Source organism: Papio anubis, chromosome X (assembly GCF_008728515.1).
Source record: "Papio anubis isolate 15944 chromosome X, Panubis1.0, whole genome shotgun sequence".
NCBI lineage: Eukaryota > Metazoa > Chordata > Mammalia > Primates > Cercopithecidae > Papio > Papio anubis.
Genome location: NC_044996.1, coordinates 196,875 through 268,963, shown reverse-complemented (window position 1 = coordinate 268,963; position 72,089 = coordinate 196,875). Strand labels below are relative to the sequence as shown.

Below are 72,089 nucleotides of genomic sequence, written 5' to 3'. Positions count from 1 at the left end.
AAATCTTCAACAGCAACCTAAATAGCTGTTAACCCTCTATTTATGAATGTAAAGGGGAGAAAACATTTTGTTTATGTCAAGTCTTAAGATTGTTTCAATAGTGACCAGTTCCTTTTCACTCTTTCCTTTATCTTGGTTGTGTTTGAGTCGTTAAGTTGTAAGTTCTCGGACATTAATAACTGCACATTCTGGAAGGACTTTCTTTAAATCTTTTATTGTCTCCTCTTGGCTCCAAACTGTGGATCTGGGACCACGTACAACTCCAAGTAAACTTTCAGCCTTCAAATGACCTCAGTATTACATCCTTCCTGAAGTATTGCAGAATTTTTCTCTAAATTAAAGGAGAATCACAGGACATCACACTTAATGACTCCTGATTCAAAGTTAATTTTCCTTCCTTTGATGCCTAAATCTACTTCAGCACCTAATTATATAATTCTGCTTTGAAGGGACCCTAGAGCTTAATCTAATTTTCAACTAACTGCAGGATTCATTTATTAGAGAACCAATGATAGTTTGTAAATCAGTCTTTGAGCATTTACCTAATAAAACTATTCCATCAGTAGTTAGAAACGTATTTCTTAAAATGAGCTAAGACCCACCTCCTTAAAACTTCCTTTGAGCAAAGGTTCATGGCCCCACATAAGAAGAGATTTTCCTATTTTCATTTAAAGTATCATCTTATTAAATTATCTCTAAATGGATCAAATATAGCATATTTTAACAGGAAGTATTCCTAGTGGTTCTATCTCCATTAATACATACTCCAAAATATTGCCCACTCTTTTAAGCTACCAGCCCTGATGCAGTATCCCAAATATCAGTGCCAAAACCAGAAGTGCATTCTCCTATTACATTAGTAATAATTGTACAGTATGGTGGCAGGAAATGCACTTTCAGTTCACTGGCTATAGCTATTAAACTATGCGGAAATGACTGCCTGGAAGGCAGCCAGGTCCCTTGGCTTTAAGGCCAGCTCTGAGGAAGACAAAGGTAATACAAGAAGGGAAACTATGCCACCTGACCAAAAGCATTATTGAGACACTCTAAAGCAGTGCTTCTCAACTCTTTGTGGTGAAGGAACTTTTTTTTTTTTTAAATTTCCAATCGGCCATGGACTTTTGTAAAATAGAAAATTATGCACGTGGATAAACCAACAATGTGAAATGCTCTAAAAATTTCTAAATACTTACCATTTGTATACTTGATCAGTATAACTATATACTTTCATGATTTATATACTTATTATACTTATCTCATAAGGGACTGGTAACAGTTTTGGAACTGGTATGTGGAATACATGCTGGATAGCACTGCTCCAGAAAGGGAGAAAGGATGAGAATTACATTTGCCATCCTATTCTTTTAGTATGGTTCAAGTGACAATGCTAGAAAGGAACTATTCCTGCTGTTGGTAAGTACCAGAGATGTGTGTATGTTAAATATAAGATTGGTGGCCATGCTTAACAAGATAGTAAACACTTGGCTATAAAGATAGTATCAATGAAAACAATTGCCATTTATAAACCATGTTTAAAGTAGTTTAATGATGAAATCTTGGTTAATCATATGAATATGGGGAAAAGTATGTTTGCCCAGAAGTAGGTTGTATCAAAAAGCATTTTCTCACAGTTACGTAATTACCAAGAATAGAGTTTAGGGAGTGACACTGCCAAGCAGGCAAAAGAGAAGACTTACAAAAGAGAAATTTTGCCAGTAGAAACCTGGAATAACCCCAAGGTCAGAGGTAGTAAGGAGAGAAAGGGAGTTGACAATAGGATGATACGTGGTATATTTCATTAAAGAAATGAGGAATAGTTACATGAATTCTTCCTCTATCAGTCATGTTTGCTCCAGGATGAAGACTTCTAAAGGAATAATTGTGACACTGAAGGCTATCATATTGGGAATCAGGGCCAAAGAACAGGGCAATACCTCATGGAATGTCTGACTACTACATGGAATCAGAAGACAAGCTAACCATCCACCATGAAGGGGAAATACTGGCTTTTCTCTCTTCCCATGTACAATAAACCAGAGATATGGCAATCAGATTCTGCATTAATTGTCAAGGGAACAAGGATTTTTCACATGTACAGAAAATATGAATTCCAGCTAAAAACACTTTTTAATCCAGGTCTTCATATGTAAATATAAACAGGCAACTGAGAATCATCAAATTGAGTGAAAACCAAAAACATTAGAGCCACCAGACTCAACCAACACAATAACTAATGTTTAAAGAAACAGTATGTGGCCGGGCGCGGTGGCTCAAGCCTGTAATCCCAGCACTTTGGGAGGCCGAGACGGGCGGATCACGAGGTCAGGAGATCGAGACCATCCTGGCTAACACGGTGAAACCCCGTCTCTACTAAAAATACAAAAAATTAGCCGGGCGTGGTGTCGGGCGCCTGTAGTCCCAGCTACTCGGGAGGCTGAGGCAGGAGAATGGCGTAAACCCGGGAGGCGGAGCTTGCAGTGAGCCGAGATCGCGCCACTGCACTCCAGCCTGGGGGCGACAGAGCGAGACTCCGCCTCAAAAAAAAAAAAAAAAAAAAAAAAAGAAACAGTATGTGGAGAAAACAGAAGTGAACTACAAATATGGATAAATAGGATTTAGAGAAAAATTTTTCACACTCAGTCACACAATGCCCAATACATCATTAAATACCTTGGATCCATAAAATAAAAGCTTTTACAAAAAAGAAAGTAATCAGAGTTCTTAGCTATAAGCAATATAATCCACTTGGGCTTGTCTAAAACTAAACAAATATCTAATGAGTGGTAACTATGTGTTGGTTATTCTTTTAGGCACTGGGAATACAGCAGTGAGTAAAATAGACATTCCCTGTCCTTAAAGAGCTTATATTCCAGTCAGAGGCTAGAGATTACAAGGAAATAAACATATAATTCAGGTAGTAATGGCAAGCAGAGTAAGGGAGACAGCAAGCGACGGGGTGTGTGTAAGTGTGTCTGTGTATGCATGTATGTATTATAGATAGAGTGGTAAGAGAAGGCCTCTCTGATAAAGTAACATTTGAACTAGGAATCAAAGGAAGTGATGAGGTGAATCAAGAGCAAGATAAAAAATATTCTGAGCAAAAGGAACACAAAATAAAAAAGATTTGAGGTGGAAGTATCTGGGAGTTTTGACTAATAGCAAGGACACCAGTTTGGCTTCAGTGGGCTGTGTGAGAAAGAGTGATAGAAATTTAGGTGAGGGCAATAAGAATAGGTCAAATTATATAGGACCTTGTAGACTATTGTGTTTTGGCTTTCACTATGAGATGTATGAAAAGCCATTGTAGAATTATGAGGAAAAGACTGTGATAATTTACTTACACTTTAACAGTATAACTCTAGTAGCTATATAGATAATAGGCTAGAGGTGGCAAGGGTAAAAGCAGGGACATCAGTTAGCAGGCTATTACAATGATATAGGAGTGTGATGATTGTGGCTTGGATCAGGGTATTAGCAGTGGGGATGGGAATATATGGTCAGACTCTGGATATATTTTTTAAAATATGGACAGTATTTCCTGATGGATTGAATTTGGAATATAAGAGAAGGACAGAATGACTCCAAGATTTTTTCCTGGGGAATAGAATGACTAAGGTACTATTTATTATAATGGAGAAAATTATAGGAGAATCAGTTAATTTTTGTTGGAGAATGAAGAGCTATAGTTTTGGACATGTTAACTAGGAGATGTATATTAAACATTCAATTGGAGATTTTGAATACCCAGTGGGATACATTTTTCTGGAGTTCAGGGGAGGCATCGAGTCTATAGATATTAATTTGAGAGTTCTCTCTATATAGAAAGCATTTAAAGTCATGAGACTGCATGAGGTCAGCTAAGGAATGAATGTAGATAAAGAAGAGAAGAGGACCAAGGATTGAGTCTTACATTACTTCAGTATTTTACAGTTGGGAATTAAAATATCACCAGAATACATATACACCATAGAATACTACACAGTCATAAAAAAGAGTGAAATCATGTCCTTTGCAGCAACATGGATGCAGCTAGAGGCCATTATCCCAAGCGAACTAATGCAGGAACAGAAAACAAAATACTATATGTTCTCACTTATAAGTGGAAGCTAAACATTGGGTACACACGAACATAAAGATGGCAACAATAGGCACTACAGACTACAGCTCAGGGAAGGGAGGAGTGCAAGGGTTGAAAAACTAACTATTGGGTACTATGCTCATTACCTGGGTGACGGGATCAGTTGTACCCCAAACCTCAGCATCACACAATATACTCATGTAACAAACCTGCACATATACCCTCTGAACCTAAAAGTTGAAATCATTTTTAAAAAAGAATTTACAAATATCACCAGAGGAAATTGAGATGAAATAAATAGTGAGATAGGAGAAGTATGAAGAGGCTACCTGAAAGTCAAGTAAAGAAAGTGCTTCAAGAAGGAGAGAATAATCAACCATGTAAATGATACCAACAGGTTAAGTAAGATGTAGACTGATAATTAACCTTTGAATTTAGCAATATGGAGATCAATGGTAATATCAACAAGGGTAGCTTGTAAAACAATGTCATCAGTTAAGAGTGAGAATGGAGTACTCGATATGGGAGGTTTAAGGAGAGAGTAGATGGTATAAAATAGACAGCTAGTGGGTTATAAAAATGTCACAGCATTGCCAAGCTCTAAAAGCTCACTTGAGGTTAATGGTCATGAACGAAGGAGTGTAATATTAAATGTTAAATTAAATATTAAATTAATAAATAATATTAAATATTAAATGAATAACAAACCAGTTAACATGGAAACAGAAAAGGTGGAAAGTGTGAGGGCGAACATAAGTCATATTCCTACATTGTAGTTTCAACACAGAAGTTTGCGTTTTGACTTCTACACTTAAGAGGTGAATACTATAATGTAAGAATTTTTTCCAAATATAGAAAGGCTATACATGATACGTTGGTCAGACATAAATATGACAAGTGTTTACTATATCGATTTTTTAAATTAAAAATACAATTGCCAGGACTGGCGCGGTGGCTCAGGCCTGTAATCCCAGCACTTTGGGAGGCCGAGATGGGCGGATCACGAGGTCAGGAGATCGAGACCGTCCTGGCTGACACGGTGAAACCCCGTCTCTACTAAAAATACAAAAAGTTAGCCGGGCGAGATGGCGGGCGCCTGTAGTCCCAGCTACTCGGGAGGCTGAGGCAGGAGAATGGCGTAAACCCGGGAGGCGGAGCTTGCAGTGAGCTGAGATCCGGCCACTGCACTCCAGCCTGGGCCACAGAGCGAGACTCCGTCTCGAAATAATAATAATATAATAATAATAGTAAGAATGGCATATGCCTAGACAGATTCTGGTAAAAATTTTAAACTCTAAAGTCAAAGTGAATATCCTCTTCCAAGCACCTTGGTGTAGCACATAAGCTACATATCCCTATGGGGTAGCTCTACTGGATTGCTAACTCACCTGTTCACCAAAATTAACTGAAATGGATCAAAGAGCTATCAAAAAATATGAAATCATCAAAAGATAAGAACTACTAAAAAAAAAAAAAAAAAAAAAAAAAGCATGAGAATTAGCCGGGCGAGGTGGTAGGCACCTGTAGTCCCAGCTATTCGGGAGGCTGAGGCAGGAGAATCGCTTGAACCTGGGAGGCAGAGCTTGCAGTGAGCCGAGATCACGCCACTGCACTCCAGCCTGGGCGACGGAAAAAAAAAAGCGCGAGGAGATAAGGCACAAAACCCAGATGCTATAATTCCATATGGAAAAGATGATCTATGAGTTTGACTGCATAACAATTTAAAACATTTGCAAAGCATGGAGTATTATAAGTTAATTAAAAAGACCAATGGCAAAGTGATAAGAAAGTAATGTTTATGCTAGAGGTTTAATGCCTTGATGTTTATATATTACTATTGATATTTAAATGTATCTATTAAGTTGTTACAGATCCATAATAAGAAAAATTCAATAGAAAAAATGGACAAAGAACAAGAAAATAGTTCTCAAAATGAAACATATAAATAGCCAATATTTATATTTAAAAGTATTGAATCTCACTCAAATTTTTTAAAACTCAAGATATCAGTTTTTACTTCTCAGATAGAAAAAGGTTGAGAAATTTGATAATATACTTGGTTGCCTGGAGTAAATTGGCGTAAGCTTTTTGGAAAGCAATTTGGCAATATTAATCAAAATTTCAAAACATGTATTTGTCCCAGCATTTTTACTTTAGAAATTTGTGCTATAGATACATTAGCACAAATATCCAAAATACATGTAAAACATATTTATTGCAGCATTTTTGTAATACCAAAAGTCTGAAAACAATCTAAATGTTTATTAGTTAGAAACTGGTACTTCTGGAAAAGAGAAGAGTCAAATATAACAGGAGTCTGTTTGCATGAGGACTAAACAGTCTCCCAACTGTATTCCTTAAAAAACAGTTTTATGGAAATGTAATTCACATGCAATAAGTCACCCATGTAATGTGCACAATTTAATAGTTTTTAGTATATTATCAACATTGTGCAACTATCACCACTATCTAATACCATAATATTTTCATCAACCCAAAAAGAAACCTGTACCAATTAGAAGTCACTCGCAATTTCTCCTTTCCCTCAGCCCCTGAAACCACAAATTGACTTTTCCTTATGGATTTGCATTTTCTGGATATTTCACATAAATTGAATATTATAATATGTGACCTTTTGTGTCTGGCTTCTTTCATTTATTGTGATGTTTTCAAGGTTCATTCATATTGTAGGATGTATCAGTGATTCATTCTTTTTGAATCTAGAAAATATTCCATTGTATGGATAGGTCACGTTTTGTTTAGCCAGTTCTGCTGAACAATCTTTCAACAATTATTCTTAATAATCCTATTGAACATTCATATACATGTTTTTGTATAAACACATGTTTTCAACTTTTTTGGTTATGTATCTAGGGATGGAATTACTAGATCATATGATAACTTCATGTTTAACATTTCAAGAAAATTCCAAACTGTCTTCCAAAGTGGCTGCACTACTCACAAAGTGCTGGGAGATTTACAATCTCACCAGCAATGTATGAGGCTTCCAGTTTCTTCACATCCTCACTACCACGTGTGATTGTCTGTTGTTTTGATTTTGGCCATTCTAGTGGGTGTTAGGTTGTATCTAATTTTGTTTCTGCTTTGCATTCACCTAATGACTGATGTTATTGAGCATGTTTTCATGCACATATTGGCCATTTGTGTGTCTTTGAAGAGATGTCTATTCAAATCCTTTGCCCATTTTTCGATTTGGTTCTTTGTTTTTGTTGTTGAGTTGAAGATCTTTATCTATTGTGGATACAAATTCCTTATCAGATATATGACTGGCAAACATTTTCTCCTATTCTGTGGGCTGCATTTTCATATTATAGATTATATTTTTGGCAGGAAAAAAAGGTTTTGATTTTGAAGAAACGTAATTTATCTATTTCTTCTTTTGTCACTTGTGCTTTTCTTGTTGCATCTAGGAATACTTTGCCTAATCGAAGGTCACAAATATTTACTCCTATGTTTTATTCTAAGAGTTTTGTAGTTTTGGCTCATGCATTTATGTCTATGATTTTGAGTTAATTTTTTGTACAGCATATGATTTGAAGTAGGAGTCCAACTTCAATATTTTGCATGTGGCTATTCAGTTGTTCCAGCACCATTTGTTGAAAAGACTATTCTTTTTCTTAATTGCATTTTCAGGTTGTTCACGGCTAGTATATAGATATACAACTACTTTTGTATATTGAACTTGTGTGTGTGTGTCTGTGTGTGTGTGTATTTTAAATAGAGAATTTGCTCTGGAAGTTTGTTACAAATAGATATATACATAATTGCAAAAATAATTTTGTGTGCATACACACACACACGCGTGCACGTGCACGTGCGCGCGCGCGCGCACACACACACACACACACACCCTGCAGGCTGTTGGGTAACAGCAGTGGAAAAAATTAGTCATTTGTTGAGTAGTAATCCATTGTATCAATATAACCACTCTACCATTTGCCCCTATAACAGTGCAGAATTTGCAATATATCTACAAAAAATGTAAAAATCGTTTGAGTCCTGGTGAACTCACATAGTCTAAATGGAGAGCAATGAGATTACTAGTGCCTAAATCTCAGAATTCTAATTCAAAACTTGCAGTAAAAAGTGAAAGTGAACACATTCCAGTTTAATCTTTTACCCGAATGTCTTTAAATTTCTTCACATTTTACTTTATTAAAACCAAAGTTAATCTTCTTTATCAGCTCAGAGCTATTTTAGATGCTTCCCAATCTTCAATCTTCCTTCCCCTGTAACTACTCCCTCTTTATTTAGAAGGCATACAATAGACATTAACCCTAATGTAGAGAAGTAGTGTGGCATGGGAGTTGAGGGTATGGGCTCTGGAGTTAAACTGCTTGGGTTCAAATCTCATTTACGCTATATATTTGCTGTTTTGCCTAAAACATACCTTTACCTCTCTTGGCCTCAGCTGCCCCATTCTAAAGTGTGAGTTATTTTAGCACCTTCCTTAGAGGATTTTTGTGAGAATATGTATATAAAATTCCTGAAACAATACACTGTAAATGCTCAATAAATGCAAGGACATCATTAATATTACATGTCAACCTGTTGGCATATAAGGAGATCTGTCTCCAGCCTGGGAAGATTTTAAAATAAGCAAACAAAACATCTTATTTTTAGCCTTTGGGCATCTGCATTTTCTTAACTTGTTGGAGAGAGTGTTCCTAAGGGATTCCCTTTTTAAAAGTTGGGGGCATGAAGAGGAAAGTGCCAGAGGGAGATAGTGAAAGACTCCAAGAAAGCAGAGAAGATGAATAGAAAAGAGAAGAACGTCAGAAGGAGGAGAAACCAAAGAGGCCAGGGAGAGGAAAGTAGGTGGCTGGGGAGAGAGAGTATAACAAGAATAAAGTTCATGAAGGTAGGATGGTTGGGGGAGACCTTGTAATACAGAGCTAAGAGCTGTATTGAAGTTTAACAGAAAAGAAACTCTTGTTTGAAAGGAAGAGATTGGCTATATTTAGTACCGGGTAGGATGTCAGTTCTGAAAATAAACTGCTCCCAGAACTGAAAGCAATCCTCTGCACTGTTGTCACCTGCAGCATGCTGGCCTTCCTTATAGAGGAGAGTGGAACATGGTCTTATCAGCTACCTCAGAGTTTCTGACATTCACAAGGACTTGCCCCACTTTATCTCCTTGTCCCATTCCTAAGTTTTAAAACTTCTTATTAATGAGAAAATAAGTTATACAGCTGAGAAAATTGAAGTATATGTTGGTGTGTATGTGGAGCAGGGAAGTATCCTGCTAACTTAATACCAGAATCTAAATACCATGTAGCCAGATGCTTGATGAAATATTCACCACATCCATGGTACACATCTGGCATACCACTGTAGACATAGGGACCTAGTCAGAAGTATGACAGGCCATATATAAAGATATATTTGAAGCATCTGATAAGTGTCATAGAGGTAAGTTCTCTGTGGAGATGTCATGCTTGTGTGACTTAGGGAACTCACATAGGGCATGCAGACAGGCACAGGTTAGGATACATTAGGAAAAGACAGAGAATTCATGATTTGAGCCATCAAAAACAGAATGCATGTGGAGGAGGATGGAAATGAGGAGAAAGTTTTCCTTTTCCAATAGGAATAAATATACTTGTATTCATAAGTACAATGCCATCTACTGCTCCTTTACAAGACAAAGAGACTTACAGGTACATTTAGATATACACACACACAAATACAAACAACATATATTGTGTTGGGAAAATATAGATGATGCCTTTCACTGAATGAGAAAAAAAAACTAGAAAATGGGTATTTTGATGGAACAAAATATAACCAGAATTTTAACTTCTAACTTTAATTCATCACTTCCACTATTACCATTCTCTCATCTAGACAGTTGCAATAGCTCCCTAATTGTTTTCCTGCTTCCAACATAAACCCCTCTTCTGAATATATATTCTACAGGGCAGCCAGAGAGATCTTTTTAAAATCGTAAGTCATATTCATCATTCCTCTGCACAAAACCCTACAATATCTTCTCAGCCCACCCTGAGTAAAATGCAAAATATTAACATGGTCTGCAAGACTCCACGTGATATAGCGCTCTGCTACCTCTCTGGTTTCATTTGCTACCAATCTTCCCTCACCCTTTCCACTCTAGGCATAGGCATGCTGATCTCTTTGCTTCTCCTAGAACACATCAAGCGCATTCTGACCTCAGGGATTTGCATTTACTGTTTCCTCTCTATGGGAAAAGCCTTCCCCATATAGCTGGATGGCTTGCTCCCTCACTGTGACACTCACCTCAATGTCACTTAGTGAGAGAGACTTTTCATAACCATCGTATATAAAATAATGAGTACAGCTGCTTGATAGGTAGTTGGATATGTGGGTCTAGAGTTCAACTAGAGGTCTGAGCTAGAGTATGTAGCTTGATAAAGTTCCTATGTAATTCTGATGTACAGCCCTGCCTGAGAATCACACTCTAAAAAGAAGCACGCACCTCCACCAAATTTAGTAGTAATCTCCAATTGCCAAATCTAGTAGATACTTTATATATCTCATATGACCACTCTCTTGGAATTAATAGTTAATCATTCTTAACTTCAAATATTCTACTTCCTTGGCTTCCAGGTACCACACACATGATTCTCCTGCCAGCTTTCTTCCTGTTCCTTCTCAGTATATTTTATGGGCTTTTTTCCTGCCAACTCCTTAAATATAGGTGCTCTCCAAAGTTTCAACCTCTACCTTTCTATCACTGTAACATTTTACACACTCTCTCTGGCTAGGGTCATCCATTCACATGGCTTAAATATGTACCCTACTGATGTCCATATTTCTATTCCTGATCCAGATCCTCTTCTAAGCTCAGAACCCATGTATAATATTACCTATATTACCATCTAGACATTACATGGGCACCTGAAACCCAATGTACCCAAAGTTTTCTTACATTTCCTCCATATCTCAGTTAATGGAACTACTAACACCCCACATAAGTCATTAGATCTTGTTTATTCTGCCTTCTACCAATCATCAACTTTTCTTCATCCACACAGTCCCTACAATGATTCAGTCCACAGTCATCTCTGACTTGATTTATTGACAGATTCTATTGCAGTTTATATGTTATATAACTGTATTTCTCTTCAGTATTAGGCCATTTTGGCTAGCCCATCATTATTGAACCCCTCTGCTCTTCTGTCCTTTTGTTTTAGCAGACTGTGAGTAATAAGAGGATAAAACTATTCATTTATACATTCAACCAATATGTATTGATAACCTACTACATGGCATACTGTGTCATATTCATTTCCGTATCTCACATATCAAGTATATTGCCTTACCTTAAGTGTGTACTGCATATATGTTTGTTTTATATTCAAACTGACTGTGTCACAGAAAAGGAAAATAGGGCCTAGAGACGAAGAATGACTTGCCAAAGCCACACAGCAGGTAGGTCCAGTTTTCTCCACACAGAAGCACTTTGTCCCTCCCTCACACACTTCCATTATTGGTAATATTGCTCCTAAACTATTTGTCAGCTTCTGTGACAAGAAAATAGTTATCTCCACCCCCATAGGCTTTTCAGTTAAGAATCTATGTTCCCTTGGCATTGCTTACAATTCTGGTGTCACCACTGCTGAATCAGGATGTCCACAGATCAGCTTTTTATCTGGCACTTCTAAAGAGCTCCTGCTGACTTCAATAGAATATGGATAGAGCTGGCCTCCTATAGGAACTTTCAGGCTCTCGAATGGATTTGGGATGTGTCCTGGGAGAAAGAGAATGAGGAAAGACTTTCAGAATTTGTGTGGAAGCCTGTGTTTTATAAAACAAAACAAGAGAAAATGAGTTATAAGAGAGAATTGATTGGATTAATGGATGAAGTTCCTGATAATGATTACTTTTAACACTATATTGGACTGTCACATAAAGTTGGTTCTTTATGTCTATTTCCACTTGCTACAATTTAGTAAAATCCTAAATAAGTTCAGTACATTCTAGGAATATAAATAAATCATGCAATGTGTAACCTTCTAGAGAAAATGTCTGCTTCTAGTTTGCTCAAGCAGAGTGTAGGGGACCCTCTTAGAATGGTTTAGAAATATGTCATTTTGACATCTTTATATCTTTGTGCATGCCATTTGTCTGCTGTCAATGGACCTTATTAATTCTTTTTTTTCTTTTTTTGAGTCTTACTCTGTCACCCAGGTTGGAGCGCAGTGACACAATCTCACTGCAGTCTCCGCCTGCTGAGTAGCTGGGATTACAGGCGCCCACCACCACACCCGGCTAATTTGTGTATTTTTAGTAGAGACTGGGTTTCGCCATGTTGGCCAGGCTGCTCAAACTCCTGACCTCAAGTGATCCACCCGCCTCAACCTCCCAAAATGCTGGGATTACAGGCATGAACCACCACACCTGGCCAAATTTATATTTAAATATCACTTTTTCTTGTAAGCATTTTATAACCTCCTCAATACTGGATTAGGTATATTTCCTCTCTGCTCCTTTCCAAAACACTTGTCACCTTTTATTACATTTGTCTATTGGCTAGCTTTCCTACTAAATTATGAGATTTGACATTTTACCCCACCACCAAAACCATTTTCAATAAGTCACCAATAGCCCTTTGGGGCTAAATTCATTGAATACTTTAAATTACTTATCCTAATTTCTCTTCACCATTAGCCCATTTTGACTACCCCATCTTTATTGAAACTCTCTCTACTCTTCTGTGACAATGTGCTATCCTGATTCCTTTCTAACATCTGCTTACTCCTTCTCTTGTTTCTTCACTGATTCCTCTTAATTTCAACTTTCATTTTAGATTCAAGGGGTACTTGTGCAAGTTTGTTACATTGGCATATTGCGTGATGCTGAGGTTTGGGGTATGATTGATCCTGTCACCTAGGTAGTGAGCGTAGTGCCCAATAGGTAGTTTTTCAGCCCTTGTCCTCCTATCTCTCTCCTCTCTTTTGGAGTCCCTAGTGTCTATTGTTCCCATCTTTCTGTCCACCAAATGTTTATCTCCCACTTATAAGTGAGAACATGAGGTATATGGTTCTGTGTTACTGATTTAATTTGCTCAGGATAATGGCTTCCAGCTGCATCCATGTTGCTGCCCAAAAAAAAAAAAAAAAAAAAAAAAAAAACAGATTTTGTTCTTTTTCATGGCTGCATAGTATTCCATGGTGTATATGTGCCTTATTTTATTTATCCAGTCTACCACTAATGGGCACCTAGGTTGATTCCATGTCTTTGCTATTGTGAATAGTACTGTGATGAACAGGCACATGCATGTGTCTTTTTGGTAGAACAATTTATTTCCCTTTGGTTATATACTCAATAGTGGGATTGCTGGGTTGAATGGTAGTTCTATTTTAAGCTTTTTGAGAAATCTCCAAAGTGCTTTCTACAGTGGTTGAACTAATTTACATTCTCAATAACAGTGCATAAGTGTTCCCTTTTCTCTGTAGTCTTGCCAGCACCTGTGTTTTTTGTTTTTTTTGTTTTTTTTTTTTTGACTTTTTAATAGTAGCCATTCTGACTGGTGTGAGATGGTATCTCATTGTGGTTTTGATTTACATTCTTCTGATGATTAGTGATATGGAGCATTTTTTCATATGTTTGTTGGCTATATGATTCTTCTTTATCCTTTTGTTCTCTAACTGTTCCATATGGTAACACAGTCCTTTTCATTCTCCTTTTCCTCTACCTCAGCAATTTCATCCATTTTCAAAACTCCAATGATCTCTTTCATGTTAACAAGCCTTAAAGTTCCTCAAGTTCCTCTCCTGTCTTATCACTCAAACTCTAGTACCATATCTCTAACTTTGTACCAAATATTCCTACTTGAAAATGTCTCATATTTACCTCAGATTCAACACTTCTGAAGAATAACTCAAAGATCTCATTATATTCCCTATTTATGGTATAGTGAAAGGAATACTAGACCAAGTGTCAGGAGACTTGGATTCTACTCCTGGCTCTGCCACTAACTTGGTATTTCCTGGTTTTTCTCAACAAGTGTTTATCTTATGAAAATCACAGTAAACAGTACCTTGAAGGGGTCATATACAAATCTTCAAGTAACTAATTATAGTTGGAAAGATAAGACATATACATAAGTTACTACAGTACAAATTAGAAAGTGATAAATACCATAAGAGAAGTATAACTACATTGTCATGAGAGTTCAGAGGTATTTCTGGATGATGAGACAATGAATTATATTGTAGAGAAAATAGTATTTGATGTAGTCTTTGGACTATTTGGAGGCAGAAACAATAATACCTGATTCATTTATGAGTGGAGGCTAACAGAGAGAAAGGTTAAATAGATGCTAAAGTTTCAAACTTGTGTAACGAAAGCATTTGTGATGTCATCTCAAATAAAAGAGAAATCAGGATAAGCAGGTAGCTTGCGGTTTTGAATACAATTTTATAATTGAGGTTGGTCTCACACCAGTCAGAATGGCTATTATTAAGAAGTCAAAAATCAACAGATGTTAGCAAGGCTGCAGATAAAAGAGTATACTTATACACTGTCAGTGGAAATATAAATATTAATTAGTTCAACCACTGTAGAAAGCAGTTTGGAGGTTTCTGAAAAAAAAAACTTAAAACAGAACCACCATTCAACCCAGCAATCCTATTATTGGGTATATATCCAAAGGAAAATAAATCATTCTACCAGAAAGACACATGCACTCATATGTTCTTTGTAGCACTGTTCACAATGGCAAAGACATGGAATCAATCAACCTGGGTGCCCATCAGCAGTGGATTGGATAAAGAAAATATGGTACACCATGGACTACTATGTAACCACAAAAAAAAAAAGAACAAAATCATGTTCTTTGCTGCAACATGGATGCAGCTGGAGGCCATTTTCCTAAGTGAAATAATACAGGAACAACAAAAAAACCCCTCATGTTCTCACTTATTAGTGGGATCTTAACATTGGGTACTCATGGACACAAAGATTGCAACAGCAGACAATGGGAACTGCTAGAGGAGGGAGGGAGGGAAAGGATAAAGGGTTGAAAAACTAACTATTGGATAGCCTGCTTACTACCTGGGTGACAGGATTAATCATACCCCAACCAAAGTTCTTTACAACCCTAATATCATATATTTATTCCTTTAAACTGACTCTCCCTTCCAACTTCTGAGTATGGCAATGGTATCATTGCCATTACCATATTCAACTGAAAACATCTCATCCTTACTTCCCATTCTCACTGTCAATTCCCTAACCAGGCCCTTATCATTTTCTGTTTAGATTACTCCAAAATACCCCAATTTGGCTGACCTGATGCTAGTATCTCCCCACTTCTATATATCATGCCCAATGTATCTTTCTTAAATGTGGCTTATTTTCATACTTTATTCCTTTGTTCTAAAATGTATTTCTAATTCCCAGAGCAGTAAGTCTAAATTGCCTGTCATTCGAGTTATTCTCCAACATTATATATTCCAATCCTCTCTTCAATATACCTCTTACATAAGACAGTCTGAATGTTTCACTCTTCGCAGACTCCATGCACATTGCTACCACTCCAGCTTTCCACATGTACCCCTCATGTGAATTATATATGGTTATTCATTTTCTGCCCAGATCTCAATTCCTCTTTGAATCCTTACCTATCTAATTTATTGCAACATTTGTAACTCCTTCATCACTTTCACCCATATGCCCTAGTCTCTTTTTCAGTATGCTCTGTTAGATATACTCTCCCTTCTTTCGATATGTTTTTGAGTTAACTCTCATATCAGAAATGATCTGAACAACCAGTTACTACAAAGCGTGGAAAGATGTATTTTATTCATTACAAAATCATGACTCAGAGATTTCTAAAACAGACTTAGTAAAGAAGATATTTCCAAGGCAGGGTGACTTTTCTGGTGTCCTTCAAGGTTACTTATTTATTTATTGAAAATCAATGGCTTTCAGAAATAGATGTGTTGATCTGTGCTGAGACAACATATCCAAATTCAACTGGAATTGAATTAATGTCAGCAAGGTGCCTTAAAAAGAGAAAGAAGGCATTGGATTGGGAAACAGGAGACTTGTGTTCACTTCTAGGCCCAACACTGTCACTAGCTGCATGATCTTGGACAACTCAGTGAATCTGTCAAAATATGTTTTCTGAAGAGTACACCATTAACTAAGGAGCTAAGAAAACAAATTTTCTGAAGTGCACTGCTACAAGAATGTAACAAGTTTGTAAAAGAAGTTGTCAGGCAATACATAGTGAGCTTTGTAATGTCTCACCATCAAATTTCTGTATACAATTGTACTATAGTGATAGCCTATCAAAAATCATGGAACTTCAATTTGTCTTTTAGAAACAAAACAGCTTAAAGAACAAATAAAGATATTAATGTAGATTTCCAAAAACTGGTTATCCATTCATTCAATAAGTATTAATTTAGTGATCAGTATGCTAGGCTTTGGGGATGTGCAGTGAAGACAAATATAATAAATATTATATCTGCCCTCAAAGAGATCACTGTCTAAATTGGGAGACAGACAATTATAATAAAGGGTGATAAGTTCTGCAATGGTGGTAAGCACAAAGGGGGCCTCTGGAGCACAAAGAAGAGGACAAATCTGTTCTAAACTAGTCTTTTGAACAGACAGTTGATTAGGCAAGGCTTTTCCTGCAATAAGTGACTGCTAGGCCTATAAAATATCCAGGAATATTATCTTAGTCTTACTGGGCTACTGTAACAAAACACCTTTGACTAGATAACTTATAAACAACAGAAATGTATTTCTTACAGTTGTAAAGGCTGGGAAGTCCAAGATTAAGGTGTTACCAATGTCTGGGAGAGTCGTACTTCCTCATAGACAGTGCCTTCTTGCTGTGTCCTCACGTGATGGAAGTGGCAAGGCGGGTGTTTGGGGCCTCTTTTATAAGAGAACTAATCCCATTCATGAGGGCTCCACGTATATTATTTAATCACCTCCCAAAGGCCCCACCTCCTAATATTATCATATTGGTGGAGAGGTTTCAACATAGGAATTTTGGAGAGACACAAATATTCAGACCATAGCATTTACCAAATAATTTTAAAAAGTTAGAACAAAAATCCCTGAAGGGATTTGCAGATGTTTTGATACTGTGGTATAGTGGTTAAAAGTACAAGCTCTGGAGTGTCAGCCTGAGTTAAAATCCTAGATCTGCAAATTGCAAATTAACTTGGACAAGTTACTTGAGGTCTTTGGACCTTGGTTTCTCATTTTAAAAATCAGTACAATTCATAAATGTACCTCACAGTTTTGTTGTGAGAATTAAATAGGTTAAAACATGTAAAATTCATAGAACAGCACCTGGCAAAGAGTAAACATGTCACCCTGCACACTTGAATGTCAATTCCAGGAGTTCAGGAAATCTAACTGTTGAATTACTAGCCTTTAGTAAGTGGCCCATACCAGGCATGGCTGAATGAATGAATGATCATCAATTTAACTTTTTTTTTTGTCATGGGTATAATCCTAAGAGGTAAGAAGGTTGAATAATCCCAATTGTTTTCATTGTTGCCTTAATATAGGCCCACAGAGTAAAGGAGGGAAAGGAATTAGGCAACCCAGGTATTCTACTTTAAAGTTAGACTTTAAAAAATAAAAGGGCTTCAAATTGAAATCATCTGTTGCCTCTCCTATGGGTTACATTAGAGCAAGAACAATTTCTTAACATTCATAGCTACTATTCACGGGGTACTTGCTATATGCCAGAGAGGTGAATTGAATTGCCTAAAGTGAGGTAGCTCCCAGGTTGAGGAGCAAAAATTTGAACCCTGATCTGTTTGACCTGAATCTAGTTAGTACAGTGCTTGACACATAGTTAATGTGCAATAAATATTTGTTGAATAAGTGGGTGAATAAATATATCAGCAAGTATATTTTCTTCTGTAGATGAACCTACAGTTTAGCTTTAAGGGTTTTCATGATCTTGATAAGCTCAAGCCAATGTTAAGAGTAAGGAAAAGGTATGAGCCACAAAAGAGAATTTACGTAGGAAAATCTCTTGACTAGAAATTCCAAATGGAAAAAGAGAGCTGGATTTGTTTAGAAGTTACACACACACACATACACAGGCATGCACGCACGCACACACACATATACATATATACGTCATCACAACTGTTTGGAGCACCTTAAACACATACATACACACAGGAGCATGCAGACCCACACCACAACTGTACTTTTTTTAATCTCATGCTTTCTTTTGTCTTCTTAACACATCTGAGAGACGGTAAATGACAGAGTGTCAGAGTTAGAAAGGACGTTAGCAATTACCTAATCAGATCCTCTCATGTTAATGTAAAAATTGACACTCTAGAGGGGAAGTAAATTGCTAAGGTCACACAAGGAGTCAGAATAAGATTAAGAATCTCAGTTTCCTGACTCACAGTTTGTTTTACTCTGAACTGTCACCATTTACCATCTCAATTTTATAGATGAGGTAACCAAAGCATCCTAAGAATGTTGATGGCCAAGCTCCTGCCACTTGTCCGTTGAAATAGGACTTGAAATCAGATCTCCTTTATTTTAAATATAAAGCTTGCTGTCATCCAAGTGCTTCTGTCTGGATGCCCAGAAGAAAGATCCTTTCCTATTGAATTAAACAGTGGACTGAGGGTAATTTACAGAAAGCTTTGTCCTTGGCTTTAAGAGAAAATGTCCAAGGCTGCTTTATTTTCAGTCCCAGGGAGGCTCCATGAAGGCAGGAATGCTGTCTGTCTTCCTTATTGAATTCACAACACCTAGCACAAAGGAAGGCAGTTAATAAATATTTGTTGTTGAATGCATGCCATGCTAAAGGGAAAGTAGGTTGGGTAATGGTTTCCCAGTGGCAATGGATGGACAATCATTAGGGCTGGAAAAAGAGGGAACAGATGAGGAAAAGAGGTGGGAGGAACCCTTAAACAAAGGAGAAGCTCTTTCTCTTCATCTTATTGAAGCTGCAATCACTGCGCACAGGCTGAGTAGATTGGTAGAAATGTGATTGGCAAACATATTTAAATGAGACCTCCTTAAAATTGTTACTCTCCACCCCACCCCCACGTTCCTTTACATCTTGTTTCAGTCATTACCCAGGGACCGGATACAGAGATTCCTATGGGGAGTTTTAATGGGTCGATTCAATTTCATCTGGATGACGCCACTTAGCCAAGCATTAAGAGCTACAGCTCCGGGAAAGCAAACGACACCGGGGCGGGGGCGGGGGGGAGAGAAAGAAATTATAACAAGGAGCAATAAATCCCTTCTTTCCCATCCTCTGCTATAACCCATTCACAAGACCTCCAGAAATCATCTACATTCACAAAACAGCCAGCTAGCTAAGCTGAAGACACTGCAACCTCACTCCCTGCCCCCACTGCAGATTATATACCAACACACCCTGAGCCATATAAATAATCACACACTGGCGGTATCTATTGCTCCGTTGAGATACCCTGTGTCTACAACTGCAGTTTCTGCTGCTTCGGTTCATCTGTCAGATTGGAGGAGAGGGAGGCCGAGGTGGAGGCGGAGGCGAAGGCAAAAGAGAAGAAGGGGGAGGAGGTAAAGGAGGAAGAAGGGGAGGAGGGAAAGGGGAGGGCAAGAGGAGGGGAAGGAAAATACTGGAGGAGGAGGGGGAAAAGAAACAGGAGGAGGAGGAGAAGGGGGAGGAGAAAGAGGCGGAGGAGGAGGAGAAAGAAGAGGCGGAGGAGGAGGAGAAAGAGGAGGAGGTGAACAACTTACCCTGCTGAGCTTTCTTTGGGGAATACGTGCATCAAGATTTAGATCTGCCTGTAAAATCTATACAAAGCATATGCCACTACAGGTTTGACTCTCCCCTCCCCCGTTTTTTTGTTTTTGTTTTGTTTTGTTTCGTTTTATTTTCTGTTTTCTCTGCTGTGTCAAAGAACAAGACAGAACTATCTCTGTTTCTGGCTCCACTGTCTGCCAGTGAAGGAGTTTTCATTCAGACTTTCGGAAGAGAGGTGGAGAAACCTAAAGACTGAGGAGAAGAGATCCTTTCAGCCAGATGGGGCATTAGTTCTTCTGCTTTTCTCAGCATGGATAAGCCCTTTCCTCAAGGTAAGCCATAGAAATTAGCTCTTTAAAAACCCAGAATTCTTTCTATGCAATGAACAGATTGCCATTCATTCCAGCCATCCTGTGCTGTCTCTGTGTGTGCGTGTGTGTACGCGCGCTTGCGCGCGCGCAAGCGCATGAATAAAATAAAATGAAAACCCTTTAAATGATATTTAAATAAACCAGCTCTTGCAGAAAACTATCCATATTAGAAATGTGTAAATCAAAATAGAACTTCAAAATAATATTTTTGTAGGCGAATGTCAATTTAATTTCTAGCCTGTTAACCTTTAAATGCATTTTGGTACTTGCCTAAACCCTTCAAAACGCAGCCTAACCACCCAAGCTGAGGACAGAGAAAGAGCCCGTGCTAAGGCCAGTCTGGCTGCCCAGCGGGCATCCTGTCAGCATGGGGCTAGCCTGCTATTGGCTCACAAGTCTGGGCTGTGCATCGTTCAGATTTCATCACATCACCTTGCCCTGGGTAGACATGGCGCAAGCTGACACGGCATAACCCCCCACTTACATTGAGTCAGAGCAGTGATTTAGAAATCTCTGGATCCGTGCCTGGGTACGTGTGCACATGTCGCTGTGTGGCATATGGAAATGTTGTCAAAAGTGAGAACCTGTGAGCACGTCTACTTAGCCAATAGGCATTTGATACGACCTAGGGCAATGGTTTACTGCACACTCACTTCCATGAAGCTAACTAATTATAATTATCATTCACCTCTGCATGCTGCAAACCAAGTTGGATGAACAGAAAACAGACCTTGAACTCTTAAGCAGAAACTCTATTTTGAAATGGAAACTATTGTTGCTTTTCTGGGAATATTAAAACCTCACTGTATCATGATGTGTTATCACATGAATTTGGATATACCAGGTGTTAAATCATGTTTCCAAAAAGTCGACTGCATTCATAAATACAAGTAAGGCACAGGCTAGCATTTTATCCACAATGAAATATTGGTCTTGCTCTCCTTGCCTGTAAACAAACATGTACAAATACATTACTATAACATTCTATATATTTGTCTCTTTGTGTTCTGTTTTTAGGTCTCTCTAGCTGTGAAACAGTCTAGATAGTGATCTGAGTGCCTTAGATTTGAAGATATTTTTTAAGAGTTGAGGAGTTGAGTAGTGAGGAAGTAAAGAACCAAAAGGAAAGGAGACTAATTCTTCCTTAAAGACTATTGAAACAGAGAAATGCAACCAACACACCCAACTTAAAATTTAGAGCATCTGGACAAGAAAGGCCTTTAAAAACCCTCCTTTTATTTTGCAGATGAAGAAACAGGACCAGAACGGAGATCATTTGCCTACAGCCACACAGCAAAGTAGAGCTAGCATTAGGACTAGAACTTAAATTTCTTGTGTCATGTAAAAGGATTTGAGTTTTTTAAAAAAATTCCTACTTCTTAAATGAACAACCAGCTTCTTCTTAGACTTTTCCTCAGGATTAGAAGTATGTGAATTCATTTGGTATTACAACTTTTCCCTGTATCATTCATCACTAAAAGACCTATATCTTTTAAAATTCAGGGTCTTAAAACTGCAAGACTCCCTGGTTTGAAATAAACTGCTATGAGTCTTAATGAAACCATTAAAGTAATGAATAGGACTAGGGTAGCAAAGTGACAAGTTAAGAGTTAAATGTGGTGAGAACCTGGCAGCTCCAACAAGATGTATGCGGTAGGAGGGAGGCCCAGTCAGTGGCAGAGAGGTTAGTAATGTAAACTATATACAACTTGGTATTTGTAAGGGGGGAGTGCTTTGATAGAGATGCAAATGCTTTTGCACAGAGAGGGATTTTTAGAGAGCAGACTTTGGAACAGTAGAACTAAGAAAACATGTAAAGCCAAAGCAGAAATTCCCCCTATGTTTGCTTTCAGTTATTCTGAGAAGGAGTGTATATAACAGCAGAGCATAGAAAAAAGCAACACACCTAAGAGCCGTTACACAGTAAGGTACAAAACAGCATTGAACCCACGGGAGTGGGAGAAAACAAGAGCCAGGATCTCCTCTTCCCCACTCTTCTTTGAAATCAACATTGAGTCATACTGTATCAGAAAGGATTTACCATAGAAATCAGAACTGTCTTAAGGTGTTAGCATAGAAGGGCTTTCGATAGGAAAGTTTTCAACTTTATTCTCAACATGGCAGATTTTAGGTTCCAGGGAGAAAATACATTTTCTTTCATTAATAAACAGCATTTCTTGAATGGGCTTAGCTTTCTAGTCCCTAAATTGGCATAAGAAAAGAAAATTTTTTTAGGTTGAACATGGCAAATTCAGGGCTACAGAAAAACTGTTTAGAAAGCTATGAGCACCTGGCCAGAGAGACTGTGATGGGAGTGGGTTTACAATGCATCATTCATTACTGCAGAGGCACTACGTGACAAAAATCACTAGATCCCATCAATGTGCAGCCAAGACCTGTAATCACCTTTGCTCTTATTTAATAATATGTGATGTGTACATTCTCTCTCTCTCTCTCTCATTCGATAGAATATGGAATTGGCCAACTGCACAGTCAGTTTCTTAACTGTTGCTACTCACAATGAATGGCTCTTTAGTGGGTGGATTTCTGAATCATAAACATTCATGTAGTGGTAGTTTTTCATCTAGCCTATGTGCTACAGCAGTGTCTTGCCTGTTCCTTTCTCAACATATTTTTCTCTCTTACCTTCCTGTACAGTATCTATTTCAGTTCATCCTGTTAGCCAGATCAGATTCAGCACATCCTGAATGGCAACCAATTTATTGTCATTCAATCCTTAAATCCTACTCAACACTCTGATTTTATTCAGGTCCTACTGTCCACTTATTGTAGGTCTCCCACATTAGATCCCAGAGTCCATTTGAATAAAAGATTCTACAGAGCAGGAAGAAACCTTCTAAGTTCATCCTGTCAGTCCCCTTACTTGTAGGCAAGACAGTACATCATTATTTCAGACTGATGCCCACAGCTTCCTTTAATCATCCAACCAAGCATCTCAATTTATCAGTCTTGCAGAAATATAATCAATATTGAAATACAACTTTTCAACCTAAACACCATGTACCCTTCTGCTCCCCTTTGAACATAATTCTCATTATTGTTTCTGAGTCATTTATATTATGACCTAGATTCCTCACAGATTAACTTTCAACCTTTTGGGCATGTCCCTGAGGTACCTAGTGACATCCCTAGAATCCTGTCTTTGGAATCTCACCTGTTTATCTCCTGTAACTTTAAGACCTTGTATACCTTCCTTTAAATTATTGCTTCCTGGAATTTTCAATATGTTTTGAATCTAGTTTCTTTTGGGAAATCAATTAGTCTAAACCGCATTCAGCATGTATATTATTGTTCTTACAGTACAAAGGATTTGCAGGGCTCTACATATTCTTTAGCTGATCAATGGGACATAAATATATTTCTCATAAATTTGTCAAAAGACTCTTCCCAGTCCCAAGTTCCTACATCTACATACCCTCCAAGCCAAATGAACAATGTGTCCTTTTTTATTTGGGTGTCTACATGAAAGCTGCCAGTTCCTTTCCAATGCTGAGACTATGAATCTATAAAGATACAGCAAAGGTAGAGGTGGCAGGTTGCATGAGCCTTTGAGTGCAAGTAAATAAAGGAAACATACATTTTGCTTTTGAATACCCAAATAAATAAGGGCACATTGCCCACCTTACCCTCAAGGACTTGAAGATATAGAAGATATGAATGAAAAGAAATAGTTTAGAAAATTATATAGTTATAGAAAGAAATACAGACCATAATGGCTCAAGGTCCTTCAAGATCACCTTGTTCACTTCACATACCCTTCAGTTTCACATAGATAGTGAAACTGAGGTCCAAAGAAAGCAAGTGATTTGACAAAAGTGACATAAATATTTGAGTCTGAGAGTTTCCATAATATTTATTTGCATTCTGTTATGATGCATTTATTTAACACCAAAACAACTAGTTAAAATGTGAAATTTTTGTCAGACTGGTTCTTTGATGTGATATGCCAAAAAAGGTTATTTTTAACCAAATTAAATCTTTTCAAATAATGAACAGATGTAAATTCAGCTAATCAGGTTTGCATGAGGATATAGCCTCAAAAGTCAACTGAGTCTGGTCATATTATTAGCCACTGAGTCGTTTTTCCTGTTACTGAGCTTTGGGCCCATTTCAGTGTCATGTTTGCTTGCTTATGGAAACCTAATCAAGCACCATCCTCTCTCACTTGTTCATTTCTATTACTCATTCAAGCTATCCATCACATACAGTAGTGTGAGTAATTGATCTATTTTGAGGAGGCCTGAAATCTGATGGATCTCAAATATATACTTTATTCATGCTAGTGTTTCCTGGATTTGTGTTTAGGTTTCCTCATTTACACCTCTTTGGCTCTTCAGTCTTCTAAGTGGTGTGATACAGCAGTCTACTATTTGTACAGTATTTTCCCCATGGTCATCATCATCAGTTCTAGGGGTGGTAAAATCCTTCAGGGAATGACCAACCACCTCTTCCTGACTATGGTACAAAGGAAATACAAGCATATACTTTCTAGATATTCAACTTAGCTTAAAGATGGTATAAGAATGCCACTGTCCTTTAAGAAAGTCAGTTTATTGTGTAAGGTAGTGATACAGAAAAGAAGTCCAAGCAGATTCTGCTTGGTAAATCCCATCAATATGGAGTTGACTTAGGATAGTAATAGGTATAATTACAGATGATTTTTGAAATAATTCAGGACTTGTCTTCTATAGTTCCTTGATCCCCAGTATTAATCCCATGTGTACGAAAGCTTGATTCTAGAGCCTCCATTCTATTTAAAAAGAATCACTTCCTTAGTAAGTTAAAGCAGCCAGTAAGGTGAGGAGAACTGCAAGATGATTAGTCTTGGCTTCCTTATACTCTTGGGAAGCCTTTTTTTTTTTTTCTCCTACACTGCAGACAGCTTAATTCCTACCCTCTGTGTGTTTGCTGTATCTCTGCCTTTATTGCATTCTCCTTGCTTGCCTGTATTCACTGAATAAAGTAATGTCCTTTCTTATCTGTGTATTACTGCTTATCATAAATTCACACTGAAAAGATAATTTTGATTGGATATATATATATATATATATATGAGCAACTTCTCATGGGAGACTTTTGAGGCTTTCTCTTTTCCTTCAGCATTGCTTCAGAAAATAGCCTTTGCATGTAATACTAGGTTCCATTTGTATTAAAATTCTGATACCCAAGGCTTGGATGTCTCTGCTAGCAAATACCTGAATGAGCTAGCTGCTCCTATGAAACTAGGCATTTGATGGAATACAAAAAGAATCAACTACCTGATCTTTGTTCCCAAACTTCTTTATAGTCTGGATGGGATGATCAGATTGGCCTATAAAGAAGTAAGTGAGGTTAATTACAGAATATATGTGTAGCATGAAGATTACTATAAAGCAATTGAAGGTAGCGGTGGTGATAGGGCCTGAGCTTTGTTGGTTTCTTGCAAAGTACTTATGCCTGTGTGTTCTCATTTACTGTTTTTATGCCTTCTCTCCTAGGATTTTCTCATGTGCCCTGAGATCCATGTAACTACAAGGGCTCCTCTTTATCACCATAAGTGCCACCCTGGCTTAAAACCACTCAGAGCTTAAAAATCAAGGCAAAATGGATGCTGCGGTGACAGATGATTTTCAACAAATTCTGCCTATTGAACAGCTGCGCTCTACTCATGCTAGCAATGACTATGTGGAACGGCCTCCAGCCCCCTGTAAACAGGCCCTCTCAAGCCCTTCCCTTATTGTGCAAACCCACAAGTCTGATTGGTCTCTGGCTACCATGCCTACTTCTCTCCCCCGTAGTCTCAGCCAGTGCCATCAACTGCAGCCCTTGCCTCAGCATCTGAGCCAATCTAGCATTGCCAGCTCAATGTCTCATAGCACCACTGCCTCTGATCAAAGGCTCTTGGCCAGCATTACACCCTCACCTTCAGGCCAATCCATCATCCGAACCCAGCCTGGAGCAGGGGTCCACCCAAAGGCTGATGGTGCTCTGAAGGGAGAAGCTGAGCAATCTGCAGGGCACCCTAGTGAGCACCTCTTCATCTGTGAGGAGTGTGGGCGCTGCAAGTGTGTCCCCTGCACAGCAGCTCGCCCTCTCCCCTCCTGCTGGCTGTGCAACCAGCGTTGCCTTTGCTCTGCTGAGAGCCTCCTCGATTATGGCACTTGTCTCTGCTGTGTCAAGGGCCTCTTCTACCACTGCTCCACTGATGATGAAGACAACTGTGCTGATGAGCCCTGCTCTTGTGGGCCTAGTTCTTGCTTCGTCCGCTGGGCAGCCATGAGCCTCATCTCCCTCTTCCTACCCTGCCTGTGCTGCTACCTGCCTACCCGTGGATGCCTCCATCTGTGCCAACGGGGCTACGATAGCCTCCGGCGACCAGGCTGCCGCTGCAAGAGGCACACCAACACTGTGTGCAGAAAGATCTCTTCTGGTAGTGCACCCTTCCCCAAGGCCCAGGAAAAGTCTGTATGACCTTCCAGCAAGGTGGATCCAGAGCTTTTCTCCTTCTAGCCCCCATCAGTAATGCATAGGCCTCATCTTTGGAGAGGGAAGGAGTGACAAACTAGCCAAAGTTAGGGCCTCTCCTCTTTTGTTCCGGCAGTGTCAGGGGAATGACCAAGTACATCCTGGTGCAGGATGCCTTGTTCTTTCTCACAGTATCTATCCCACTCCTCTTCAGTCTTTACACCCTGCCAGCTCAGCCCTTATGGTTGTCATGGCAAATTCAGGTGATATATGGGTATGAGGTTTGAACACTGAGGACTGACAGGGCCAGCAACGTGGAGGTTTAGGGGCTCCCCAGTGTAATACCTCTCGATGCAGGCTCTGATCGTCACTGTTTTCTGCTGTGCCTTTGGAAGCTTTCTTCTAAGATGGTTTTCACAGGTACATGTGGAACAGCGTTCAACCTTCCAGGGAATATGACCCCTTCTCCCTGTTACTGCCCTTCTTTATTCCTCTCTCCTCTTTCATTATTCTGTTCTGTATTCTTTTCACCTTCATTCTCACCCTCTCTACTTTTACTTTTTCTCTTTCTTCCTCCCTTTCTCCTTCTCCCTTCTTTTTCAGACTGATCCTTTCTCTGCCTGTTTTTCTATCTCATTTGATCTGTATTTGTCTCTCTCTACCTTCCCTCTTTCTCTAACATGTCCAAAAGTGCTGTTTTTCCATAGATGTTCCTTAGACGCCAAACTTTGCTATGCTATAGTATTTACTAATTTTTATTAAGGGAAATGGATTACTGTAATGAACTGATCACTAGCAATAGTCTGTATCCCGATGTGTGTGTGTGCTCACAATCACTCTCACCTGTTTGTGAGCACATGCGGCAAAGTTATCTTATATTTCCAGGTTTAACTAGTTGGAGTTTTTCTCCCTTTCTCAATAATCAACTTATAGTACTGACAGATTCCACTAGCATGCTGAGTAGGACAGTAAATCAGGATGCTCATAACTTTGTATGTCTGACCCAAGTGCCAAAGGCAGACGTGCTTTATAGCTAAATGAACAAAGCAAAGGATACAGAGGTATGTTCTCTCTTAGAAGCTAACTTCCCTGAGACTGCATGGCTCAGGCGTTAATAATGGACATAAAAAGTCATAAAATGTTAGAGCTGGAAGGAATCTTAACTATTAATCTAGTTCAATGCCCATATTTTACAGATGGGAAAACTGAGGCCTGGAGATAGGAAGGGACTTGCCCAAGGCCACACACTGAGTTAACAGCAGAATTGGGACTGGAATATAGGCCATCTGACCCCTGTACCACATTGAGTCATGGGACTTTTTCCTAGGGCTCTATTAACAGTGACAGAAAGCCATTCCCATTCAATTACTTTTCAGAAACCATGCCAAGTTAGTGTGGTGGTCTTTCTCCAGTGCATGGTGGGTAGCTAATTAACTATCAGACGTTGAGGCTGCCCCCAGTGGACATCACCTTTGGCCCTGTCACCTTGTAGAAGCTCAAGTGTGGAAAAGAAAAGCTTAAAGAAGCCCTAACCAAGCTGTATCTTCGCCATTGCATCTACTCTTTGCTGCACACACTGTGCTTGCTCCTGGCTTGTCTGCAATGGCAGCTGCCTGAGAACTTAAATTTCAGCAACAGTGAAAAACTGAGATGAAAGATGTATAATTCAGAGAACTGACTTCTCTCTTAAAAAATACAGAGAGCCTGTGCTGTGAACCCCCTTCAATGGGAAAAAGCTGCAGTGGTGATGGCAGGCTCCTAAAGACTGCTGCTTAAAGACACAAGAATTATACAGTTTCCCTCTATAAGTGAATCCAGAATTCACTGAGGAATTCAGAGATTGAGGGCACTTGCTTGAAATCAAGGTGCTCCAACTTAGTTTAAGACCTCCAGACTCTAACTTTATAGATCATCTCTTTTAGAGTGTGCATGGATGTGTGTTGCAGGGTGGAGAAGTGGGGACAAGTGTATAGTCGTACACAGGGGAAGAGGAGACATCCATGTCCCTTTGTTGGATACATATTACGGAAATATGTGCCACTCAGTTTTTGTTGGTTCTGAATCTTCCTGAAGTGTACTGACATTTGGGCTGCACAGAGCCCCACACCTTCACTTACACCTCCTCTTCTAGAATTGCTTTGCTCTATTTTTGTATATATAAATATGTTATGATGATTATTAATAATGTTAATGATATTGCTGCAAATGGTGCCATATATAAGGTTAGGCTTCTTGGAACATTTATAAACCCAAACCAATACCTGTAACCTCTTATGTTGCTTTCAGATCCTTCAATTTTAAGTAACTTTTTAATCTTACAAGTCTGCTTGATTGTACTTTACACTTATCTACCCCTTAAAGCTCTGCCCAGTTCTCTGGGTCAAGCTGGATGGTGATGAGTAGCAACCACACTTCTCTGCTTCTGCCTGAAATGTGCTTAGAGCTCAGTTATCTAAGGATTCTCTGACACTAGTGCATTGTTCCTGGAGCTAAAGTTATTCTATGGATGTTTGCTTATTCGTTTCAGGCCCCAAAATAACATGAGCCCCTCCTCCTTGATAGCTCCTTGATATCCCAATCTTGCAGTCCTAACTCAGGCAAATTGTGCACTGCCAGAGGGGCCCTGGGTTCTGCCATATACCCAGAGGAGCCTTTCTCAGTGTGTTTCTAAATGGCCTTACACTTGGTAGAAGAAATTGAAGGGTTACTCAAATACAGTTGCAATCTGCAATCTGCTGTTGAGTCAGGGCTTTCACTTGTGTCCAAGTTGGCCTGATATGGACTGCATCTGGTTTACATATAGATGGGTCCTGTTGGGGTATGCGCATGGACGTGTGAGTGAGTGTGCATATGTATCCCTTCTGTGATTTTATATATATATATATATATATATGTAAATATATATTCACACATCTCTATATATTTTAATGTATTGCACATGTATATTTAAAATATATACGAAAGAACTCTAAATCCTGCAGGGAGGCTCTGTTTTCATTATTTTTCTACTTTGTGTCATGTCCTGTATAAACAGGAATATTTAGAGGGTGTTTCCTGCTTAGCATTTTTTTGCAGTTAAATCATCTGTTAGTCCCTAACTCTATTGCTTTCCACGTATTGGTTCCTTGATACATTTCATATGGCATCAGCCAAGAGTTTTCCTGTGGTTCCAGCCCATCTTCCCTAATCACAATTACAATAATAAATATAGTGAACACTTACATAGTGTTTACTATATGCTAAGCGCTATTTTTAGCATATTATTTATATTAGCTCATTCATTCCTCACAATTCTACAACATAGGTATAATTCCAATCTCTATTTTACAGATGAGAAAACTGAAGCACAGAGAGGTTAAGTGACTTGCCAAAGGTGACAATTGTAAACGGTAGAGCTAAGATTTGAACATAGGGTGTCTGACTCCCAGGTCCATGCTCCAGAATCAGATATAGAAGGCTGGAGCACAATGTAAACCATTCTGGAGTAACAAGCCTCAAGTGGTGAATAATTCTTTACCTAACTCTGGTCCACCTGCAACCTAGGAGTTAAAATAAGTATGCTGCTATGTTAAGGGTAAAGCAACAGTTACAGGCATTATGTATTAGCTGTCTTGCTCCCAAAATGGTGGCATTACAAATTTTTCCAGTATTCACTTTGAAAACATGCTTGCAGCCAGTTACCATTTCTTAGCTTATGACGTAGAGCTATTAAGGGAGTAGTTTCACTTGTGCCAAAGAGGGTAAGAGTTTATTAGTCTTATCTTTATTGGCCAGGGAAAACTAATTCAATTTTTTTCTGAACAAAGTAGAACTGAGACTGTTTTTGGAGCTTAAGATTTGCTACAGCTGTTAACACTCAAACTTATTGATTATATTGAGAGCAGTCTTCTGAGTCAAATGACCACTGATCCATATAACACCTTTTACCGACAGCTCCTTCACACTGAATCCTTTAACTTTGCCAAAGGACCTTTAAATAACATCTAGTCCAATGTCAACATTTTACAGGTGGAGAAAGGGATGCACAGAGAGGGAAAATAACCTGTCCAAAGTCACACAGTTCTGAAAATTGAGTGGAATTATGACTTTATGCCAGAGTTCCTAATTTCCAGGTATCTTAGCCTCGGTTTCTTAGAAAATAGAATTTGAAGCAAAAGCTATGTACAATCCAGGGTAGTATGAGTAAGGAAAGGGCTAATAAGGGAGAGAAGAAAGAAGAACAAATAAAAAGTATGTCACTGAGTTGGCCACTATCTGTTCCTTGGCAAGCTAATTTCACAATTTTTTATGACAGACCATGTGAAACTACTACATCTCCATACAGCCCACCTGGCGGAGGAAAGGAGGTGAATTCATCTGCTAGCTCTCATCTCATTAGTCAAATTCTTCCCCATGTGATATTAACCCTTCTACACTTTTGGGTAGTGCGTGGTGGCACTTAAGTATGTACCTTGGCATTTCATGCTTCAGCAGTAATGGGAAGGATTGTAGCTCCACTACAAACAGTAAGGCAAGTATATGAATATAGGGAGATTAAATTTAAAGTGATAAACTAGGGTGGTGCTTTTACCTTATGTCTTTAATCACATTCCTTCAAAGTAAGTTAGAGATAACCTACCACCTTTAAAGTAAATAAGGCTTTATTGTGGCTCTTAGAACTGCACTATGTTTGCCTTCCTGACCCTGTTTATTCCCTAGCTTGCTTTAAAGGGCTTCTTTTTCATATGGAAATTAATTCCCTGTTCAATTAAAGGAGTAACAAACTCTCAAAATATCTTTCTTCTTAATATAAAAAGGAATTTCATATTATTGAACTCAAAAAGCATGTCTAAGTGAAAATATGTATGTGAATGCACATATGTTCTTTTAGGTTCCATGAGCATAATAGCAGGAAAACTGGTCAAGTCAATAAATGCTGGGGAAAAAAATGGCTAAACAAGGTATTCTGTAACATGAAAATAAAGCAATGAGTTGGTTGACTGGCTTTTTAAAAAATATTTCAGCCACTAATTATGACATGATACAGACACATTCTAAGAATTATACTAGCTTTTATTCACATATATAATAGTTCCCTGTGTCCTATAGATCATTGTCACATAAAGCAAAAGCATTAGTGCCCCATTTGGACCTTTGGCCTAAGGTTTGATAAGATTTTGTAGAACTGAAATTCTTGGTCCCTTTATCCTAGTTTAGGCCCATATCCTCATTTTGACCCTCAAAGATAAGATCATAACACTACCAGTGTTGTTGCTATTAAAGGCCAGGATGGACAAGATAAGGAAAGGCATTTTGGGAATGACACTGACTATTGCTAGGAATCTTGCTGTCATTACAATCCAAGTTATATATGTTTGCTCCCATATGTATTTGTTGGCCCATCTCCTGAAAAAGAAGACAGTAATTCTAACTCACACATTGTCATTCCCAAACTAACCTTTTGACCATTCCAGGTAATAGTCATGTCTCTGATGGTAAAAGACAGAGATGTCAAGGCTCTGGAAGCTCCCAGGTCCTTGAAGAACTAACTAAACTGCTGAAAACAGAAGTGGTAATGTAGGCAAATACCCTGGCTTTATTAATATAAGGCTTTAACATCAAGTCACAGGCATGTTCTCTTACTGTAACAAGATGGGGCTGACCATTTGTGAACCCTGAAGAGTCATTTTGAACCTATGTCCTAAGGCCTAAAGTACTTTGATCCTCATCTTCAAAGTCTTACCACTCTAATAACAAAAAGAAACACTACAAAGAAACTGCAAGGAAAGGGACACTCATTTTTTTAATGTCTACCAATTATTTAGTTATTCATATATGCATTTCTTTATATAGAAAAATATATGAAGTTTCCAAAAGACTCTGATATTCAGCTTTATAGTCTTGGATAGAAAATCATGTGTCCTTGGTTGGGGATTCACACCCCAAGGCTTAACAGAATTAGTTTGGGAAATACTCATTTTTATACCAGAGATTAGTTGGCTTAAACAACTTTACTCTGTGAATATTTTTCTTAATGATCCCCTTCCAATGGAGGTGAAGGCCTCCCAAGTAGGTGAAGGCCCCAGGCCTTTCTTAATACATAAACCATATTGAAAGAAAGAAAGAAAGAAAAAAGTAATGGGAAGTAATAGTAAATGTAGATCCAGAAAGAAAAACAAAGGTTAAGAAAATGAGATATGTGAATGAAAAAAGCTCTGTAATCAGTGCGTTTCTCTCACCTAAAACACTATTTACTAACTACTTGGTTCAGTTGCACCCTTGAATTCCATTTTGTCTTTGACTTATATCAACATTCTTCTTTTCCAAACTCCTATAGCTCTTCATCTGGAATGATTCTATAGGGTGGAAGGGAGGAGAAAGGGAGAGAGCGGGAGAAAGAAAGAGAGAGAGAGAGAGGGATGGGTGGAGACTCGGCCTGTCTCCTACAGGTTCAAAGTTAGAATATGCCACTAACACTATGTGCCTTTCAAACTCCCTTCTAGGACATGCTCTGTAGTACTTAGATCTTATATTAAATGACAAGGTTTCTCTCCTTCAGAGGGAAATACCAGACTGGGTTTGTGGTTTTCCCTGGATTGGTTTTCTCTGAGTCAAAGTGGTGTTGTAGAAATCACATTACCCTGAGACCAATTAAATCAGAATCTTTGGGGGTGTTGAGAAATGGATTTTTAAAGTTCCCAGATGATTATAATATGCAAACAGATTTGAGAAAATCCACTCATCACTTTATTCTATAAACGCAGATAGTGAGGCTAAGAGAGGGAAAGTGACTTACTTATAACCACGCAGTGAGTTAGTGACGAAGTCAGGATAAGAATCCAGGTCTGCAGACTCCTAGGCCAGAATTCTTGTCTTTATGCTATACTGCTTCTAACTCTACCGTATTCCTCCTCTGAGCCTTTGCTTTTCTCATCTGTAAAATGAAGATAATAAAGCCTAGAGAGTGTATGAGAATCATTAAAGCAGAAGCATTTTTCTTAATGTACAAGGTTCTATACAAATGCAAGGGAATTAATGTATAACATATATGTGGGGCTGAGTCTCTAAAACAACATAATAAAAGTTGTTTTTATTTTAGTCGATCATTTCGGTATTATGTCTACCTGATAGCACGTAACAAGATTGAACACTTGTGTAGGTTGTATGTGCCTTTAAACTGAACTTGGCCTCAGTGACAATCAAAATTAGCAGTTGAAGAAAGAGGTCATACATTTTTCTCTTGCCCTTGCTGGAATAGGGATCAAGAGGAATATAAAAGCAATGGAATACCTGGATTTCTTATATGCAGTCAATCACAACATGGCCTTAGTGCTGAACTAGCCCAGGGTTTCTATGGAATTTGTAGATCCCATTCCTGAGGCTGGTCCTGGTTGAAGGATGTCTCTTTTGAAAGGCAGTACCCATGGAAAGCCAAGGGGGAGGGTTGCCCACTAGGAGGAGCTTCTTTAGTAGAAGCCAGAATGGAGGAAAGGGGCTTTCTGACTTGGCGCATCCGAAGAAATAGATTATTTGAGGATCTAGTACTCCCAGAATAATCTGTAACCATAAGAAACACATTTCCTGAACTCCAGAGCCCCAGAACAGGGTATCCATATCCAATTCCATCCTATCCATCCTGGATATTATGAATTTCCAGAGAGGGCCACTTCTACTCCCCTAGGAGTCATACATCTGGCTACTTGTTTATTTGTTAAAAATAAAATTCTATGCCATTTATAAAATGGGCCTCTTATGTCTTCCTTATTTTGAAATTATAATATACATTCCTAATTCATCATTCATTTTTGCCAATGATTTTTTTTTTTTTTTTTTTTTTTTTTTTTTTTTTTTTGAGACAGTTTTACTCTGTCGCCCAGGCTGGAGTGGTGGCCTTGATCTCGGCTCACTGCAAGCTCCGCCCTCCCGGGTTCACGCCATTCTCCCGCCCTCAGCCTCCCGAGGAGTAGCTGGGACTACAGGCCACGCCACCTGTGACCTGGTTTTGTATTTTTTAGTAGAGGCGGGGGTTTCACAGTGTTAGCCAGGATGGTCTCGATCTCCTGACCTCGTGATCCGCCCTTCGGCCTCCCAAAGTGCTGGGATTACAGGCTTGAGCCACCGCGCCCGGCCTTTGCCAATGATTTTAAAGTATTTATTTGAAAGTTGTTTTTAAATACAAAAGTATGTGTATTTAATAAAGCACTTCTTTATCCTCTTATCTGAACCATACTAAAAAATGTAAAACATGCCATGATTAAACTAGATAATTCTATATGTCACATTACAAGTAAGTTTTAAAAATCTATTTGGTAAATATATTCTCATTTCATCTTGAAATACCTGCCTTTTAAGGGGAGGGTAGAGAGACAAGGAATTAGTGTAAATCAAGAGGCCTAAAAGTATAATGACAAATATTTATAATTCAGATTCATCTCAGGGGTTTCCTTTCAGGTAATTAAGAGGTGATGACCTATGTTTAGGAAAAATTGGGTTGTTTAGAGGCCATGTAGGGGCCTATGATTTCCTAGCAAATATAGCCCCAAAGAGCTCCTTGCTAGTAATTACACTGCCGAAGAAGTTCTTGTACTTTGCCGCACAACAATTAACACAAGAGCCTAGGTATGAGCTGCATAAAGTGCAGGTGGACAGAATGAAAAATCAGACTCAATCTGTAGTTCTGAAGGAAGGGTCAAATTTATTTGGGGTAGGTGTTAATAGTTGAAGAAACTGAAATGTATTTCAAGAGCACTTCAGATAAACAAGATGGAGACTGAAGCCAAGAAGGAGAATAAAGAGTAATTACTGCATAAGAGGCTAGAGCATACCTGAAGTCCAAAAGCAGCACTGAATTTAGAATCAGAAGATACAAATAATACACAAGAGAGGGTGCAATGCAGGGAACCATGCTTGATGGGTTTCATCTAAAGGATTGTAGCTGGCTCCACCTTTGACAAGTTAGCTTTTCTGTGCCTGGTTTTGAACACAGGAACCATGACTCTAAAGATTTTGTGCTCTAAACTACTGCAATCTCCTTTTCAGTATAAAAATGGCTATGTTAATAGGATTGTAATACGTCCCGATTTGCCCAAGACTGTCTCAGCTAATATCTGTTTCTAAAATATTTTTAATAGTGCCTCCTTATACTCTGAGAGCATATCTTAACATGACTTATATATAATTTTCAACATTATGTTTAATCCCCAATTGTTTATTATCCATCAGGCCCCCCAAACTCTGACCTCCCTTGTTACCCAGATTACATTCCCTCTCTCCCTCTAGCATACTTGCCTGACAAAATCTGAAACTTAAATATAATCACTTGTTCCACATTTTCATCTAAACAGATGAATGTGATTGGAGAAAAACATAAAACGGTAAATTCAAGTGTGCCCTCAGTACCACCAGGTATTTCTACTTTATTTCTCTCTTCAGTTTATTTTCAAATCGACTCTTTAAAAGGACTGCTTCACACTTCTCTCTCATCACACCTCCAATACCCCACTTCCTCCATGCCTCCACTCCTATCCTACAACCTTGCAATATATCACTGGGAAAATAGCCTTTTCTTTTGAACTCACTCTAGCCAAGCTTTTAAACCAACCCTCCACCAAAATAGCTCTTTTCAACGTCACCAGTGATCCTACCTTGCTAAATCCAATGGTCAGTTCTCAGTCATCTCATTCAGTTTATCACTAGCATTTGTCCCAGTCCATTTACATTAACAGCTTCCCCCACCTGAGACAATGACCTGCATGCAGTTAGTTTATTTGAGAGAAGTGATTCAGAAAATAGGAGACGGGACTGAGAATGGTGAGCCAGGAAAGGAAGGAACATCAATCCAAGGGCATGTTATTGATCTGTTTACTACTATAGGCAACTGAGGATTATTGCCACTGAGGACTCTCTAAGGAGCCATGTAGAATGCACCCCAGAATTTTCCACCAGACATAGAAGAGGAGAGTGTTTTTCTATCAAATCTCATCTCCCATTAATTAAGTGTACTCCTAGAGGGTATTTACTTGCAAGTTGGCACATGATTTGGAATCACTGAGCAGGGTCCTTCAAGTGATTCACATGGTGGTGGCAAAGAAGCCCCCGCAGGAAGCAATAGTATGAGATAAAGCTGAATGAGGTAGCATCAAGCTACACCTGCATGTAGTTACTGCAGCATGGCCTGAACAAAAAGGCAGTCCATATTGAAATATATTCTTTATTTGGCTTCCAGCACACCACACTCTGCTGATTCTCCTCTCACCCCATTGATCACTCCCTCTCCAAGTCCTTTGATAGTTCTTCCTCATTTTCCTGAACTGTAAATATTAGTGTACCTGAAGTTTCAGTTCTTAGTCCTCTTCTCCATCTACACTCACTCTCATGGTGATCTCATCTAGTATCCTGGATTTAAACACCATTTATGTACTCACAACTCCAAAACTTATAGCTCTAGCCCCAATCTCTCCCCTGAATTCCAGACTGCTCACTTAAAATCTCTACCTACAAGCTTAATAATAATATGAAACAACATATTTAACAGATAAATTTTGATTTCTATGTCATTCAGTTTTCCCCCACCTCAGTAAATGATGATTCTATTCTTCAGAGACTCAAGCTGACCATTTGGAGGTATCCTATCTTTTTCTCATGTCAATTGGTCAGCAAATCCTGTTGGCTCTACCCTCAAAATATATCCAGAATTTGACTATTTCTCAGTATCATTACTGCTACTACCTGTTCTGATCTACCATTATCTCCTCCCTCGATAATTGCAGCAGCTCCCTGATTCCACTAATCCCAAAGTCTAATCCCAACAGAGAAACCACGATGATTGTTCTGAAGATGAAGGCCAGATCTTGTCATTCTTCTGCATAAAATCTTCCAGTGATATTCCAATTAACTTAGAACCAGACTCATCTAGTTACGACTATAAGGCCCTACATACTCTTCCCCTCCTATTTACATGGCCAGCTCTCTCATTTAATTCAGGAGTTCACTCAAATGTCACTTCCTCAAGGAGGCTTTCCCTGAATACCCTAAATCAGCATTGCTCATCATTTTATCCTCTTGTTTTGGTTCATTTTCCTTCATAGGAATTCTTACTACCTGATTATATTATATGTTACTGTTGAATAAATAAATGAATATGTGGGAGTTTAAATTGGAACAGTCTTTCTTGAAGTAATCAGATATTGATCCAATGTTTCTTATGTGTTTCAGGCATAAAATTAACATTTAATCCTCATGACAACTTTATGATATAAATATTTTATCACTATTGACAATGGATGTGGAAACAGAGGCTTTGGAAAGTTAAGTTACTTGCATAAGGCAATTAAACTAACAAGTGAAAAGAAGTTCTAGGATTTAAAACCAGGTTTGTGTCAAACACCGTGTTCTTTGCACTCTTCAATACCACCTTGTTTGCTAATTATATCAATTTAGAATGTGTGCATGAAAATTAAACATGCATTTTTAAAATTTTTACTAGGTCTATCAGCAGCTTTCAACATAATTGACCCTTCCCTCTAAGTTCTTCCCTTTTGTGGCTTCAATTAAACTACATTTTCCTGTTTTCCCTCCTAATTATGTGGTTACTTCCCAGTCTCTTTTTCTAGGTTTTTTTCCTCTATCTGGCCTTTAAATATTGAAGTACTCAGGACTCTTCCTATCCCTTTTGTTTTACAAGTCTACACACTTTTCCCAAGAAATGTCATCCCAAAACTCTTCCCTGACCCCCAAGAACCATTTCTTCATTTCTCTACTTCTGGAATTTACACTCTTATGACTTCAACTATACTGATGACTCCCACATTTGTATCTCCAGCGCACACCATTTTTCTAAGCTCAGTGCTATATCCAGTTGCATACTCTATATCTACATATATTATAGATACCTCAAGTTCAACATATTCAAAATTGAACTAATTAACTTTGTTCCTCAAGTCGGCTCATCTTTGATGGTTCCCAAACTCAATAAATGTTATTACTATCTACTCAAATGCTCAAGCCATAAGCTTGTGAATCTTCCTATCTTCATTCTCTTCATCTCCTATATGCAATGAATCAAAAAGTGCTGACAATTCTTCTTTCGTAAGAATCTCTCTAATTAATTAGCTTTTCTACGTCTCCACAATCATAATTAACCAAAAAGCTATTAACAATGCCTTATTGTATTGCTCCAATAGCTCCTTAACTAGTTTCCTTATAAAACCTTTTATCCCCACTCCAATATTTTCTCCACATAGCAAAGAATAATATTTTTAAATGTAAATTTTTTAATGTAATTGTCTTTCTATTGCTCTTTGTAGTTCCCTAGTTATTAAATCAAACTTCTTAATATTGCCAGGCCTCTGTCTACTTCTCTCCTACCTCATATTCTACCTTCTCCCCCTCACTGTAGTCCAAGTATACTGTCCTTTTCTCATTTTCTTAAACATGCAAAGTTTTATCCTGCTTCAGGTAATTTGCCTATATTGGTCTATCAGAGCAAACCCCTTTACATAGCTTACCTCTGCTCATTCTTTACATCGCTTACCCATCACTCGCTCAGGAAAACCTTTTGTTTTGGTCCCTTGAAGACTAGATTATGTCCTTCATTATACACTTCTACAGCACTTGGTGCTATCTCTGACTACACCACTAATTATTTAATTACAGATTTATTTCTGTCTTCTGCTAAAATATAAACTTTATAAGGGCAGGAATAATTATTGTGGTGTTAATTCCTGTATGTTCACTACCTGGCATATCATATAAAACTATTAGCGGGGTGGAGGGGGGAAGAGCGTATTGATGTACTACAGTGTATTCTACTGAGAAAAGTAAGTTTCAGATTATTTTTCATTATGAATCATCAATGTAATTGCTCCTTTATACTGACTTAAAAATTGAGAGATGTATTTTAATTATGTCTATGACTTAAGCCTATACTTCACTCTCTATTGCAATTGTATTATAAAATGTGCCTGAGCTGTTGGCTAGAAATTTTTAAATTTATGTTATATACCACTTGAAAGTCATGCATTTTTTCAGTCAATGCCAAAATACTCAGAAATACTGTTAATTCTTCCTTACTGCCTACCTTTGTCACATCATGCTGGGTCAGGCAGGGTTGACTCATCTTGGAAAATATATTCATTTGACTTCATTTACTTTTACTTTCAAATAGGAGATCCTTACGTTACAAAAAAAATTTTCTTCTCCTCTCCTCTCTTGGATGCAAAAGTAAGACTCAATTTTATTTATAATTTCATTATAAAGACATAGATAAGTTAGAAGGAAATATGTGGAAAGTGATATACAATACAAAAAGTAATCCAAAGAAAGCTACAGTGACTATATTAATATCACATAAAGTAGACTTCTGAATAAGAAATATTTTTCAAGAATAAAGAGGAACATCTCATAATGATAAGTCAATTCTCCAAGAAGACATGGAAATTCTAAATGTGCATACGCCCACCAGATTGAATATGCATGAAGCAAAAACTGACAGAAAAGAAAGCAGAAATAAATAAAATGTGATTAGACTTGGATATTTCAACACCTTTCTCAGTAATTGATAGAACAAATAGACAGAACATCAGTAAGAATATGAAAGATTTGAAGAACCTTATTGACCAACATGTCTTAATTGACATTTATAGAAAACTCCACCCAACAGCAGCAAAACACACATTATTTTCAAACGCACATGGAACATTCACCAAAATAGACCATATTCTGGATGACAAAACAAGTCTCATAAACTTAAAAAGAGCAAAATCACACAAGGTATATTCTCTGGCCACAATGGAATTAAATTAAGATTCTATAACATAGCTGAAAAATCTCTAAATATTTGAAAATTAACAACATATTTGTACATAACACATGGGTCAAAAAGGAAATCACTAGTTAATTCAGAAAATATTTTGAACGGAATGAAAATGAAAACATGGCATATCAAAACTTGTGGGAGGGCTGGGCACAGTGGCTCATTCCTGTAATCCCAGCACTTTGAGAGGCCAAAGTGGGAGGATCAATTGAGCTCAGGAGTTCAATACCAGCCTGGGCAATATAGTGAGACCCCATCTCTTAAATAAAAAGTGTGAGAGAATGGCTACCCAGACTTCATCAGTACACGATGTATCCATGTTAACAAAATTGTACTTTTTTCTTATAATCACAAAGTAGTGAATAAGAGGATAAAATAAAGGAATTGGCATGGTAGATATCTAAAGAGATAATTGAGTCAAATATAACTCAGAGGCTTGAGCCTAAGTCACTAGAAGTATGAAATTAGAAAAGTTAGAAATGAGAGATTTTGGTTAAATTTACAGAAAAAAACCTTGTGAGGTATAGCTAAAGCAGTGCCTTTAGAAGGAAATGTATGGTATTAAGTGCTTATATTAGAAATCAACAATGTAAGTTTCTACTTTAATAATTACAAATATAAGAGCAAAATCAACCCAAAGTGTAGAAGGAAGAAACTAATAACAAAGAGAATAAATGAAACTGAAAATAGAAAAACAATAGAGAAAATCAGTGAAACCAAGACCTATTTGGAAAGATGCATAAGACTTAACTAATCTGATCAAGAAAAAAAGAGAGAAGACACAACATATGTATGTTAGAAATGAAGGCGTGAACATCACTATGGGTCCTGCGTATATTAAAAATATAATAAGGAAATACCATGAACAATTTTATGCCAAGAGATTTTACAACTTAAATGAAATTGGCAATTGCCTTGAAACACCAAATGACCAAAATTTACTCAAAAAATAGAAAATCCAAATAGCATATTTTGTAAAGACATTGAATTCATAATCAATTAAAAATACCATTAAGCCAGATAGTTTTCGCTGGTGAATTCTATAAAACATTTAAGGAAAAAGTAACATCAATCTTATACAAATTATTTCAGAAATTAGAGAAGAAAGAGACAGTTCTCAATTTTTAGGCCAGTTTTCAATTTTTAGGCCAGTTTTACTCTGATTTAAAAACTAAGTTATTACAACAAAAGAAGGCTACAGAGTAACATCCCTTATGAACAAAAATACAAAAGTATTTAATAAAATATTAACAAATTTTATCCAGCAAGATATGTAAAGGATAATGCATCACAACCAAGAGAGGTTTATCCTGGAAATGCAAGGGACAAAGACATTAACATTTGAAAATAAATTGTTGAAATTCACCATATCATTAGAATAAGGGGGGAAACCATATGATCATCTTAATAGATGCAGAAACAGCATCTGCAAAAAATGTCAAGGCCGATTTATAATAATAATTTTTTTAAACCCTTAGCAAACTAGAAATTTAAGGGAACTTCCTCAACCTGATAAAGGGCACCTACAACAAAAGCCCTACTGCTTTACCCTTAAGATTAGGAATAAATGGACATAGAGAGAAGGATGACTACCAGTGGCTGGGAAGGGTAACTGGGGGTTGGGAGGAGGCAGGGATAGTTAATGGGTAAAAAAAAAAATAGGAAGAATGAATAAGACCTACTATTTGACGGCACAATAGGGTGATTATAGTCAATAATAATTATATATTTTTAAATAAATAATGTAGTTGGATTATTTGTAACTCAAAGGATAAATGCTTGACAGGACAGCTACCCCATTCTCTATGATGTACTTATTTCACATTGCATGCCTATATCAAAATATCTCATATACCTCATAAATATATACACCTATGTACCCACAAAAAAAATTTTTAATTAAAAATATATTAGGAACAAGGCAAGTATGTCCACTCTTGTCATTTCTAGCCAATATTGTACTGGAAGACCTAGCCATTGCAATAAGGTCCATATAAGAAATAAAAGACATTAAGATTGGAAAGGAAGAACCAAAACTATATCCACAAGTGACATTATTGTGTACATGGAATATCCTAATGAATCTCCCAAAGGGCTATTAAAATTGTAAGTGAGCAAGGTCACAAGATACAAGATCAATATATAAAAGTCTCTTGCATTTCCATAAACTAGCACATAACAATTGAATATTGAAATAAAAAGCAATTACTTTTAAAATAACAATCAAAAAACACAAATTACTTAAGCTTATATTTAACAAAATACATTGAAAACCTGTACATTTGAAACTGTAAACTTTGCTGCAGAAATTGAAGAAAAATAAGTGGAGGCATACATCATATTCATAGATTGGAAGACTCAGTAGTGTCAATCTTCCCAATATTAATTCATAAATTTAGCTTGAAAGATACTGACAAGCCGGTACTAAAATTTATATAGAAATACAAAGGATCTAGATGTCAAAATGAATTTTCTAAAATAACAAATTGGTAATACACTACTTGAGAACAAAACTTACTATTAAACACAGAGGAAGGTGTCAGGATAATTGCACAGGAAGAATGGTATATATGAAAATAAATATATGAGAGCAAAATGCACTGATCAAGTAAATGAGATGCTCTATCTGGAGAGAAGAGTTTAAAATATATTTTTGGACTAGGAAAATGAATTGGACCCAAAATGAAGATAATTTTAAATGTCCTGATGAAAGTTGTTAGAAAACTAGTTGTCCTAGACTGGATTAGGAAAACGAAATGTGGCAAATATACACCATGGAATACTATGCAGGCATAAAAAAGGATGAGTTCATGTCCTTTGTAGGGACATGGATGTAGCTGGAAACCATCATTCTCAGCAAACTATTGCAAGAACAGGAAACCAAACACCGCATGTTCTCACTCATAGGTGGGAACTGAACAATGAAAACACTTGGATACAGGAAGGGGAACATCACACACCAGGGCCTGTGTGGAGTGGAGGGGGTGGGGAGGGATAGCATTAGGCGATATACCTAATGTAAATGATGAGTTAATGGGTGCAGCACACCAACATGGCACATGTATACATATGTAACAAACCTGCACATTGTGCACATGTACCCTAGAACATAAAGTATAATAAAGAAATAAAATAAAATTAGTTGTCCTATAATATATAGAATGATACTTGAAAAAGGCAGGGATACAAGTTAATATTGTTTTCATGAACCCATACACAAAGTAGTGAATATGAGGATAAAGAAAAAAATAGGCATGGTAAATACAAAAAGAGATAATTTAGTCAAATATAATTCAGAGGTTGGAGTTTAAGTCACTAGAATTATGAAATTGGAAAAAAATAGAAGCGAGAGATTTTAGTTAAAAAATGAATTCCATTTATAAATGTTTAATTTTATATCATTACAGTATCAATCTGTTAATATAGAACAAGTGCTTTTCAAATATAGATAGAAAGAATGGATTTGAGATATAGACTTGGAAATCATGCACATAAAGAAGATAGTTGATGCTGTGAGAAGGGAAAGTATAAAGAGAGATGAGAACAGAAGTACTTGGACTAAGGTTCAAAAAATACCAACTTCTGACAGCAAGAACAGAAAGAATGAATCAAGTAGAAAGGAAGGAACTTACACTGCTCTATGTTTCCAGGACTGGGAAAACTGGAAATGAGCAGTTGAAAGTCAGAAAACTAAAATAAATTACTTGTTTCTTTCTAAAATGTCTAGTCAACCTTCATCTGTTTTCCTTGACGTAATATTTACAGAGATGCTCAGTAAGTTCTAGTACTCAATGTATATGGTCTAAGGTTTTTCTTGGTCTAAGGACATGAAATATGGATGAATGTAAGCCAAGGGCTTTACAAGGCATATGGTTGGTTGTTCATCATAAGTTACAATAAAACTAAACCAAAAAAAATGTTTGAAAGACTATAAAGCTACAGAAATCAAGATAGTTTGGTGTTGGCAAAAAGATAGTCATATAGGTTAATGGCGGAGAATAAGGTATCTAGAAAGAGACCCATATATTCATGGTCAATTGATTTTTTATGAAGGTGCCAAGGCAACTAAATGGAAAAAAGAGAATTTTTACAGCAGGTGGTGCAGGAACAACTAGATATTCATATGAAAAAAAAAAGAAGCTTGACAACTTGACACTTCATGCAAATAAAAATTAACTTGAAATGGAAAATAGAAAAAAAAAGAGAAAATCTTTACAACCTTTGGGTAAGTAGATTTCTTAGGACACAAAAAGCATAAGCCATAAAAGAAAAAACACTGATAAATTGGATTTCATCAAAATGTAAAAGTTTTATTCTTCAAAACATACTGTCAAAATAAAAAGACAAGTCTCAGATTGTGAGAAAATGTTTACAAAACAGTTATCTGACAAAGGATTTATATCGAAAGTATACTCAATAGTAGTAATAACAGTAAGAATAGGAATAAGAATAAAAGAAAAACAACCAGAAGAAAAGGTGGGCTAAAAATTTGAATGGGCCCTCTGTGTAATTGCCATTTGTATATTTTCTTGTTTGTATAAAAGATGTACATTCAGTATTGCTGTCATCGGAAGAAGAAAAAAGAAGAAGATATACAAGTAACAAATAGGTACATGAAAACACCCTCTACAAAACAGTAGAATAGATAAAATAAAGGATGGATGTAATGATACCCTCTATTGCTAAGGATGTGGAGAAGCCAAAACTCTCTCATCTTATCTGTGAGAATATTAAATAGTACAACCACTTTGGAAAATATTTCAGCAGTTTGTGTGTGTGTGTGTGTGTTTTGTTTTTTGTTTGTTTGTTTGTTTTTGAGATGGAGTTTCACTCTTGTTGCCCAGCCTGGAGTGCAATGGAGTGATCTTGGCTCACTGCAACCTCCACCTCCCGGGTTCAAACGATTCTCCTGCCTCAGCCTCCCAAGTAGCTGGGATTACAGGTGTGCGCCACCACACCCAACTAACTTTTGTATTTTTAGTAGAGATGGGGTGTCACCATGTTGACCAGGCTGGTCTCAAACTCCTGACCTCAGGTGATCCACCCACCTCGGCCTCCCGAAGTGCTGGGATTACAGGTGTGAGCCACCATGCCCAGCCAGCAGTTTGTTATAAAAACTAAACATATGCTTTTCATATGACCTCGTGATTCCACTCCTAGGTATTTATCCCAGATAAATACATAGTTCCATAAGAAGATTTGTACTTGAATATTTATATCAGCTTTATCTATACTAGCCCTAACTTGGAAACAACCCAAGTTTCCAGCAACAGATAAAATGGATAAACAGGCCAGGTGCGGTGGCTCACACCTGTAATCCCAGCAATTTGGGAGGCCAAGAAGGTGCGAATCACTTGACATCAGGAGCTCAAGGCCAGCCTGGCCAAGATGGTGAAACCCTGTCTCTACTAAAAATACAAAAATTAACTGGGTGTGGTGGCGGGTGCCTATAATCCCAGTTACTTGGGAGGCTGAGGCAGGAGAATCACTTGAACCCGGGAGGTAGAGCTTGCAGTGAGCTGAGATCTCACCACTGCACTCCAGCCTAGGTGACAGAGTGAGACTCTGTCTCCAAAAAAACAAATAAATGGATGAACAAATTGTAGCATATCCATACAATGAAATAGCACCCAGTAGTAAAAATCCTGCCTATGTAATTAAGTCTCCATAAAAAGTGAAAAGGACTGAGTTTAGAGAGCTTCTAGATTGCTGAACACCTGGAGGTTCCTGGAGGATGACAATCCCAGAGAGGGCAGGAAGCTCCGTGCCTCTTCCCCAATACCTTGCCCTAGGCATCTCTTCGTTGGTATCCTTTGTAATAAACCAGCAAAAGAGTAAGTGTTATCTTGAGTGCTGTGAACCACACCAGCAAATTACTCAAACCCAAAGAGAGTGTCATGAGAACTCCCGATTTATAGCTGATCATTTGCAGGTCACAACTTGGGGTTTGCAATTGGCATCCGAAGTAGAAGAGCAGTCTTGTGAGATTGAGCCTTTAACCTGTGGGATCTGATGCTAACTCCAGGTAGATAGCATCAGAATTGAATCAAATTGTAGGACACCCAGCTAGTGTCCACCGGAGAATTGCTTGGTGTGTAGGGAAAACCCCACACACATCTGGTGTCAGAAGTTTTATGTTAAATGACTGTGTGTGAGTAGAGAGAAACTTTTTTCTTCAGATTATCACCTGGAGAAAGTCATTTTAAAATGCTCTTCTTCTTTGTATGAGAAAATTATTTTCAATGATAATTATGTATATAATCTGTACCTAATTTGTAAAAAATATTATTTTTTGTTTTTTTTCTGTAGTTTTAAGCCAAAAATTAATTTTAAAAGACTAAATTTCAATCTTAAACATATTCAAGAAGTAAAATATATCATGTGTGAACTAAAAATTACACTTATCAAGCAAACAGTCTTTCTCACAGCTCATACTCTGTTCTATTGCTTTGATTTTTTAATGTTTTCACATTTTTTTTATTTCAATAGCTTTTGGGATACACAGGTTTTTGGTACATGGATGAATTGTATAGTAGTAAACTCTGAGATTTTAGTGCACTCATCACCCGAGTAGTGCACATTGTACCCAATATGTAGTTTTTTAAATCCCTCATCCCCTTCCCCTCTCCCCCTTCCTGAGTCTTCAATGTCCATTATACTACTCTATGCCTTTGCATACCCATAGCTTAACTCCCACTTATAAGTGTGAATATATGGTATTTGGTTTTCCATTCCTGAGTTATCTCACTTGGAATAATGACCTTCAACTTCCTCCAAGTTGCTGCAAAAGACATTATTTCGCTCTTTTTTTCTGGCTAAGTAGTATTCCATGGTGTATATATACCACATTTTCTTTATCCACTCACCAGTTGATGGGTACTTAGGTTGGTTCTATATCTTTGCAATTGTGCTGTGATAAACATACAAGTACAGGTGTATTTGATACAATGATTTCTTTCCCTTTGAGTAGATACCCAGTAGTGGGATTGTTGGACTGAATGGTAGACCTACTTTTAATTCTTTGAGAAATCTCCATACTGTTTTCCATAGAGGTTGTACTAATTTACATTCCTACCAACAGTGTGTAAGCCTTTTCACCATATCCACACCAACATCTATTGTATTTTGACTGTAAACTGACTCCCTGTATTAGGAAGTTCTTGCATTGCTATAAAGAAATACCTAGGACTAGGTAATTTATAGAGAAAAGAGGTTTAATTTGCTCACGGTTGTGCAGACTTTATAGGAAGTGTGGTGCTGACATCTGTTTGGCTTCTGGGGAGGCCTCAGGAAGATTTACAATCATGGTATAAGGTGAAGCAGGAACAGGCACATCACAGTGTGAAAGCAGGAGAAAGAGCAAAATGCCCAGATCTTGAGAGAACTCACTCACTATCACTAGCACAGTACCAAGGGGATGGTACTAAACCGTTCATGAGAAAACCACCTCCAAGATCCAATCATCTCCCACCAGGCCCCACCTCCAACATTGGAGATTACAATTCAACATGAGATGTGGGTGGGGACACAGATCCAAACCGTATCACTCCCCAAATGAATGTGTGTAGCTGAGTCTACATATGTCATGGACTTACTGCAGAATTGGACTTACTCTGAATTAATTTTTATCTAGAATTAAAGGTTAAATGATCAAAATATGCTAACTTGAAGATTACATTTAAATTGTTAAAAGTCAACAATAACAGTATCAAATGTTCAAAACTTAGCCCAACGAATTTTAACCAACAAAAGGGTAGGAAAGAATCATATTAAGCAAATATTAGGAAAAGAAAACTGGTATACCTACATTAATTTCAGATAAAATATACTTTTATACAAAAATACTATTAGGTATAGAGAGGATCACTACCTAATGGTAAATGTTCAATTCACTGTAAAGTTAGAGAAATTTTAAACATATCAGTACCTAACAAATAACCTTGAAAATATGAAGCAAAAACTTTATAGAATAACTGGGTAACTCTATTACCCAGTATAATGAACAAACATACTACATAGAGAGAAATATTAATACCCCTCTTTCAATTAGGTCAAGGCGACAAAAAATTCAGAAGAACATATAAGATATCTTTATTGCAACTAAGAAGTTGAACCTAAACTTACTAATGCTGACCCCCAACATATAAAGAGTTTGAATAGTCTTTGAAACATAAAATGAATTAAAGCAGTATTTTTAAATATTCCTAGAAAGAAAACACCTTTTTTGTACAGGCAAGTTCAACTACATTTTAAGGAGAAGACCATCTAAATTTTAATCAAACTCTTCTAGCAACAGAAAAGAAGGAAAGCTTCTAACTTATTATTTTAAAGCACCATAATCATGATATGAAAACCAAAGACATTACCTAGAAGGAAAATGACATGTCTGCTTTATTTATGAATATAAATGCACAAGTTCTACATGAAATATTACTAACTGAATTTAATGGTTCATTTTATGCTAGGGACGTAAACATAGCTTAATATTAGAAGGCATATAAAGGTAACTGACCAAACTAACAGATTAAAAGAAAAAATTGCATGATAATTTATTATAGAAAAAGTCTATGATAACAGTTTGTGGAAAACAATGCAGTTTATTTTCCATTGGTCAGGAACAAGAAAAATATAGTCCTGATGAGTGCCGGCAGCCATCCTATGACTTTAAAGGCAGCCATTCTTAAAATGATTCTGACTCTCTGGATGGCAGAATTCAAGGGAGAGATTTAAACAAGAGATATACATTTTGTATTATCAGCATATAGATGGTATTTAGAGCTACAAGACTGATTGAGGGAGGGGAAGTGAATGTAGATAGAGAAGAATAGAGATGCAAGGATGGAACCCCAATGTTTGTAAGTTACTCAGTGAGCCTTATGGGAATCGGCTGAAACCTATCTTAAAGGGCCAGAGTGAAAAAAGAGAATAAATTCAGTGACCCTAACAAACAAGCAAATCCCAGGTTCTCTGGGAGTCAGAACCGTATAAACCAAAGGGTTCATGAATGCCTAAAGATACATGCTCAGGCATGCTCAGGTATTGGATTTCTGTAATCCAGGGGAGGATGCTATTTCTGAGAAAGACTAGACTGTTTTCCTCCAGTGGAGGAGAATATCTGTTACCTAGGTTCCAAGGGATAAATTGGGTAGGTCTGAGGATGGGGTTAAAGTAAAAATGGTCACGTCATTTTATAGATTTAATTTTCAGTATTGCCTATACCTAAGGTTAGAGGTGGAAGAATAAATAGATACAAGAAAAATTTCCCTAGGTATTACCAGAAGTGCTGATTGAAAGTAAATTAAAGAAAAAATGAACTGCATTTTCTATCATATGTGTTTCCAAAATTAACTGCCCTATGGATATCTTATGTAAAATGGTAGCCAGAGGACAAAGATGAATTAGAACAGTTCCACAGGGAAACATAGGGACTCTGATATATGTTAATTTTTAATTACACACCACAAGGGTTAATTATATGGGGTCATTAGAAAAATAACCACTCCAGATTATCTCTCCGGTATGTGCAAAAGTGATGAGCCACAATAGCAGATGTGCTTTCCCAGCAACAAAAATACTAAACCCTACAGTTTAAGTAGAACACCATTAAACAGGAATTGGTCCAGAATATAAGGAAAGTGATAGGATAGGAAATCAAATAGGTGTAGGATTTTTTAGCCTAAAGAAAGAAATGATTCCAGGGTAGCAGGATCATTGTCTACAAATATTCAAAAAGTTGCTATGTAAAAGATGAGAGACAATTGATTTGTGTCTCTTTAGTAGCAAAAGGAACCAGTTGAAGTTGTGAAGTTGATGATCTAAGATCAACATAAGGTACAGTTCTAGTTGTCCAATAATTGAGTAGTCTGCCTCATTAAGTAATGAGCCCCCATTCAAACAACAATTAAGAATGATTCTTACTTGGGATGCTGGGGAGCGTTTTACAGCATTGAGTAGCTGTTGGATGAGAGAAACTTTAAGATCTAATTTCAGACTCTTTTACTTTATGAAAAAATACTCTTTCATTTTATTGAATTCAATCCCACATGTCATCAATGGAATTTGTATTCCCTTGAAGATTTATGTCATTGCAGTTTTCTTTCCTTTCTTTCAAATAATTAACAAAACCATTGAAAGACACAATATGGCTTTTCAGACATTTAGTAATCTATGAAGGAAAACAATTTGGACACAATTACACATGATAAGTATGCAAAGTGTTTAGTGAATTAATCTGCTATGACTTTCTTTAAAAATACCATTTACCTGGGCACGGTGGCTCATGCCTGTAATCCCAGCACTTTGGGAGGCCGAGGCGGGTGGATCACCTGAGTTTGAGACTAGCCTGGCCAACATGGTGAAACCCCATCTCTACTAAAAATACAAAAATTAGCCAGGTGTGGTGGTGGGTGCTTGTAATCCCAGCTACTTGGGAGGCTGAAGCAGGAGAATCGCTTGAACCCAGGAGGCAGAGGTTGCAGTGAGCTGAGATTGCGCCAGGACCAGATGGATTCATAGCTGAGTTCTACCAGAGGTACAAAGAGGAGCTGGTACCATTCCTTCAGAAGCTATTCCAATCAATAGAAAAAGAGGGAATCCCCCCTAACTCATTTTATGAAGGCAACATCATCCTGATATCAAAGCATGGCAGAGACACAACAAAAAAAGAGAATTTTAGACCAATATCCCTGATGAACATTCATGTGAAAATCCTCAGTAAAATACTGGCAAACTGAATCCAGCAGCACACCAAAAAGCTTATCCACCAAGATCAAGTTGGCTTTATCCCTGGGATGCAAGGCTAGTTCAACATACGCAAATCACTAAATGTAGTCCAGCATATAAACAGAACCAAAGACAAAAACCACATGATTATCTCAATAGATGCAGAAAAGGCCTTCAACAAAATTCAACAGCCCTTCATGCTAAAAATTGTCAATAAACTAGGTATTGATGGATCGTATCTCAAAATAATAATAGCTATTTCTGACAAACCCACAGCCAATATCATATTGAATGGGCAAAAACTGGAAGCATTCCCTTTGAAAACTGGCGCAAGACAGGGATGCCCTCTCTCACCACTCTTATTCAACATAGTATTGGAAGTTCTGGCCAGGGCAATCAGGCAGAAGAAAGAAATAAAGGGTATTCAATTAGAAAAAGAGGAAGTCAAATTGTCCTTGTTTGCAGATGGCATAATTGTATATTTAGAAAACCCCATTGTAGTCTGGGCATGGTGGCTCACGCCTGTAATCCCAGCACTTTGGGAGGCCAAGGTGGGCTGATCACGAGGTCAGGAGATCGAGACCATCCTGGCTAACATGGTGAAACCCTGTCTCTACTAAAAATAGAAAAAAATTAGCCCGGCATGTGGTGGGCGCCTGTAGTCCTAGCTACTCGGGAGGCTTAGGCAGGAGAATGGCGTGAACCTGGGAGGCAGAGCTTGCGGTGAGCCGAGATTGTGCCACTGCACTCCAGCCTGGGCAACAGAGCAAGACTCCATCTCAAAAAAAAAAAAAAAAAAACCATCGTCTCAGCCCCAAGTCTCCTTAAGCTGATAAGCAACTTCAGCAAAGTCTCAGGATACAAAACCAATGTGCAAAAATCACAAGCATTCCTATACACCAATAATAGACAATTACAGAGTCAAATCATCAGTGAACTCCCATTCACAATTGCTTCAAAGAGAATAAAATACCTTGGAATCCAACTTACAAGGGATGTGAAGGACCTCTTCAAGGAGAACTACAAACCACTGCTCAGTGAAATAAAAGAGGACACAAACAAATGGAAGAACATACCATGCTCATGGATAGGAAGAATCAATATCGTGAAAATGGCCATACTGCCCAAGGTAATTTACAGTGCCCATGGAGGGAGCATTTAAACTAGCCCCAGCCAAAAGGGAATTCTCTGCACCAGTGATAAAAACCCAAGTTTTGGCTAGCTCCACACTGGCCAATTAAAGTACCCTTGGCTCCCGAATAGATTTAAAAGGCAGTCAAGCTACAAGAACTGCAGTCCTTGGGGAAGTTCAGGTGCTGCACTGTGCTCAGAGCCAGTGGAATGGGAGTGCATGTGAACCAGTGAGACATCAGCTGTGGCAGCCAAGGGAGTGCTTGTGTCACCCCTCCCCCAACTCCAGGCAGTGTGACTCAGGGAGTGACTCCTTCTGCTTGCAATAAGGAGAGGGAAGAGCACAGAGGACTTTGTCTTGCAACATGGGTACCAGCAAAGCCACAGTTAAATAAAGCACAAAGCAGATTCCTGAAGCCCCTGATTCCAGGCCCTAGTTCCTGGATAGCATTTCTAGACCCACCCTGGGCCAGAAGGGAACCTACTGCGCTGAAGAGAAAGACCCAGTCCTGGCAGGATTCACCACCTGTGGAAAAATGAGCCCTTGGGCCTCGGTAGCCAGGCAGTATCATCATGGTCTTTCCGCGAGATCCAGTACTATGCTGACTTCAGGTGTGATCCAGCGCAGTCTCAGCTGTGGTGGCCACAGTATTGCTTGCATCACCCCTTCCCCAACTCCAGGCATTCCAGTATGGAGAGAGAGAGAGAAAGAGAGAGAGAGAGAGAGAGAGACAGAGAGAGAGAATCCTTCTGTTGGGAGAAAGTGAGGGAAGAGAACTAGAGACTGCCTGGAGAAATCCGGATCTCATCCAAGTGCACCAAAGCAGTAAGAACCTGCAAACGTTGCAGCATTGTTGGGGTTAGGGAGCCCCCTAGTGCAGATATGGTTGCAATGACCAAAGACTTAGATCAAAACCCTTTGAATTCCTGGAAAGCCTTAAGAAGGACCAGTACATACAAGGCCAGACTGTGAAGACTAGAATAAATATCTAATTGATGAATATCCACAAGCATCAAGAAAATGTAGGAAAACATGACCTCACCAAACAAAATAAGCCACCAGTGACAAATCCCAGAATAACAGAGATATGTGACATTTCAGCAAAGGATTCAAAATAGCTGCTTTTTTTTTTAGTGGGGGGCAGGGGGATTGCTCTGTTGCCTAGGCTGGAGTACAGTGGTGTGATCATAGTTCACTGCAGTCTCAAACTCCTGGGCTCAAATGATCCTCCCACCTCACTCTCCCGAGTAGCTGAGACTAGAGGTACACACCACCATGCCTGGCTAACATTTTTTAAAAATTTTGTAGACATAAGGTCTTGCTATGTTGCCCAGACTGGCCTCAAACTCCAGTTCTCAGGCAACCTTCCCATCTTGGCCTCCCATAGCACTGGGATTACAAGCATGAGTCACTGCATCCAACCCAAAATAACTGTTTTGAGGAAATTCAAGAAACTTCAAGAGAACACAGAGAAGGAATTCAGAATCCTATCGAAGAAATTTAACAAAGAGATTGAAATAATTTTTGAAAATCAAGCAAAATTCTAGAGCAGAAATATTCAATTGACACACTGAAAAATGCACCGGAGTCTCTCCACAGCAGAATTGATCAAGCAGAAGAAAGAATTAGTAAGCTCAAAGAGAGGCTGTATGAAAACACAGAGGAGAAAAAAAATTTTTTTTTAAAGCGAAGCATGGCTACAAGATGTAGAAAATAACCTCAAAAGGGCAAATTTAAGATGTACTGGTCTTAGAGAGGAGTTAGAGAGAGAAACCGGGGTAAAAAGTTAATTCAAAGAAATAATAACAAAGAGCATTCCAAACCTAGAGAAAGATATCAGTGTTCAGGTACAAGAAGGTCATATAACACCAGGCAGGGTTAAACTAAATGAGACGACCTCTAGGCATTTAGTAATTAAGCTCCCAAAGGTCAAAGATGAAAACATAATCTTAAAAGCAACAATAGAAAAGAAACAAATATAACACAAAGAAGTAGCAATATGTCTGGCAGCAGATGTCTCAGTGGAAACCTTGCAGGCTACAAGAGACTGCCATTACATATTCAAAGTGCTGAAGGAAAAAAACTTTTATCCTAGAATATTATATCCAGCAAAATATCCTTCAAACACAAAGGAGAAAGGAAGACTTTCCCAAACAAACAAAAAAAAAAAAAGCTAAGGGAATTCATCAAGTACACACATGTCCCACAAAAAAATGCTAAATAGAGTTTTTCAATCTTAAAGGAAAGGATGCTAATAAGCAATAAGAAGTCATATGAACATACAAAACTCACTGATAGCAGTCAGTACACAGATGAATATTGAATAATCTAACACTGTAATGGTGTGTAAAGCGCTCACATCTTGAGTAGGAAGACTAAAAGACAAACCTATTAAAATAATAACTACAACAATGTTTTAAGAGATAATATTAAAAGTCATAACTATAAACAACAAAAATTAAAAATCTGGGAGGGGATGGTGTTATAGTTTTTATTAGTGTTCACTTTCCTTCTTTGTTTATTTGTTGTGCTTTTCTGTAATCACAGTTTAGTTATCATCAGTTTAAAATGATTCATTATAAGATGTTATTTGCAAGACTCATGATACCTCAAACCAAAAAAGTCTACAGATACACAATAAATAAAAAGCAAGAAATTAAAACCTACTACCAGGGAAAATCACTTTTACACAAAGGAGGAAGGAAGGAAGGAAGGAAGGAAGGAAGGAAGGAAGGAAGGAAGGAAGGAAAAGAAAAGGAAAAGGAAAAGGAAAAGGAAATGGAAATGGAGAAGGAGAAGGAGAGGAGACGGAGAAGGAGATGGAGAAGGAGGGGAAGGGGAAGGGGAAGGGGAGGGGAGGGAAGGAGGGAGGGAAGGAGAGAGGAACACTAAACAGCCAGAAAACAAATAACAAAATAGAAATAGTAAGTCTTTACTTATCAATAGCATTGAATGTAAATGAACTAAAATCTTGAATGAATTTCTTAAAAGACCCAACTATATGGTACCTACAAGAAACTCATTTTACCTATATAGATACACACAGACTGAAAATAAAGGGCTGGAAAAAGATATTCTATGCCAATAAAAACCAAAAAAGGAGCACAGATACCTATACTTTGGTATCAGATAAAATAGATTTCAAGACAAAAACTATAAAAACAGACTAAAAAGGTCATTATATAATGATAAAGAGGTCACTTCAGCAAGAGAATATAATAACTGTAAATATATATGCACCCAACACTGGGGCACACTGACACAGAAAGCAAATTTTATTAGAGTTTTAAGAAAGAGATAGACTCCTCCAATACAATAATAGCTGGAGACCTTAACACTTAGCTTTCAGCATTGGACAGATCATCCAGATAGAAAATCAACAAAGAAATATCAAATTTAATCTGCATGATAAGTCAGATGGATCTCATAAATCTTTACACAACGTCTTATCCAAGAGCTGCAGAATACACTTTCTTCTGAGAACATGGATCATTCTCAAGGACAGACCTATGTTAGGCCACAAAACAAGTCTTAAAAACCTTAGTAAAACTAAGATAGTATCAAGTATCTGACCACAATAAAATAAAACTAGACGTCAATAACAAGAAGAACTTTAGGAACCATGCAAACACATGGAAATAAAACAATATGCGCTTCGATTACCAGTGGGTCAATGAAAAAGTTGTAATGAAATTTTAAAATGTATTGAAGCAAATGAAAATGCAAACATAACAAACCAAAATCTATGTGACACAGCAAAAGCAGTACTAAAAGGAAAGTTTATAGCAATAAGTCCTATGTCAAATAAGTAGAAAAACAACAAATAACCAATTTTAAAATGCATTTTAAGGAATTATAAAAGCAAGAGCAAATCATATGCAAAATATGTAGAAGAAAGGAAATCATAATGATTGGAGCAAAAATAAATGAAATTGAAACCAAAAAGCAATACAAAAGATCAACAAAACAAAAAGCTGGCTTTTTACAAAGATAAACAAAATTGACAAAACTTTAGCCAGACTAAGAAAAAGAGATAAGATTCAAATAAGTAAAGTAAGAAATTAAAAGAAGACTTTATAACTAATACTGCAGTAATTCAAAGGATCATTAGAGACCATTTTGCGCAATTATACGCCAATAAATTGGAAAACCTAGAAGAAATTGATAAATTCCTACACACATACAACCTAGCAAGATAGAACTATGAAGAAATCTAGAACCTGAATAGACCAATAACAAGTAATGAGATCAAAGCATAATAAAACGTCTCTAATCAAAGAAAAGCTCAGGACCCAATGGTTTAACTGTTGAATTCTACCAAACATTTAAAGAAGAACTAATACCAAACATAATCAAACTATTCCAAAAAATTGAGGAGGAGAGATTACTTTCAAACTCATGCTATGAGGCCAGCATTACCCTGATACCAAAACCAAAGACACAACCAAAAAAGAAAACTACAGGCCAGTATATCTCTGATGAACATAGATGCAAATATCCTCAACAAAATCCCAGTAAAACAAATTCAACAACACATTAAAAAGATTATTCACTATAACAAAGTGGGATCAACCCAGGGATAAAGAATGTTTCAACATATGCAAATCAATCAGTGTGATACATTATATCAACAGAATGAAGAACAAAAACCATATGATCTTTCCAACTGACGCTGAAAATGTATTTGATAAAATTCAACATCCCTTCATGATAAAAACTCTCAAAAAACTAGGTACAAAATGAACATACCTCAACATGGTGAAGGCCATATATGATAGACCCAAGTATCATACTAAATGGGGAAAAACTGATACCACAAAAAATTATTAGAGTTGATAAACAAATTCAGTAAAGTTGCAGGATATAAAATCAGTAGCATTTCCATATACTAACTGTAAATGATATACAAAAGAAATCAATAAATAATCCCATCTATAATAGCTACAAATAAAATAAAATACCTAGGGATATACTTAACCAAAGAAGTGAAAGGGCTTTACAATTAAAACTATAAAACATTGATAAAAGAAATTGAAGAGAACAAAAATTGTAATATATTCCATGCTCATAGATTAGAAAAATCAATATTGTTAAAATGCCCATACTACCCAAAGCAATCTACAAATTCAAGGCAATCCCTATGAAAATACCAACGACATTCTTCAAAGAAATAGAAAAAAAAAATTCTAAAATTTATATGGAGCCACAAAAGACCTAGACTAGCCAAAATCATCCTAAGGAAAAAGAGCAAAACTGGAGGAATCACATTACCAGACTTCAAATGATACTACAGAGATTTAGTTACCAAAACAACATGGTGCTGGCATAAAAACAGATACGTAGACCAATGGAACAGAATGCAGAACCCAGAACTTAATCCACACATTTACAGTAAACTCCTTTTTAACGAAATTGTCAAGAACATATATTGGGGGAAAGACCGTCTCTTGAACAAATGGTGCTGGGAAAACTAGATATCTCTACGAAGAAGAAAGAAACTAGATCCTTATCTTTTGCCATGTATAAAAATCAAATCAAAATGGATTAAATACGTAAACCTAAGCCCTGCAATTATGAAACTACTAAAAGAAAACATTGAGGAAACCTACCAGGACATAGATCTGGGCAAAGATTTCTTGAGTAATACCTTAGAAGCACAGGCAACCAAAGCAAAAATAGACAAGTGGGATTAAATCAAGCGAAAATGCTTCTTCACAGCCAAGGAAGCAGTCAACAAAGTGAAGAGAAACCCACAGAATGGGAGAAAGTATTTGCAAGTAACATATCTGACAAAGGAGTAATAACTAGACTATATAAGGAGCTTAAACAACTCAATAGGAAAAAATCAAATAACCCAGCTTTGAAATGGGCAAATGACCTGAATAGACAAGTCTCAAAAGAAGCCATACAAATGGCTAAGAAGTATATGGAAAAAATGCTCAATTTCATCAATAATCAGAGAAATCCTAATCAAAACTACAATGAAATATCATCACACCCAGGTAAAATGCCTTTTTTCCAAAAGACAGGCGGTAACAAATGTTGGCAAGGATGTGAAGAAAGTGAAACCCACATACACTGTTGGCAGGGATGTAAATTAGGACAGCCACTATCGAGAACAGTATGGACGTTTCTCAGAAAAACTTAAAATAGAACTACCATATGATCCAGCATTTCCACTGCTAAGTATATATCTAAAAAGAGGTAATCAGGATATTGAAGAGATGTCTACACTCCCATATTCATTGCAGCCCTATTCACAATATGTAAGATTTGGAATCAACATAAGTGTACATATATGAATAAATGGACAAAGAAAGTGTGGTACATGTATACAAAATAGAATATTAGTCAGCTGTGAAAAAGAATAAAATCCTGTCATTTGCAACATGTATGGAACTGGAGGACATTATGTTAAGTGAAATAAGCCAGGCACAGAAAGACTAATTTCACAAGTTCTCACTCACATGTAGCTAAAAATTAAAACAATTGAACTCGTAGACACAGAGAGTAGAATAATGATTATCAGAGGCTGGGAAGGGTAATGGAGGGGAAATGAGGATGGTTAATGGGTGCACAAAAATAGAAAGAATGAATAACATCTAACATTTGATAGCTAAACAGGGTGATAATAGTAAAAAATAATTTACTCTATATTTTAGAATAATTAAAAGAGTGGGATTGGAATGTTCCTAACACAAAGAAATGATCAGGGCTTAGGGTGATGGATATTCCAACTACCCTGGTGTGATTATTATACATTATATGCCTATTTCAGAATGTCACATGTACCCCATGAATGTTTATGCCTATTATACCCAAAACTACTAAAATGTAAACATTTTCATAAAAAAGATATTTCACATAAATGAAAATGAAAAGCAAGCAGTAGTAGCTGTACTTTTATCAGAAAAGTAAATATCAAATCAAAGATGAAAAAGAGACAAAGAAGAATCCTAGTCTCTGATAAAACAGACTTTAAACCATCAAAGATCAAAAGAGACAAAGATGGTCATTACATAATGGTAAAGGGATCAATTCAACAGGAAGAGCTAACTATCCTAAATATATATGCACGCAATACAGGAGCACCCAGATTCATAAAGGCAGTCCTTACAGACTTACAAAGAGACTTAGACTCCCATTCAATAATAATGGGAGACTTTAACGCCCCATTGTCAACATTAGACAGATCAATGAGACAGAAAGTTAACAAGGATATCCAGGAATTGAACTCAGCTCTGTACCAAGTAGACCCAATAGACATCTATAGAACTCTCTACCCCAAATCAACAAAATATACATTCTTCTCAGCATCACATCACACTTATTCCAAAATTGACCACGTAGTTGGAAATAAAGCACTCCTCAGCAAATGTAGAAGAACAGAAATTATAACAAACTGTCTCTCAGACCACAGTGCAATCAAACTAGAAGTCAGGACTAAGAAACTCGATCAAAACCGCTCAACTACATGGAAACTGAACAACCTGCTCCTGAATGACTACTGGGTACATAACGAAATGAAGGCAGAAATAAAGATGTTCTTTGAAACCAATGAGAACAAAGATACAACATACCAGAATGTCTGGGACACATTTAAAGCAGTGTGTAGAGGGAAATTTATAGCACTAAACGCCCACAAGAGAAAGCTGGAAAGATCTAAAATTGACACCCTGGCATCACAATTAAAAGAACTAGAGAAGCAAGATCAAACACATTCGAAAGCTAGCAGAAGGCAAGAAATAACTAAGATCAGAGCAGAACTGAAGGAGATAGAGACACAAAAAACCCTTCAAAAAATCACTGAATCCAGGAGCTGGTTTTTTGAAACGATCAACAAAATTGATAGACCACTAGCAAGACTAATAAAGAAGAAAAGAGAGAAGAATCAAATAGACACAATAAAAAATGATAAAGGGGATATCACCACTGACCCCACAGAAATACAAACTACCATCAGAGAATACTATAAACACCTCTATGCAAGTAAACTAGAAAAACTAGAAGAAATGGATAAATTCCCGGACACACACACTCTCTCAAGACTAAATCAGGAAGAAGTTGAATCCCTGAATAGACCAATAGCAGCCTCTGAAATTGAGGCAATAATTAATAGCCTATCAATCAAAGAAATCCAGGACCAGATGGAGTCACAGCTGAATTCTACCACAGGTACAAGGAGGAGCTGGTACCATACATTCTGAAACTATTCTGATCAATAGAAAAAGAGAGAATCTTCCCTAATTCATTTTATGAGGCCAACATCATCCTGACACCAAAGCCTGGCAGAGACACAACAAAAAAAGGGAATTTTAGACCAATATCCCGATGAACATCGATGCAAAAATCCTGAATAAAACACTGGCAAACCAAATCCAGCAGCACATCAAAAAGCTTATCCACCAGGATCAAGTGGGCTTCCTCCCTGGGATGCAAGGCTGGTTCAACATACACAAATCAATAAACGTAATCCAGCATATAAACAGAACCAAAGACAAGAACCACATGATTATCTCAATAGATGCAGAAAAACCCTTTGACAAAATTCAACAGCCCTTCATGCTAAAAACTCTCAATAAATTGGGGATTGATGGAACATACCTCAAAATAATAAGAGCTATTTCTGACAAACCCACAGCCAATATCATACTGAATGGGCAAAAACTGGAAGCATTCCCCTTAAAAACTGGCACAAGACAGGGATGCCCTCTCTCATCACTCCTATTCAGCATAGTGTTGGAAGTTCTGGCCAGTGCAATCAGGCAGGAGAAAGAAATAAAGGGTATTCAATTAGGAAAAGAAGAAGTCAAATTGTCCCTGTTTGCAGATGACATGATTGTCTATTTAGAAAACCCTATTGTCGCCGAAGGAAGGGGAACATCACACACCGGGGCCTATCATGGGGAGGGGGGAGGGGGGAGGTATGGCATTGGGAGTTATACCTGATGTAAATGACGAGTTGAGGGGTGCTGACGAGTTGATGGGTGCAGCACACCAACATGGCACAAGTATACATGTGTAACAAACCTGCACGTTATCCACATGTACCCTAGAACTTAAAGTATAATAATAATAAATAAATAAATTTTAAAAAAAAAGAAAACCCTATTGTCACAGCCCAAAATCTCCTCAAGCTGATAAGCAACTTCAACAAAGTCTCAGGATACAAAATCAACGTGTGAAAATCACAAGCATTCTTATACACCAATAACAGACAAACAGAGAGCCAAATAATGAATGAACTCCCATTCACAATTGCTTCAAATAGAAGAAAATACCTAGGAATCCAACTTACAAGGGATGTGAAGGACCTCTTCAAGGAGAACTACAAACCACTGCTCAATGAAATGAAAGAGGACACAAACAAATGGAAGAACATTCCATGCTCATGGATAGGAAGAATCTATATCGTGATAATGGCCATACTGCCCAAGGTAATTCATAGATTCAATGTCATCCCCATTAAGCTACCAATGACTTTCTTCACAGAATTGGAAAAAACTGCTTTAAAGTTCATATGGAACCAAAAAAGAGCCCGCATCTCCAAGACAATCCTAAGTCAAAAGAACAAAGCTGGAGGCATCACGCTACCAGACTTCAAACTATACTACAAGGCTACAGTAACCAAAACAGCATGATACTGGTACCAAAACAGAGATATAGACCAATGGAATAGAGCAGAGCCCTCAGAAATAATACCACACATCTACAACTATCTGATCTTTGACAAACCTGACAAAAACAAGAAATGGGGAAAGGATTCCCTATTTAATAAATGGTGCTGGGAAAACTGGCTAGTCATAAGTAGAAAGCTGAAACTGGATCCTTTCCTTACACCTTACACAAAAATTAATTCAAGATGGATTAGAGACTTAAATGTTAGACCTAAAACCATAAAAATCCTACAAGAAAACCTAGGCAATACCATTTAGGACATAGGCATGGGCAAGGACTTCACATTTAAAACACCAAAAGCAATGGCAATAAAAGCTAAAATTGACAAATGGGTTCTAATTAAACTAAAGAGCTTCTGCACAGCAAAAGAAACTACCATCAGAGTGAACAGGCAACCTACAGAATGGGAGAAAATTTTTGCAAACTACTCATCTAACAAAGGGCTAATATGCAGAACCTACAAAGAACTCAAACGAATTTACAAGAAAAAAACAAACAACCCCATCAAAAAGTGGGCAAAGGATATGAACAGACATTTCTCAAAAGAAGACATTTATGCAGCCAACAGAGACATAAAAAAATGCTCATCATCACTCACCATCAGAGAAATGCAAATCAAAATTGCAATGAGATACCATCTCACACCAGTTAGAATGGCAATCATTAAAAAGTCAGGAAACAACAGGAGCTGGAGAGGATGTGGAGAAATAGGAATACTTTTACACTGTTGGTGGGACTGTAAACTAGTTTAACCATTGTGGAAGACAGTGTGGCGATTCCTCAAGGGTCTAGAACTAGAATTACCATTTGACCCAGCCATTCCATTACTGGGTATATACCCAAAGGATTATAAATTATGCTGCTATAAAGACACGTGCACATGTATGTTTATTGCGGCACTATTCACAATAGCAAAGACTTGGAACCAACCCAAATGTCCATCAATGACAGACTGGATTAAGAAAATGTGACACATATACACCATGGAATACTATGCAGTCATAAAAAAGGATGGGTTCGTGTCCTTTGTAGGGACATGGATGCAGCTGGAAATCATCATTCTCAGCAAACTATCACAAGAACAGAAAACCAAACACCGCATGTTCTCACTCATAGGTGGGAATTGAACAATGAGATCACTTGGACACAGGAAGGGGAACATCACACACTGGGGCCTGTGGTGGTGTTGGGGGAGGGATAGCATTAGGAGATATACCTACAGTAAATGATGAGTTACTGGGTGCAGCACACCAACATGGCACATGTATACATATGTAACAAACCTGCATATTGTGCACATGTACCCTAGAATGTAAAGTATAAAAAAAAAACTAGAAATCAATAGCAAGAGGAACATTTGAAAATATATAAACACATGGAAATTAAACAACAGGCTCTTGAACAACCAATGGGTGGAGGAAGCAATTAACAATAAAGATTTAAAATTCCTTGAAACAAATGAAATTAGAAACACATACCAAAACCAATGAACAGCAAAAACAGTTTTAAGACGCACATTTATAGCAATAATAACTTACCTCAAAAAACTAAAAACAATTTAGCAATGTATGTCAAGGAACCAGAAAATCAAAACTTAGCAATGTATGTCAAGGAACCAGAAAATCAAAGCAAAAAAACTCAGAATTAGTAAAAGTAAAGAAACAATAAACACACCGGGGCCTATAATGGGGAGGGGGGAGGGGGGAGGGATTGCATTGGGAGTTATACCTGATGTAAATGACGAGTTGATGGGTGCAGCACACCAACAAGGCACAAGTATACATATGTAACAAACCTGCACGTTATGCGCATGTACCCTACAACTTACAGTATAATAATAATAAATAAATTAAAAAAAAAAAAAAGTTTGTAAAAAAAAAACAAAATTGAGACTATAAAAAATACAAAACATCAACAAAATGAAAACATTTTTAAAAGAGAGAAACAAAATCAACAATACAGTAGCCTGACTAAGAAAAAAAGAGAGAAGACTCAAATAAATAAAACATAACACAGAAATACAAAAGATCATCATAGACTACTATGAACTACTACTACTAGGCTAAGAAATAGGAAAACCTAGAAGAAAATTGATTGATTATTCTTGGGTACATACAATCTACAATGATGTGAATGAAGGAGAAGTAGAAAACCTGAACAGACCAATAAAAAGTTGTGAGATTTAATCAATAATAAGTCTCTCAACAAAGAAAAGTTCAGAAGCAAATGACTTCACCACTGAATTGCACCAAATCTTTAAAGAAGAATTAATACCAATTCTTTCAAACTATTCTAAAAATTGAAATAGAGGACACTTTTTCTAATTCATTCTACAAGGCCAGTGTAACCAAAAACCAGAGAAGGACACAATAAAAACAGAAAACTACAGGCCGATATCCTTGATGAACATAGATTTTTAAATCCTCAACAGAATACTAATAAACTGAATCCAACAATATATCAGAAAGATAATATACTGTAATCCCACCACTTTGAGAGGCCGAGGCGGGTGGATTGCTTGAGCCCAGGAGTTTGAGACTAGCCTGGACAACATGACAAAACCACATCTCTACTAAAAATATAAAAATTAACTGGGCATGGTGGTGCACATCTGTAATCCCAGCTACTCGGGAGGCTGAGGCATGAGAATCATTTGAACATGGGAGGTGGAGGTTGCAGTGAGCTAAGATCGCACCACTGCACTCCAGCTTGGGTGACGGAGTGAGACTTTGTTTGAAAAAAAAAAAAAATGCATTCTAGAAAGTGGAGGTAACTGAATGTAAAATTCTCACAGCAATTTAATAGAACTGTCCCAGATGGTTAGCTGAGGCCAATACCTAATGAGGACAAAAGTCTTGTCTGTGAGGAATTTTGGATGATACCTGGAGAAATATTATGCTATGCATAAACCAAATTTAATTGCTTTCATGAGTGTTGTAAAGTTTCATATAATAAAAGTTTTTTTCTACATGCATTTGAATTTCACAGCAAGAGTGGCAGAGAATACCTAAACACAGAAGAAAGCATTCATTCAAGACATCTAATTCCTTGATATAATGCATACAGTTCAAAATGATTACACTATCATTACATCTAGGGCTTTCTGTAAGTACAAAGTGGTGGCTGTGGAAAGCACTGCCCCCAGTATCAACATCTAGAAAGTATCCACCACCCTCTACATGTGTTCTCTTTTTGTGTTTTTTTCTTCATTTTTTTTTTAACTTTGCTGTTGCTAATTTTTAGCAAAGTGGGTAAAAATAGAATTGTAATCATTGAACATAGCACTCTGACAATCAAGACACTTAACACCTTAAATCTTCTGGGGCAAAGAAAGCACTGTGCAACATTTAGAAATCTGATTAACAAACAAGATCATCACAAATTTTCCTTGCTTAAAGACTTCCACAACTTTCCTAATCAGGTCATCATAGGAGGTCTGACTTGTTTGTTTCAAAGCTAACATAAGAAGATTCTGGTTCTGGAGTGATGTGAATAACAAGTTCCATCTGATTTCATTCCATTCATCAAATATTCAAAAGGATTAAATATTGTGTCATCAGTGACAGAACCTGGAATCAGGTCACAGATTCCACTCTTACGAGTGACATTCTTTGCAGTAACACCATCTTTCATGTAGAACTGGTCCATAACTGCTGGGTCAAGTTCACTTCATCAGAATTTCCATGGTTTGATCTGGCTGACTGATTACCCAACTCTCTGGGAACTCCAGAGTACATAAGTACTACCAGTCAGAATTCATATATCCCATACGATATGCTGCTCCATTTGGGAAAATTGCATTAAGAAACTCTATGTCTTCCTGGAAATTCTGGTTAGGGTACCCTTGGTGAGAAGGCTTAATGAACTTCTTATAAGAATAAAAGAAGCTTTGAATAGAGTCAAACCCACTGTAATACCCAGCAAGCTTTGACAGAGGAACCAGTGCTTTAAGCAAGAGGGTGGTACCACATGTCTTCAAAATGAAACGTCTCTTGGAGACAAATATGCTACTCTCACTGAATACATAAGCTTCCTGCTTGTCAGTTTTTGCCACACTTGATTGAACATTACACATTCTTCAAAAATATGTCCCACTCAGATCTTGGAGTACTGCTAAGATTCCCACATCCTTCGTTTGTATCAGGCTGCTACCAGGAGAACCAAACCTTCAGCAGCTTCTTGGTCCCTTCAAAAAATTTTGCAGCTTCCATCACCACGAGACTAGCAAACAACCAATAACCACAGAAAACCAACTAAATTAAAGCTTTTCTCCTGCTGCTGCCACTGCTGCTTGCGCAACTTGTTCTATCTGTGTTACTAAAGTCCGGGTTCCTTTCTTTGCTATAATTTCGTGATTGAAAGTTCAATGTGAGTCCATCGGAAATAAAGGCAGATACAGTTCAGTCTTTTGTATTTCACTGCTTCCCCCATTAGAGAGAGTAGAGCAAGTGCCAGCTAATGTTGCCAGTGAAAGTCTAAACCTCTTTTCTTTATAAATTACCCAGTCTCAAGTGTTTCTTTATGACAATGCAAGAACAACCTAACACAGTATTACATAATAATAAAGGGTGCAATACAACAAGAAGATTTAACTATCCTAAATATATATGCACCTAACATTGAGCACCCATATTCATATAACAAGTTCTTCTTGGCCTATGATAATTAGACAACCACACAATCATAGAAGGTTCAATACCCCACTGACAGTGTTAGACAGATCACCAACACAGAAAACTAACAAAGAAACTGGACTTAAACTCAACCCTTGACTAATTGGAACTAATAGCTATCTACAGAACACTCCACCCAACAACCACAGAATATACATTCTTCTCATCAGCACACAGAACATATTCTAAGATCAACCACATGTTCAGTCATAAAGCAAGTCTCAATAAATAAAAAAATAAAATTGTACAAAGCATACTCTGAGACCACAGTGCAATAAAAATAGAAGTCAATATAAAGAAGATCTCTAAAAACTACACAAATGCATGAAAATTAAACAACTTGCTCCTGAATGGCTCCTGAGTGAAGATCAAAATTAAGACAAAAAAATTCTTTGACATTAATGAAAATAGGGACACAACTTACCAAAATCTCTGGGATGCAGCTAAAGCTGTGTTAAGAGAAAATGTTATAGCCCTAAACACCTTCATCAACAAGTTAAGATGGGCCAGCTGCGGTGGCTCATGCCTGTAATCCCAGCATTTTGGGAGGCCAAGGTGGGCAGATCACTTCAGGTCAGGAGTTCAAGACCAGCATGATCAACATGGTGAAACCCAGTCTCTGCTAAAAATACAAAAATTAGCCAGGCGTGGTAGCGCATGCCTGTAATCCCAACTACTAGGGAGGCTGAGGCAGGTCTAATTAGCTCGAAACGAGTTTGTGCAGGCTGTAGTCAGAAGTGATAGAACTGGCATCTGCTCTCTGGGCTGAGGCCTCAGAGACAGACTCCATCTCAATCATGGTGGAAGGGAAAGGGGGAGCAGGCAAGTCACATGGTGGGAGTAGAATCAAAAGATGGAGTGAGTGAGAAGGTGCTACATCTCACAAGATTCACTATTGTGAGGACAGCACCAAGCCATGAGAGATCCATCCCTATTACCCAAACACCTCCTACCAGGCCCCACCTCCAACATTGGAAATTACAATTCAACATGAGATTTGGTGAGGATACATGTTCAAACTATGTCAGATCCCAAATTAACAATCTAACTTTATACCTAAAGAAACTAAGACAAAGAAGAACAAATAAACCCCAAAGCTAGCAGAAGAAAATAAATAACTAAAATTAGAGAACTTAATGAAACTGAGATGCAAAAATCCATACCGAAAAAATCAATAAAACAAATAATTGGCTCTTTGAAAAAATAAATAAGATTGATAGACTGCTAGCTAGATTAATAAGGAAAAAAGAAAATTCAAATAAATACAATCAGAAATGACAAAGCTGACATTACAACTGATCTCACAGAAATACACAAGATCCTCAGAGAATACTATGAACAACTCTATGTAGGCAAATTAGAAAATCTAGAGGAAATGGATAAATTCCTGGAAACACACAGTCTTCCAAGATTGAATCAGGAAGTTATTAAAAGCCTGAATAGATGAATATCAAACTCAGAAATTGAATCAACAATTAAAAAAACCTATCAACAAATAAAAGCCCTGGACCAAATGGATTCACAGCCAAATTCTACCAGATGTGTAAAGAACTGGTATCAATACTACTGAAACTGTTCCAAAAAATAGAGGAAGAGAGATATCTCCCTAACTCACTCTATGAGGTCAGCATCAGCCTAATACCAAAATCTGGCAGACATGTTGAAGAAAGAAAACTTCAGGCCAACATCCCTGATGAACACAGATGCAAAACTCTTCCACAAACAGTGGCAAACCAAATCCAGCAGCACATCAAAAAGTTAATTCATCATGATTGATTAGACTTTGTTCCTGGGATGCAAGGTTGGTTCAACATATGCAAATCAATAAATGTGATTCACCATGTAAATAGAATTAAAAGCCAAAACCATATGATCATCTCAATAGACACAGAAAAGATTTTCAATAAAATCCAACATGCCTTCATGATTAAAAAAAAAACCCTCAACAGACTAGGCATTGAAAAAACATACCTCAAAATAATAAGAGCCATATATGACAAACCCACAGCCAATATCATACTAAACAGTCAAAAGCTGGACCTATTCCCCTTGAGAAGTGGAACAAGACAAGGATGTCCACTCTCACCACTTCTATTCAACATAGTACTGAAAGTCTTAGCGAGAGCAATTAGGCAAGAGAAAGAAATAAAAGGCATCCAAATAAGAAAAGAAGTCAAATTATCTCTCTTCATTGACAATATGATTCTATACTTAGAAAACCCTAAAGACTCTGCCAAAAGGCTACTAGAACTGATACATGATTTTAGCAAGGTTTCAGGATACAAAATAAATGTGCAAACTCAGTAGCATTTCTATAAACCAATAACACCCAGGCTGACAGTAAAACCAAAAGCACAATCCCATTTACAACACCCACAAATAAAATGAAATACCAAGGAATACAGCTAACCAAGGAGATGAAAGATCTTTACAAGGAGAACTACAAACCACTGCTGAAATAAATCAGAAATGGCACAAATAAGTGTAAAAACATTCCATGCTCATGGATTGGAAGAATCAATATTGTTAAAATGACCATACTGCCCAAAGCAATTTACAGATTCAACACTATTCCTATCAAACTATTGACATCATTATTCACAGAATTAAGGGAAAGAACTATTCTAAAATTCATATGGAACTAAAAAAGAGCATGAATAGCCAAAGCCAAAGTAATCTGAAGCAAAAAGAACATCACACTACCCAACTTTGTGCTACAGGGCTACAGTAACCAAAACACCATGATACTGGCACAAAAACAGACACATAAAACAATGGAACAGAATAGAAAACTTATAAATAAAGCCACACACCTACAACCACCAGATCTTCAAAAAGGCCAACAAAAATAAGCAATGGAGAAAGGGCTCCCTATTAAACAAATGGCACTGGGATTACAGAATATCCGTCTGCAGAAGAATGAAAATTATACCCTTAACTTTCATCATATCCAAAAATTAACTTGAGGAATTAAAGATTTAAATGTAAGACCTCAAAGTATAAAAATCCTAGAAAACCTAGGAAATACCCTTCTCAGCCTTGGCAAAGAATTTATGGCTGATATGGTTCAGCCATGTCCCCACCCAAATCTCACCTTGAATTGAAATAATCTCCACATGTGAAAGACAGGGCCAGGTGGAGATAATTGAATCATAGTCCCCCATACTGTTCTTGTGGTAGTGAATAAGTCTCATGAAATCTGATGGTTTTATAAATGGGAGTTCCCCTGCACAAGCTATCTTGCCTGCCACCATGTAAGATGTGACTTTGCTCTTCATTCACCTTCTGCCATGATTGTGAGGCCTCCCCAGTCATGTGGAACTGTGAGTAAATTAAACATCTTTCCTTTATAAATTACCTAGTCTCAGAATGTCTTTATTAGCATGAGAATAGACTGATACAGTAAATTGGTACTGGTAGAGTGGAATGCAGCTGTAAAGATACACGAAAATGTAAGTGACTTTGGAACCAGGTAACAGGCAGAGGTTGGAACAGTTTTGAGGATTCAGAATAAGACAGAAAAATGTGGGAAAGTTTATAACTTCCTAGAGACTGGGAGGGCTCAGAAGAAGATAGAAAGATGAAGGAAAGCTTGCAACTTCCTAGAGACTTGTTGAATGATTTTGACCAAAATGCTGATAGTGATATGGACAATAATGCCCAGGCTGAGGTGGTCTCAGATGGAGATGAGGAATTCGTTGGAAACTGGAGAAAAGGTGATTCTTGCTATGTTTTAGCAAAGAGCTTGGCAGTACTTTGTCCCTGCCCTAGAGATCTGTGGAACTTTCAACCTGAAAGAGATGATTTAGGGTACCTGGTGGAATAAATTTCTAAGGAGCAAAGCATTCAAGAGGTGACTTGGGTGCTGTTAAAAGCATTCAGTTTTATGCATTCACAAAGATATGGTTTGGAATAGGAACGTGTGTTTAAAGCAGAAGCAGAGCATAAAAGTTTGGAAAATTTGCAGCTAGAAGATCCCAATAGAAAAGAAAAACACATTTTCTGAAGAGAAATTCAAGCCAGCTGCAGAAATTTGCATAAGTAACAAGGAGTCAAATGTTAATCACCAATAGAATGTGGAAAATGTCTCCAGGGCATATCAGAGGTCTTCACAGCAGTCCCTCCCATCACAGGCCTGGAGGCCTAGGAGCAAAAATGGTTTAATGGGCAGGGCCCAGGGCCTTGCTGCTTCGTGCAGTCTCAGGACTTGGTGCCCTGCATCCCAGCCATGGCTAAAAGGGGCCAATGTAGAGCTTCGGCCATTGCTTCAGAGGATGCAAGCCCCAAGTCTTGGTGGCTTCCATGTGGTGTTGGGCCTGTGGGTGAACAAAAGTCAAGAATAGAGGTTTGGAAACCCCCACTTAGATTTTAGAGAATGTATGGAAATATCTGGATGTCCAAGCAGAAGTCTGCTGCAGGGACAGAGCCCTCATGGAGAACCTCTGTTAAGGCAGTGTGGGAGGGAAATGTATGGGTGGAGCCCCCACACAGCGTTTCCACTGGGGCACTGCCTAGTAGAGCTGTGAGAAGAGGGCCACCATCCTCCAGACCCCAGAATGGTAGATTCACTGACAGCTTGCACCAGGTGCCTGGAAAAACTGCAGACACTCAATGCCAGCCTGTGTAAGCAGCCGGGAGGGAGGCTCTACCCTGCAAAGCCACAGGGGCGTAACTGCCCAAGGCCATGGGAGCCCATCTCTTGCATTGGCATGACCTGGATGTGGGACGTGGAGTCAAGAGTGATCATTTCAGGGCTCTGAGATTTGACTTCCCCATTGGATTTTGGACTTGCATGGGGCCTGTAGCCTCTTCGTTTTGGCCAATTTCTCCCATTTGGAATGCGTATTTACACAACGCCCATACCTCCATTATATCCAGGATGTAACTAACTTGCTTTTGATTTTACAGGCTCATAGGCAGAAGGGACCTGCCTTGTCTCAAATGAGACTTTGGACTGTGGACTTTTGAGTTGATGCTGAAATGAGTTAAGACTTTGGGGGCTGTTGCGAAAGCATGATTTGTTTTGAATTGTGAAAATATGAGATTTTGGAGGGGCCAGAGGTGGAATGATATGGTTTGGCTATGTCCCCACCCAAATCTCACCTTGATTTGTAATAATCCCCCTGTGTCAAGGGTGGGGCCAGGTGGAGATAATTGAATCATGGGGCCAGTTTCCCTGTGGGGAAAAGAAAGAGAGATCAGACTGTTACTGTGTCTATATAGAAAGAAGTAGACATAAGAGATTCCATTTTGTTCTGTATTTGAGATGCTGTTAGTCTGTGACCCTACTCCCAACCTTGTCTGGTCCCCTGGGCCCACTTTTTCTTTCTCTATATTTTGTCTCTGTGTCTCATTTCTCAAGTCTCTCATTCCACCTAACAAGAAACGCCCACAGGTGTGGAGGGGCAGGCCACACCTTCATTTCCT

General features: G+C 37.7%; 1 protein-coding gene and 1 pseudogene across 1 annotated transcript; one reads left to right on the top strand and one right to left on the bottom strand.

Moving 5' to 3' along the window:
- The first annotated feature begins 19,754 nt into the window (after positions 1 to 19,754).
- Positions 19,755 to 34,386, top strand: SPRY3 (sprouty RTK signaling antagonist 3). The gene is made up of 2 exons (XM_003918503.5): positions 19,755 to 20,161; positions 25,699 to 34,386. The coding sequence occupies exon 2, from the start codon at positions 25,805 to 25,807 to the stop codon at positions 26,669 to 26,671; it is 867 nt and encodes a 288-aa protein (XP_003918552.1). The 5' UTR covers positions 19,755 to 20,161; positions 25,699 to 25,804; the 3' UTR covers positions 26,672 to 34,386.
- A 30,820-nt stretch (positions 34,387 to 65,206) lies between these two features.
- Positions 65,207 to 66,343, bottom strand: LOC101009439 (annotated as a pseudogene).
- Positions 66,344 to 72,089: the final 5,746 nt, after the last annotated feature.

Coding starts and splice junctions, on each gene's coding strand:
- SPRY3 (XM_003918503.5), top strand. CDS start 25,805: ATGGATGCTGCGGTGACAGATGATTTTCAACAAATTCTGCCTATTGAA.